Raw genomic sequence first — 71,247 nt, forward strand, 5'->3', positions numbered from 1 at the left:
CCCCCTTGATAGCAGGAGTGCAGATTCATTTTAAAAAAAATTCAGCATTTTAGAGGTCATGAGCCTTGGTTGTAGACCCACGGCCATACAAAGGTGTTGATCGGTCTTATCCTTAAAAATGTTTTATGCAGCCACGTACGGCATTCATAGTCACCTGTGGATTGGACATAATAATCAGCAGGGGAAGGAGAGCTCATTACTACAAGCTCTCCTTCCCCTGCAGATTACCTCAGCATGAAGCCACGTATCTCAATCAAAAAAAGATTGCTACGGAGAACTACACAAGATGTTTCTAAATCAGCTAGCCTGGTGTTCAGCCTACAGTTACAACCTTCTTTTAACCTTCAGAAAAGCAGGAGGACCAGGATGGTCTCTGAATATTAGCAACCTTCAAGTTTAGAAATAAATCACTAAACAGATAAAACTCACCAGCAGACCTGGCCTGTCTCATGTCCACCCAACTGACACCCAGTTCAAATACATGGAAAAGTCAGCAACAAGAGAGGATGTTTAAAAGGGACAAAGCAGGACATTGCATATGTTGGGGGGGAGCAGGGGGTTTAGGGGTGTCTAGCAAATTGTTCAGTACTGAAAAGAACCATTCACTAAAAAAAAAAAAAAAAAAAAAAAGAAAAGGAGGCACAGAGTGGTACTTTATATACATATTTAGCTGCTTTAAATAACACAGAAGAATAAGCACAGCTGCAGGAAGACAAGACATCTGCCTATCAGAAATCTTTGGACTCCACTTACATAACAGCTCCAAATCATAACATCAGTGTTTGGAAAACTTTTCAATCGGAGCATAAATATTCTGGAGAGAAATAACAATGTTTTCCTCCCAGTCCCAGACAAATGAGAAAATCAGACACTTGTGGCAATTTTTGAGGGCAAAGGGTGCTATAAAGTCAGGCACTGGAATGCAACATGAATATCAGTGAAATAATGTTCCAACTACATACAGACTCACCTAGGTATTATGCATGTCCTATTTTTTATGCCATAAATATAATTCAGTCAAAAAGCCCAGTAATTTGCAAAGAAATGGCTGAAAAACTCATCTATGACAGAAGCATAGGAGGTCAATTCGCATGCTACTAAGAACCCTGTTGCTACTTTGCATCACATCTGGTCTGTGTCAGTACATGTGAACTGCTGGGTCTTTCTTCCACTGCATACCCTGCAAAGTTATACAAGCAATGTGCGCAGCTTCAGGTGCATCCGCAATAGGAACACAACTAAACATATGCCCCTTTGCCAAAAATGTATGTGTATATACTCCAAAAAAGTTAATGTCTTCCATAGCAAAAGGAAGATCTGAAAAGTTTTGAAGTTTCCATCTCAGCTGCAACTATTTGACTACAGGCTGTTCTCAATGCTAATTTGTCTGACCCCAGAACATGAATCCTTCTTAAACCTCTGTCACAATTCATCTTTGTCCAGCTTACATGTTTCCGTATCACTCAAAGCACTTTCTACAAAGGTGTGCGTGCAGATATTTTCTTAAGCCATTAATTCAAGTGTTTGAAGTTAGAAGACTTGAACTCAGCTGCTTGAACAGAAGAAAGCAAACAGAAAAGAACACCTAGTACAGTCAAAGCACATTAGATTCATTTTTAGTTTCTGGCAGTGTGCCAGAAAGTTTCCTTGCACTCTTTGTCCATTAAGTATATTTCTTCTGTACAAAAAAATAATGCTTTTAAATTTGATTTATGGAGTTAGTTCTGAATCAAGAAAGCAAGGCTTTCTTACATCACAACAATACACTTCATTTTCAAACGACACTACCTCCATTAATATTGATAAACAAAGGACGAAGTTCTGCAGTGATTTGTTTTTCTGTAGAGAAACTGTAATATGGACAAGAAGTCACATTCATTAAACTAGAAAAAAAACTTACATTATATTAGCTACTACATACCACTATACAGTTACTACAACATAGCATTATGAAAGGCAGTGCATTTGACTGCAAACAAATGCCAGAGGCTAAAAGCTTGCACCTTATGCTTTCATGTTGGGTATTTAAAAAAAAATAAATGAACAGTGTATATGTTCTTATATAAGATTTGTCATACACACACAATCTGCTATGAAAGCATACTGAAACCTGCATAAGAGAAAATTTAGTATGTATGCATTTTATTCTTGAATAGCACTCTGAAATATAACTGCATTTTTACCACCAAGCTATCCACACTGAGAAACCTCATAAAAATATTTCTCAGACACAGGAAAATTTTGCTATAAGTAACCAACAAACTATGGCTACTGATTATTTATAGTGCCAAAACTTTTGACAAGGATAGTAATATTGATGATATGTTAAAAACCAGAAACGTACTCTACTCATGAGAGGTATATGCTGTGGAGGCTGTGTGTAAAAAAAGAAGAGGCAACCGCCGATTTGCATTTTCAGATAATTGTTCATAAAATACAGTGCTGTAACAAAGCCTGTAGTAAGAGAATCATCTAAAGAAACTCCAGATATGTTTACTAAAACACTTAAGACCATCATCATTACTCATAATATATACAAAGAAATATAGAACAGCATGGTAAAATGGAAGTACTTTAGTTCATCCAAAAATATTAAGTTCTTTATCTGAGTATAAGAATAATATGAAGCTGGTTTTCCAGCATGTACTGAGGTTTTGAAAAACTACAATATTAGAATGAGACACAAAGTAAAATTAAGGGAAAGGAGGGAAAATGTAGAAGGTTGGTAGAAATCCTTAAGATGGAATTGCTGCCAAAAGAATACAGAGTTGCAGCATCACACTTCACACTCTTTGATGTTTGAAAATGCAGGAAAATGCTGTGGGTGTTCACATGCCAAGAGATCACAGCTTCTTGTGAATGTCGACTATTAAATAGTGACCACAATACAAATAACTGTATTGTATTGTATTGTATTTCACGGGCTATTAACAGCTGAAATTTCAGTTTTGACCTCCAATATCTTGGAACATACGGCACTGTATCTTTACTCACTTCCGAAATGAACTGTATCTGATCAAGTACCTTGACCTGATTTTGACCCAAGATATACCAGCACCTATTGCTGTGTACTGAATCATGTAAAATCAGCTGCTAAGTGAATTTGACAAGAAACACAGCAAATGCTTGCCTATCTAGGTGAGATCAGGCCTGAGTCCTTATAAATGATGAGGCATTGTTTTAACTCTACAGAAAGCAGTAACGCATTCTATAATTGAAATTATGCAGTCTTTATTCTATCAAAACCAAAATTAGGGACACCCTGAGGAAAGCTAGTTTAGAGACACTGAAATGAAGTATACTTTACAGAAGTATAGACCAAACTTGTAGAATTTCCTGTTGTTGAGATTATCCTCATGTGAGTAAATGTGCCAAGGTAGATAATTTGGGATTAGTGTAAATCACAGTGACAAAGGAACAGTTACATGCATCTAGTATTTCAAGCATAAACTGATCATCTGCTAAGAGCAGAATGAATTTTCTTTTTAATATTCACTGCTGTACACCTCAAATCGTTATCTTATATCTTAAGGAAATCTACTAAATTCACTTTACCATTCATCACACAAAAGGCTGAACACATACACAAAAATTGAGAATTTCAGGGCCTTATTTAGGTTTCTATAAACTGTTTTGAAGTCTTCCAGTGAATGTTACAATATATGGGACAAAGTTTCTACAAACCAAGTAAACTAGTTTTCTGACAGATTTTCAACATGTTTATTCACCTTTGGTAGTAGCACATGACTCTTGTGCTATTTACATTTCAATTAGAACTTTTAGACTTGAGATTTTACCTTGGATATTTTTGCTTACATCAAGAAAAGAAAAAAATCCATTTATTTATGTGATGAGACACATGATACAAAACCTGCTATAAATTATACAGCGTAAAAAAAAAAGCTAAGACAACACAAAAAAATTTTGCCTGTATTTTCCCCAAAAAAACTAACCCTCACATAAACTGTAATTATGCAGTGGAAAAATACCAAAAGCCAATACCAAAAAAAGCATGAAAGCTCATAACATACTTGCAACTCTAAACAGATTCAACAGGTTCTTCAACTAACCATGCACATCTAGGAAGATGGAAATAGCTTAAAGCCAAAGAACATTTTAAAAAATAACCCTGTAAAAACTACAATGAGTTTAAATTCACGTCATCTATTAATTTCTCTTGTCATTATGGTGTTGTATAAAGGACTGGAATGACTCCATCTGGAACATTTTGAACAAGATACTGGAAATATCCAGGGGAAAAAAAGGATAATGAGAACAGTAGGAATTTCAGAAAATGGTAATAAGAAAAAACAGGTCTCAACAGTTAAAGCCTACCAGCCATAAAATACTTTCCAATACACAACATTCACGGAAGATGTATGTCAAGTGTACACAAAAAATGGCTTTCATAAAAGCTGAAGTGCATATTATCAGAAAAGAATCATCTGTGCTGCCCGGTGCAGTTACAGAATATTAACATTACATGCAAAGTTTTACCAATAAACACCTGTTATTCACAAAGTCACAGACCTGGACAAAAACAAACAAACAAACACAAACCTCTTTAATCTTACCTTTTGCTGTATGAAGTTCCTCTGCCTTTCTCAAGTAAAAAGAACAGCCCATCTCTCTTTCAGTGGAGTTCTGGCAGATCACATTTCTCTTTCCACCCTTGAGTTCCTGCAATTGTTAAAGTAATTTTGAAATATCTCATGGTTGAAAAATATGGTTCAATAGAGCATAGAAGAAGTTCTAAGTCACCGAAACTAGTATTCAATATCAGGACTTGACGTTGGTGATTGCTCTCTTTCCTGTTTGTAAATATTACTAATATTTCTTTTCCATCTTTCCCATTTTCCTCCTTTGTTCTCTTGCCTGTCTCTCCTTACTTGTACTGCAAACTCATTCCCTTTTATGAATGTTCTCTCCTCCCTGCTTGCTTTCTCTAAGATGCTGCATGCATGGAAAAGCTCCTCAAATACTTCTCATATTTGTAACCCTCAACAGATAGATACAGCTTTACAGGAAAGATAACTCTCCTCTGATTTCTATTTGGATACAGATGCATCTGCATTTTTAATCTTCTATATTCGCTGATATTCAAGCAAGACCAACTGTTTAACTTGCAGAAACGGAGGCAGGATTGCAACTGTTCCACTTGCTGCATCAATAGCCTTCTTCACTGCCTCTTTGCTATTTAGCACCAGGGTCTGCCTTAAAAAGGTCACTTTATTTGTCTGTGTTGGAAATGAACTCTGTTAAAACATGTCTTCACCAATGTAAAAATATGTATCGGTTATCTCATTAAAACTGAATAAATATAGTTAGACCATACATCTATTTTACCTCCCTTTACCAAATCATCCTTTTCCATATCTCTGATTTTTATTGTGTTCACTAAGCCTTCACATATTGCTCCCTGCTGCCAGGGGTGGCCTACCAGGGATCACAAGGAGACTAGCACAGATGAAACCTCTGTTGTCAAACAATCGCTGAGCTGTTCAAAATATTTGTACTACAAAGTCGAGAAACTGACATGAAATTGACATTTCAAATGGCAACAGTATATACATGAGATCCTCCTCAATTAGTGGGGTTGAATGAAAAGCCTCAGGAAACTCTCAGAGGAGCTATTGGCCAAAGCAAGCAGGGAGGTAAAAAAACCACCGAGTTTTTGTGTGCCAAAAGGCTTTTGGTTACTTGCAGAGGCGCGAGGTCCTCCGGACACCCCTCCAACTGCGGGCACAAGCGCCATGCTGCAGCGGGGCAGGACATGCTGGACACCTGCTGCTGCCATCGCGCTCCCAGGCCCCTCACGGTGGGCCCCGGCGGCCAGGCCACCGCCAGCGCTAAGGCCCACGAGCAGCCGCGGCTGGGGGACCCCCAGCTCCCTTCTCCCCTCAGCAGCCCCCACAACACACCCGCGGCCCCGCGCTCCTCCGGGAGGCCTTCGCCAGGCCGTAACGGCCATCCCCGCTCCGCCGCGGTGGGCTGAGCGTGAGGTAGCCGCCCTTTCCGCGGGATAACCAGCGGGCACACGGGGAAAACACGCATGGCCGGGCGCCGGCCTCGCTCCCTCAGCCGCGCAGCCGGGCGCGCAACGCGGCCGACGCTCCCCTCACGGCGCCGCGCGCGGGGGGGCGCAGCGCGGGAATCCGGCCCCCCGCCGCGCGCCGCCCACAAGCAGCGGCAGCAGCAGCGGCAGCGGGGCCGCCCGTCCCGTCGCCCCGCCCCGGCGGTCCCCGTCACCCACCTTCCCCCCGCGGCACCGGAGGGGGGACGGCAGCGCGCCGCGCCAGCGGAGGAACGTGTGCGGAGTTGGCAGCGCCAGGTAAGGGGCGGCCGCGGGCCCTGCGGGGCCTCCGGGCGTGCGGGGCGGCCTAGCGCTCGCCGTGGAGGCGACGGTGGCCGTGGAGGATCGCGTCCCTGGGGGGGCCGGCCCCGGGCTACTCGCGGAGCCGCCAGCTTTTAATCCCCCGGCTCCCGAGCGCGGTGCCGCGGTGAGGGCAGGCGGCGGTGACGGGGCGCCATCCCGCCTCCGGGCGGCCGCGGCTGTGCGGGCGGCCTGGGCCCCGGCCGGGCGGCAGCGCAGCGGGCTCGTCGCCAGGGCGGCTGCTCGGGCAGGTCGGTGGGTTTGCCGTGGTCACAGACGCGTTTGTGAAGACTCATGTCAGGTTTCTGTTTGTTTGCAGGAAATAAAGGGGTTCCGATGCCAGGAGAACGATGCGATTTGGTTGCCTTTCCTTCCGACAGCCCTATGCAGGATTAGTCCTAAACAAAGTCAAAACAGTAGAGACTCGCTGGCGTCCTTTGCTAGCAGGCTACAAGAACTGCACCATTGCCATTCATATCGCTGTTAAGGACTGGGAGGATGAAACGTGGAGAGCAATTCTATTGAATAGATTTGGAATGACACCACAACAAGTGCAAGATTTGCTGGATAAAGGGGAAAGATTTGGCAGAGGAGTTATTGCAGGTAAGCAACCTTGGATTGTAGTTTCGAAGCAGGCTTTCAATCGGCTAACAGTTAAATATGCACCTGCGTTACAGTTACGCTTATCATAACATTGCTTTAACACTTACTCTGAAGGAATGGTGCCCAAGTGGTGACTGGAGGGCTATTTCGATTCTCACTGTAAGCTGAGGTCAGTGAGGGAACTTGTAAATACAATTTGTTCTTTTTCATTGTGTTGGAAATGTGAAGTATTTTTGACCTTTAGAATAAATAATTTTAGTCAGGCCTCAGTTTTTAAAATAAACTCACTCTACTAAAATGTTTAGTCCAACTCTAAAGTCTGTACAAGAAATAAAATTTGAGCTAACTCATCATGCAGTAAGATAGTATAACTATATAAGATAAAATAATAACTGCATATTATTTTGTTTCATGATAATAACTGTCAGTGCCAAATTTCTTGCATTTTGAGCTTAGGAACCCTTGCTGAAACTGTTTTTACAGTACTCAGTCAAGTGAAGTCATGGCATTGCAGTGTTTTGTATGTTTGACTATTAAATAAATCCTATTTTGGTTTAGCAAATGCTCCATTGCTCTTGTTACTTGAGCAATGAAGAAATCTGTTTCTGTAAGACAAAGTTAGTATGGTGTTCCTTTGCTTATCTTGTACTGAAATACAATGTATATTGCTGTACTGTATACTTACAAAGTTTTTATCCAGCACTTACTTTGTGCTCTTTCCTTGTACATGTCTTTTGTTACACCATCTGTCTTGCTTTCTCATTGGAATATTTTTAGCTATTCCTGTGCAACAAGTTTCTTCTATCAAATATACTGGAAAATTATTCTGGTTCTACAGTGCTGAACATTGTGAGGTACTAGGTAACATGCAGATTGTAACCTTGACATAAATTGTATGCCAAGTTGTGAAGTAGGTATCAAAGCTTCTTTGATCTTTAATGCTTTTAATTATTAAGCAATATAGAATTTCCATTTTGTGACAATAAAACGGTTCCAGAGAGCAGGAATTCCCAGATAGTTTAATGTTCTCAAAATGTTAGAATAGTGTCCTGATAAGAGCAGAGAGAGTTTTTTTTCATGAAGCTGTTTCAAGGCCAAATATAACTCAGCTGCTACCAAAACTCCCATCTTCTTAGGTGCAGGCTTCTTTTAACAGCACTCTGTATCATTGAGTTGTGATTACTATTAACTGCGTGCGTGCTTCACCTGTTCTTCACCAACCTAAGTTCAGCCACATAGGCCATACTCTGCAGTGAATGACACTGATCTGAGGTGTGCATGCTTCATACTGTGTTATTCTGGCAACAAATCAGCCTTTTCTGTATGTCCTCTGCAAAAATTACTTTTGAAAAGCTTCTCTGTAAGAGATCAAACAGCCAACTAATTTTAATTTTATAATACAGGATTAATTGACATTGGAGAGACATCACTATATCCAGAAAACTTACCTCCTGAAAAGATTCTGGAGCTGGAAAACAAAGCTGTCCTCAGTAACCTAGAACAGAAATACTTGACTGTTGTTTCAAATCCAAGATGGCTCCTGGAACCGATTCCTGCCAGAGGGGGAAAAGGTGTGTGGCAGGTGGACATCCCTGAAGAACTGATCCCTTCAGAAGCCTAGGTGTTACCCCTCACTATTATTTTTCCTGCGTAAATGCAAACTTGTCATTCAGAAGTCAGCATCTTGAAACCCAGTGAGTTGTTTAGGATTCCCTTCCAAAACTAATTGTTTGAAATAACAAATACATTTGAAGAACTGCTCTTTTGAGGCAGAATAAGATGTAATTTTTATGACCATTACTGGAAATTATTGGTTTAACAGATTTTTCCTGTATAAATTAACTCAAAGTAAATGCCATTTTTTTAAATAAATGATGTATTACATGCTGATTTAAAATGTGAGCAAATACAACCATATTATATGATGCATGCATCTCTGATTACATGAGGAAGAAAGAGTTTGTAGGAACCTCCAGAGAAAAAAAAAACAACCATGCTGCCATCATCACTATGACATGTCTCTCAACCCCCTCCTACCTGTACATTTGTGGGACCACCGAGAAAGAAGTCATCCAAGATCAGGCCAGTTCTAGGGGCAGCTCAGTGGCAAAGATTTGCTGTACAAGGTTTCTGTGCATGGTGCACATTATGTGCTGTAAATGTAAAACTTCCAGAAAGGACCAAATTTTCTTCAGTCACAGATAAATACATTAGCTGTGCGTATGATGGGGGGAGCAGTCTGCAGTATATAGCTCTATGACGTGACATGCCTTACTACAAAGGCCTTTGTTAGAAAGGTCCTTGTACAAAATCAAAGGAAGTATTATAATACTTCTCATTTAAAATGAAAAACATCAGTAAGGTTTGAAAAATCTAATATTGAATTACAGACAAGTATGAAGAGTAACAAATAGAAGTCACTAACTATGGCGCTTCTAGAGTTTTCAGAATTCACACCCTACAGGCATAGGCATGGCCATATAAACCCAGGGTGGAACAACTGGCAGAGGCTTTGTATTCAGGTAGTTTATTGGAGGACTTTGAAGGTGCATAGTCCAAGGGAACAGTCTCCTAAAGAAAGCTGTGGAAGGTACACCTAGCATGCCCCAGGTAGGGGGTCCAAGAGCATTGCCTGCAGGTCTGCCATTTGGACCACAGGTGCATGCCAGGCAGTGGCAGTATGGTAGAGTTTGGCCCGCAGGTGGCCCAGACAGAGCAGCAGCTTCTACCAGCACAGCTGGAGAGGTGGGAGGTGCAGTCCTGGGTGCAGAGCTGTGCATGTTCTCCTCTGGACCTGCTGTGAATGCACTGCTCTCCTCCTCAGAAGTGGTTTCCCATGCAAGCTCAACGCCTGGTTTTCTTTTCTGGCAGCATGCATGCAACTCTGTGTCTGGTGAAAATTCTGCTGGTGTTTGATTTTTCTGGACCAAAGCTTCACTTACACTTTTTTAGCAGGTGTAGAAAATGTCTTCTAAAATGGGGGTTGTAGTAGAAGCAAAACTAAAAAATGCAAAGGAAAAGAGTTGCCACCGTCTTGAGACCAGAAACTACAAAGATACAAGAACTGAGAATCTTAATTGCAAGAGAGAAATGTGGCTATTAAAAAGGACTATCAGGGCATTCTAAACCTGATATTCAGGCTGAATAAAATGGTGTGATAAGTAGTAACCAGTGGTTTTGCCACTTGATAGCAGAGAAGCACAGGATTTTCAAAAGCATACAAACTATTTCAGAAACCCAAAACCCATTACTTTTCAGCCACTTTAGCATGGAATGAACATATAGGTAACTATATGATGCTGACACGTACCTACTCAGCCTTCAGCAAATGCCACAAGAAAGTGTACATCTGTTACAACACCACACATAGCAAATACAGGGGGAAAAATCCCAATACAATGAGACCATCTTTTCATTTTATGTGTTCAAAGTAATTTGAAATAACTAACATACTTTATCAGCACTACTGTTCCTCAGAAACAAATGACAATCGGAACATTTGGTACCATCCTCATTTCATATGCAGTAAAGGCTTATTTCACTGGAACAGAAATCCATCCCACTAGAATATTCTGGGAGTTTGCACGTAGAGGATCCAACATACCTCCCTAGCTGTTTCTTCTGCTAGCAAGTCATTGTGTGAGCCATTTTAGAAAATGCCACAGCTTTCTGGTGAATCCATGCAGAGGGACATGATGAGTGAAGCTTTTCATGCTCTCACTTTCAAAAATGCTCAGGCATCCTCTCCTTGCTAGTACTTCCTCTGAACAATTCTTCGTGAATCACTACACACTTTCCGTTGTCACTCACCAAATGGACTCAAACTGACTGCTTTCAACAACATCCCAGAGGTTCTTTGGAAAGCTGAGGCACGTAGAGGCATTGCCTTTGCTACACCTCTCAGATGAATTCAGACACACTCCTGACCAGGGTTGCTTAGTCAGTTTGTAAAGAGCTTTCTTCTACCAGAGGTCCAAAGGCAGCACCACTAGCTGCTCCTTTGTCACATGCTAGACAAAGAGAAGTCATCAAGCCTGACAAATCAACTCCCTTAGCCAGAACAGAATCTCATGAAGTCTCCAATAAGGAAAGCTGTGTTGAAGTTATTTTTTTTAAACTTTTTCAAGTTTTTCAGCTGAACCCTAGCAGCTAGAATGTCCTGCCAGACAGCCAGCTGAAAGGAAGTGGCTAACTGAAAAACCCAAGGGAGAATTCTCAAAAATCACTGCGACACCCATGCTGCGCTGCCACGACATCACAGAGCAGTGTCCATTTCCTAGCAAAATTAAATAGCACTTACTGGTTTTCATTTACAGGTTTGTTTTTGGGTTTTTTTGACTCAAAAGCCAAAAAATAAAACTGCAACAAAATTCTAAGTGTAGGATAGGACAGGGCTGTGGCTTCAGCTCTTAGCTGGTCCACAGGGAGAAAGAGGAAGTTCTGCAGCATTAGGAATGAAAGTGCCACCTGTCTGGAGTTTTTCGGGCACTTGCCCTTCACACATGCAGAAATATCCATATATTCTTTGCTCTCATTGCCATGCTAACACTAAAGAAACACAACCCGTGGTATTTAAGCTGCCTAAACTGTGCAGCTGCAAGGATGTGGGAATATCAGACACTGGAGCATCTCTGCTGTGAAGACAGGCTGGGAGAGCTGGGGTGGTTCAGCCTGGAGAAGAGAAGGCTCCAGGGAGACCTTAGAGCAGCCTGCCAGTACATAAAGGGGGCGATGAGAGAGCTGGGGAGGGGCTGTTTACAAGGGCCTGCAGTGATAGCACAAGGGGCAATGGCTTTAAACTGAAAGGGGGTAGATTTAGATGAGCTATGAGGAAGAAATTCTTCACTGTGGGGGCGGTGAGTGACTGGCACAGGTTGCCCAGAGCAGCTGTGGATGCCCCATCCCTGGCAGTGTCCAAGGCCAGGCTGGATGGGGCTTGGAGCAACCTGGGCTTGTGGGAGGGGTCCCTGCCCATGGCAGGGGAGTAGAACTAGTTGGTCTTTAAGGTCCCTTCCAACCCAAACCATTCTACAATCTGTTTTTATAGGCTGCTGGAATATAAGTTTTAAAGACTAAATGTCTCAAAAGCACATGGAAGTCATTCTTCAAACAAGAAAATGCTATACCAGTAAGTTCCTACCTTGAAAAGTTTAATCATTTACACCAACACAAAGTTGGTAATGAAGACCAAGCTATGATATTTATACCAGCTAACTTGACAGCTGTAAAACCTACAACTAATGTTTCTGGCATAGACTGCATGCACAATGCAAGAAGGAACAGCTTATTAAACAGCCAGTCTAATGGGAGAACAGTGTACATGCTGCTCAAGAAGCATTAAAACATGAGACTGGAAAAGCAACAAAAGCAACATTTAACTCCCAAGCCAGTGCAAAAATTGAAATACTTACATGAAAATTTACATAGCTAACTCAAAAACATCATGTAAGTTGCTATACATTCTACTTTCCCCCTCAAAAAGCTTTCCAGTTTTTCCCCGAGAAGTGCAACACACCTGTGCCTCTGTGGTTAAGACAATGATTGTGGCTGAACAGAAAAAGAACGGGTACTATGCTAAGGCATCCCCCCCAAAGCATTTAAAACAGACATGGAAATCAAACATATATTTAGGATCTAAAAGACACCTGGAATAGCATAGGCATTTCATACAGGGTTTTTAAAAAAATACTTTTAGATAATACTTACACTGTACACAACAAGACTTTTGGACAATATATTACACTGCTAAAATGTTCATATAAATACTATACAGGCAAGCATGCAACCAACCCATTAGGAAGGTTCACATATTAGACCACTATGTATCTCTGGAAAAGCTCTCAGATTATCTTCAAGATCTCTGATTTGTATAATCCAAGCCACTGATTCAGCAATACCTATTTTAAAGTAATTGGGACAAGGCATGAGATGAAATATATTTGTCTGCTGATTCCCAGTTCAAGTTTAATACGCTACTGTCATCTTAATCTGGCATATCAATGTTTAACTTGGGAGGTGGAATCACATATTTTCCAGGACTCTGTGTAATGACCACTCCAGTCTTTTTTCGAAACATTGGTGCAATTTTTGGTGGTTCAGGCAGTGGTGTTTCTTCTGTATCCTCATTATCCTCATGATGAAGATCATAAGAAATATTTCCATACTCTCGTAAGAATGGGAAAATTTCAAGCAGGAACTGGCAAAAGTCTTTGCGAATTCCAAACCACCCTAGAAAAAAAATGATAAAATACTAATTTCACATTACTGCAGAACAGAATGAAAATTTCTGTAGTCTGCCTACATAATCTTGTTTAAGTTCTCTTGATTGTTTGCATATGAATATAAAACTTGTTAGTGCTGCTTTTCAGTGCATTACTTAACACCTATCATAATATCATAGTTCAGTTTACATACAGATGTACAGAGAACATATACATGCATTTGTATGCCTCTGCATGTCTGCACATGCCTGTTTCTGTGTGTATATCCGTACGTAGAAGTTACCAGCTATACTACCACAGCAAGAATACATTTCATTTCACATGTTAAGAAGTGTCAGTTCACATCAGTACACAGAGGAAGAAAACAAAAGACTCTGCACGTCAATTCAAAGCAATCAGTGCCACATGGGAATTACCAACCACATGTTGGTATTACCTGCGCTAGATTAGGAAACAATACACATTCTGTGTTTGTCATATACTTTGCTATATGCAAAGACTTGAAAGAGAACATTTAAGTAAGTGGCACTCATAATTCAGAGATGGCACAGATTAGCCAATACCAAAGGTCAGTGTTAAAAGGAACAGCCTGCCCAAGTCAATTCTTTCACACTGAACAAAAGCAAATTATTAAGCATTTGCCAGGAAATATCCCATACAATCCCATCTTTTTGCAGAGATTACACTTCATGGCCAACTGGTGTATTTTGCTTAGCACTTTGTAAAGGTGGATTTTCACACAAGCGTTCTGAGGCTCACTTTAGGGGAAGAGTCTTTTTAAAAAAATTACATAAATATTTATTAACCCTACAGAAGATAAAATGACACGTGGCTTTCCAAAAGACTCATTTGGCCATACATTTTCAAAGGCCTGAAATTAAAAAAACCAACCAGTAACAATTTTCCATACAGTAACAATATAAAATGTATGGAGATAAGCTCAGTCATGACCAAAGAAAGAAATTCTCAATATACTTCACAATCACACCAAAACTGAAGTGAGTTTATATAACAAACATCACAGTTGTTTCCTTTCAAGTGTGAAAAATCCTAACACATTTTATTGTCTTGTCAACAAGGAACATAACTGCAACGTGGATGGCAAAAGCTACTCATCTGCACTGATTCAGTAATGTTAGATGGCTGAAAGTACGAACACTGCTGTCAGCAGTACTAGCTGTGGTGCAGATAAAGCCTAGTAAATCTACACTGGCCACTCAGGCAACTGAAGGTGCAAGTAAGCACAGAGTAACAGAGCACTATTTGGCCAAAAAGAAAAGAGAATACTAGTTCAGGCTACTAGGACAAATGCTAATTAAAAATAATACGTGCTACACTATTTCCAGAACCCAGAGTAGAAAGATCCAGTCACGTCCCGCAAGAATGAAACCCATGGAAATAAGGAAGGATAAAAGGCTAAAGTTACAACTAAATCCCATTGAGATTTCGAGTTGAGTTCAAGCAAAAGTTATGCTTTTATAAGTAAAAGAAAGCAAGACACACTATAAACACTGAAAACAATAGTAAGACATCTGAATGTTTTCATGAAAGAATTTACAAAAAAATCCCTTTTTGAAAATACAAGGCTTAAATGTATTTTAGTAAGATTTGAGTTTCAGTCTGTTTCTACAATTTTTAAATACTTACAGTGATTTCCTCCTTTTTGTCCAAATGTTGTTGCCATTAAAGTTATGAGTGAAAGCCAGAGAGGAACAAATATGGGTATAAAAGAAAAAGAATTATGCCCATCCAGTCTGTGCACTAGTAAGATCTAAATTGTAAAAAAAATTAGTGTCAGTTTAATTGCAACACCACTTTCATGCTTCTTAAAACATATGCTTATCTCAGATCTTTAAGTTCACACATCTGTGAAAACAGCCTCCACAGAAACATGTAGTTAGTTCCAATGAGATGTATATTTTGCTCAAAAAAAACCCCAAAACAACAAACCACTTTAAAGAAACAGAGAATTCTTGGTTTTCTTTCATATTTGTTGTTAATATTTTATTCCAAAACAAAAAGTAGTATTCTTATTTTTTTAAGTTCAAAGACAGAGCAGCATTCATTACTCACTGAAAAAAGAACAAGATACATAAAACTCATGATGCTTTTTCCTACCTCAAATGTGAGCAGTGGAACTACAATTGTCATCCAGCTGACAGCCATCGTTATGTGTGTCCTCCTTTGCTCAGCAATCACATCCATAGAGCGCAAGAACAGAACAGACCATACAATGTAATAGAGCACTACTAGACACAGAAAGGACATCAAGATCCACAGTGGAACACAAACAACCTGAAAGAAGAAGAAATGAACTGCTTTTCCCCCTGACAGCAATACATTTTTATCAGTAACATTTGTTTCAGGTGTGGGATTTTTAAAGAAAAAAAGTTCACATATTAAATCTAAACAAGAAGAAGGATTTTAAGTGCAATGCTCTTTAATACAATCTCTACCAGAAAACCAGTGTGCACTGTTATGACCCGTATCAGCTCACTGGGGTTCCTCAGCTTTGTAAATGCCATCAAGCTGTAACAATTTAAAATTATCATAGAACGACTTGGGTTGGAAGGGACCTTAAAGGTCACCTAGTTCCAGCTCCCCTGCCATGGGCCACCAGCCCAGGTTGCTCCAAGCCCCATCCAGCCTGGCCTTGGGCACTGCCAGGGATGGGGCACCCACAGCTGCTCTGGGCAACCTGTGCCAGTGCCTCACCACCCTCGCAGTAAAGAATTTCTTCCTAACACCTAATCCAAATCTCCCCTCTTTCAGTTTAAAGCCATTACCCCTTGTCCTATCACTGCATGCCCTTATAAAAAGTCCCTTGTAAAAAGGATGGACTCCAGTCATACATTGACTGTTCACTATAGTAAATATCTTTAGGAAATTCAGCATTTAAACAAGGGTAAGAAGAAAACACTTGTTACATACAAGCCACGGCCATCTGATGATCTCATCTAGTCTGAGTGCAATAAATATGAACTGTAGAATATTGACTGAACACAAGATTTCGAGCTAGAAAAAGAAAATACATTAGTTAACTCTTAGCATGATAAAGCTGTTTCCAACATAAGCAAAGAATCTGTCAAAGGACTTTTCTGACTCCATGCTTATCACTGCAATATGGAACATCATCTGCATTTAAATTAGTTATCACTAAGCATCCCTAAATTTGAAGGCTGTGATCCCAATAGGGTAAATGTAGAGGCAGCTGCCTCTTGAAGAAAGGCTTTCCTGATATTAAAAAAAAACCCAAAAAACAACAAAACATAAAATAGAATCACTATCTGCAACACTTATTAGAATGATTACAGGAATAAGAAAAGCCTAACTGAACAGACTGGAAAAAAAAAAAAGGTTTAAAGTCCCAGCTCAACCTGGAGGGAAGGAAAAATACATAGAATAGTGGAAGATGACACCAGATTCAATCATTTACTGTATAATTCAGGGATCTTTTAAATTACACTAAAGACACTTGGTTTTTGAGGCAATACAATAAAGCAATACTTCCCATTAAAAATGTTAATGGAAGACTTATGCATGTCCTTCTTGCCACTATGAGAACTAACCCAAAATTATACTGGGGAAAAAAAAAATCAAGTTTGTGTCTACTTGAACGAAGTAAAACAATGTAACACCAGCAGACCCAGCAAGAATCTGTTTCTAAAGTTTATGGGCAACCCTACATGGGTAGAAATTTCAAAGATCAGAGAATTATTATCTGAAAGGCTAAGTGAAGCTTGAATGTAAGTTAGAAACATCTTCCGTTTTAAAAAAAAACCCATATAGTTATGTAAGGCATCTTTGAAATGTAGTATTTCTCAGAAGGCAGACAGTATGTGCTACTTTTCACTAGCATATGATTGTTAGTGCGTACTGTGATCTGTTTGAAAAATGCCTTTGAAACTCACAGTATAATGAGTTGAGTCAAAAATCCAACAGGCAGCAGGTACTGCCTACTTCAGAGACTGCACTGAAATCTTCACTGTTGAAGTACAGGTAGCTTTAATAACACTGGAAAATTACACTTAAAATAATTTTGTACCACTGGCTTTCTCAAAAGAATAGGCCAGCAAACCCCACACTCAAGCATAAGACCAAGCAACCTGAAAACTGCAGGAGTACATAAAGAGAAAAAAAATAAAAAAATTGGAGGATCTATTACTATAAATAATTTTTAGAACCAAGTTAACATTTGAGCTATATATGGCAAGTGCATGTACATTAGGAGTGGCTGGTCTCACAATTTAATGAATTAAATATGACTTAAATAAATGGTGCTTTGTTGACTATAAATATAGCACAACACACAAAAGAAAGCTTTTTCTGAGCCCCCATGATACACAGACAAAACACCAGTATGTACATACTTATCACCTAATCAGTTTCAGAATAGGAAGAAGCAGACAATATAATTCAGATTAAATAATTATGAAAATAATAGATTAACAACTACTTTGATTACTTATGCCAAAAATTAATATCCTGGATTAAAGACTGGCCCCTCTTATGTTTCTAGCAAATGAAACAAATAATGAAATCTTCCCAGACTAAAAAGAACAGTAAATAGAACAGCATTAAATGAAGATGACAAAATAGTGAAAATAAGAGTTGACAGTTAACTGCATTAAGTTATTTTCTTTGAGACAGCTGTTGCCTTTTAGGGGTGAGGGGGTTTCATATTTTTTTTCTGCTGGTACTTAGCAGCTGTGCAGTCAACTGCAAATCAATGGGTAATCAAGCATCATCCAGTAGAAGGCAAGTACTTCCACACAAATTTGACTTTTAGGAATGGTTAAACATGACTAGAACTCTGCAAAATGAAAGGCTATTGGCAACATTTTTAAATCAACAATTTAAAGTATCAGTTTACCAGCCATCCTAACGATCACCTGCCAAAAATGTTTCTCTCTAGAGATAAATTCAGCATATGATAACATTAGAAAAATATTCCCTTGAAATTAAAACAACTGAAAAAGCTGAACCTTATCTAAAAAATCTGATTTTTAATTGTCATGGAGTAGTTTGAGGTCATATAAAAAAATCCTTAAAAAGAACAATTCAATAAGAACTCTAAAGTTACTGCAAAATGCCACAACTGTGGGAAGATCTTGAGAATCCTTGTGAAGTTCTTCCCAAATCAAAAGGAGTGAGTTCGGCAAGAAGACAGAGGAAGAAAATAAAATCCTACCTGTTTATGTCTACCATCTGCATTCCCAAATTAAAGTTTAAGCACACAGACTGAGATAGTAAGAAGTTTTCAACTCTAATTATCTAGGGCTCTGGAAGTTCAGTTCTCCTAGGAACAGTGCTTACTATCAGTAGAATTTTCTTAAGAACCCTCCATTCTAGTGTCTAGTATTAGTCCATATCGCAGAGTTTGTGGTGAGTTCTTTTAACACACAATAAGAAAAAAAGGCAGGTTTAAAACATGCTGCAATTTGGTAGTTGAAAAAACTAGAAAAATTATGTTCTTCCCGATCCTGATTTTTCATGCACATTTGCAGGTCAGTGCAAACAATTAATTCAATTGATGCAGTCATCCATATCATGCTTTACGGAGAGATTAACTGTAACGGAACTGATAGAGTTTCACATTTCCACAAGTTTTACACATAACAAAGCGTTACCTCCAGGGACCTGTCATGTCGGAATCCCCACACACAAGCTGCAACTGACACTGGAGATACAAAGAATAATGGCATGAAGACCAGAAGCCAGAAATGGGTTCCTCTTTCAATCCTGTCACACACCAGAACTTCAAACATCAGCAGTAGCAGGTGGATGCCTACTGCAATTAACATAGCTTTGAACTCCACACAGGTTTCTCCTTCTGCTCTAATGAGAGGATAAGGAAGCATTCAGTTTACGTGTCAATAAAAGAGCACACTATCCTGCAAACGTCCCAAGACACTTTGTTAAAAATCATTATGTTTCAGGTATTAACACTTGTTTTTAATAAATATACACATTATGCCCAAATAGCCACTATTGAACTACACTCTTGATGACGTAACAGGATTTCATGCCCATAAAGCTGCACATTTAAAGTATTTTACCCAACTTCGAAAAAAATAAAAAGGAATTTACAGAATTTATTCCCACAAACATCTTACTTTGCAAATGTTACACATTTACCTATATTAGTGTATTATACTACTTGATTTTTTCTTATAAAACTGAAACTAAAGCCTGACAAAGTTCTCAGTGCTGACAGCATGTTCAAGAATCGATGAATATTCATACGTATGTTCACTAAGGTTATAGGCGCACCAAGGAGAAAAAATAAAATAAAATCAATATTCTTCAGGCTGATCTATACATTTCAGGAAACCGACTTAGAAAATAATCCAGTTATATACAGTAGATTCCTAGTGCATATGAAGATGCATATTTCTCTATGGCTTATACTGAAGCAAAGAATTCCTAGCATTCTAACAGAAAAGTGGGAAAAGTCACTCCATGGAAGTTTTAGCTTCCCACAGACAGCAGTGTTGAAGCTTGCGATAAACTAGGAGTAAGACCTCCCTAGCTGAATAAAGCTGTTTGCATACACGGTAGGTTATGGTAATTATTTAAAATACACTGAAAACAAACCTTCTGGATACTCTATCTTATGTTGTTAAAAAAATATTTATGAATTTGATACAGTATGGGAAACATATTATGTTCCCTCCGTTTTGCAAAATAATTAACCTCAACTTACCGATACTGTGGGTTTCGGGCCCACACTCCTGTTCCCACCGAGGCACCAATAATCACCATTAACTTCCACAGCCATATTGGAGCAAATACAGCCCAGTAACTCCATTGAATTTTGTCATCCAGCCGTAGAGAGAGCAACACAGAAAAAAGCAGCAGGCAGGCATAAATAAGGAATTTACTATTAAACAAAACAAAAGAAAAGTCAGAAATTGAAGCAGGCAATACAGACTCTGTAAAGAACAAGAAAATCAGTCATAGCTGAAATTTAATCAGAAAACGTCTGTCAAACTTCTTTGCAAAGAATCAAATCAGTTCTGAAGAGTCAAATATTTCATCATAAATATAGCATAAGTCATCTCTTTCACTTATAAAACCATTGCTTCAAGGGAACACTTCAAAAGCATTCTTGTATGACAAACTTAATGAATGGACATCTATAAATAGTTCCCTCCCACAAGGATCCAGTCAGGAGCTGTATTATTAGAGGCTCAGAAATATACCAGTTGTACATGTTTTTAGATGTGTTCTTTCATACAAATCAAATGAGATAGTTTTGAATGTCAAAACCTAAGTTACATAATTCATGTAATTTTATCCACACTAATTTTAACTAAAGATTAAAAAATATTGCATACTGTAATAAGGCAGACTCCAGAGATTTTTTTTAAGATTATTTTATATTCTATTTTAAAAAGCAACACTATATGGGAAAAAAAGGTTAAACTTTTAAGTTACTGATTAGGGAGTGAAGTTTTTAACTGGAATAGGGAGGATGGTGCTTACAAGTTTAATATAGTTATGTTGATACATTTTATCATCTAGTCAACCTAAGTATGAGTAAATGTATCTGCAACACTTGAGAGCAGTGGCACAGCAACTGTACCACCACAAATCAGACACAATAATTACATAGTACTTCATTTCCTCTCCTGTGAACACAGGCTGAGAGAGTTGGGGTTGTTCAACCTAGAGAAGGCTCCGCGGAGACCTTATAGAAGCTTCTCAATGCTTATAGAGGGCTTATAAGAAAGGGGACAGACATTTTAGAAGGGCCTGCAGCAACAGGAAATGGGTAATTGTTTTAGACTAAAAGAGGGTAGATTTAGATGAGCTATTAGGAAGAAATTCTTCACTGACAGGGTGGTGAGACACTGGCACAGGTTGCCCAGAGCAGCTGTGGGTGCCCCATCCCTGGCAGTGTCCAAGGCCAGGCTGGATGGGGCTTGGAGCAACCTGGGCTGGGGGGAGGGGTCCCTGCCCATGGCAGGGGGCTGGAACTAGATGGTCTTTAAAATCCTTTCCAACCCAAACCATTTTACATTTCTATTATCATCTCCCCACATTACAGGAATGGAAAAAGCCCCCCACCCATTCACTGGAGGCTCACAGACTGCTTTATAAAACACGTAATTAGGCTTCAATACCACTTCAGTGAAGTAATTACATGTATTTTAAAACACTGATAACCTAAGGAACAGAGTAAAGCAGCAATAGTCAGGAATACTACACCCTTTCTCCAACAGCACAACAAACTACTCACTTTCACTCTCATCAAATGCAAAACATTAATTGGATCAGCACTGCCTTGTTTAGATATCAAGCTGCTTTGTCTCTATCCTGAACAAGTGTCTAGCTGCTCCTTTAAAATGAAAGTGCAGTTTATTGTGTCAGCATCTCCTTGCATGTTTGATGAAACTACCTCAGGATGGGATGATACAAAACAATCTCTCTTCGTAGCAACAGATATCCCTAAGCTTCCTAAGGTATTCATACTTTTGCCAACATTCAATATTTGTTTAATTTGTAGTTTCCCTGGCTCTTCCATAAACACAGGGGTAAAATGCCACATAGTAAAATACCACTGCTCCCTGAGCATTCCAGTAAACATCAAAACATTCAAGATTAAGCTATCTGCACAAGTGCAGCATTCAGCTTGCTCATTCATCATGTAGAGACCATCCAAATCAGCTGCAAGCATCGCTTAGCAATAACAAAACTTTATAAGCTTCTGGAACTTCTGTTGCTACTTTTCCATGACTTCCAACCACGCACATGGAAACTGTTTATTTCAGCCTCTCTGCAACAATGCATTTCCTGAAGCACTGCTTGCCCTTCTGTTTGTCTAAACAACCGATTGAACACAGCTTTTTGTAATTGCAGTCATGTAAGGCTTCTTTCAAGAGCAAGACTTTTCCAGGACTCTCAGTACTTCATGTCACCCCGCACAAGTTACTTGCAGGCCTTTATTTGGTGGTCTTAAAAAGCCTGGTAACTGCAAAGCCGGTGGAATCGAACTCATTTGCTCAGCTTCCTTAAAAGCTCCAGTATCCGTACTTGCTCGGCAAGACGGCAGAAGCCCAAGTTGGAGTGACTGTTGCCTTGTTCATTTTAGGAGAGCCCAGAGCTCGCTCTGAACAAAGGCAGCCCATCAGTATCTTTAAGCACGGTGCCTTCGCACCTGCAAAACCTGAGCCGTTACCGTATATCAGACGCCGGTACTAGAGCACGAGGTTGCTCAGCTTTCTAGAAGAAAGCTTCATACCCCGGGTCATCCGGTTGAAACGTTCAAAAATCTGACGGAGACTTTGGAGGAACGTAGGAAAGTTACATAGTAAAACGGAAGAGCAAAGGAGCGGGACGTGGCCTGCCGCCCCGGTGAGGGCCGCCCGCGCTTGCAGCCGCCCCGGGCACGGCGGGGAGCAGGGACCGACCGACCGCCCCGCCGCTCCGGGCCACACGCACCGGCACCCTCCGCCGGGACCGCGCTGCCGAGGCCGGTCCCCGCCCCGGCCGACCCACCGCGCCGCGGCCCCGCAGCGAGCGGCTGTGCCGGGCCTGGCACTGCTTCCCCACCGGCCTCAGCCCGGGCCGCTCCGCGCCGCCGCTTCCGGACGCGCTCTGCCCGCCGAGCGTAGCGCTCCGCCGCGGCCGGGCCAGGTGCCGCTCCGCCACCGCGCACAGCCCAACAACGGCCACCGAGCGGACCCCGCGCAAGCGGCGCGGCCCGGGGCCGCCCGTTCAGCGCCCTCACCTGGGGTTGAAATCTTGGAACAGGCCGCGCAGGTTCATCGCGGCGCGACCCTCCACCACCGCCGCACTCTACCAGGCGCGCATAGCGCGGCCGCCGCCACCGGAGCCGGGCCTGGCCTCGCCACCGCTCCGCCCCCGCCGGAACCGGGCAGCCCCGCGCATGCGCGCCGCCCGCCAGGCCGCGAGGCGCCGTTCCCCCGCCGGGCAGCGGGCCGCCGCACCGGGCCCACGGGCGCGCGCTGACACGCCGCGCGTGCGCGCGTCGCAGGGCGGAAGCGCCGGCAGCGGCCGGGCCGGGCCGGGGGGAGGCGGGGGGCGCCCGTCCCCTGTTTGGGACCCTGCCCGGGCCCGGCAGGCCGTTCCCCACCGGGAGAAGGGAGGGGTCGGGGGCGCGGTGGCCGTGGGGGCATGTCGCGGTGTGCGTATGGTGCTTAGGGAACAGCTCTGCGGAAAGTTGTCACAATCCAGCACTCGCTGAGAAACTTTTAAAGTATATATTAAAAAATAAAAAGCAAGTTGGCTTCATTTTGGGAAATCAGCATGGCCTGTTTCAGCTTACACCTAAAAAAGTTTTTTTATGGACTAGCACAATTCCACAGCTGTTACTGGAGAAAAAAAAACAAAAACAAACAAAAAAAACCCAAAAACTTAACCCATACAGTTTGTCAGAGTGCACGGTGAAGAATGGTGTTTCCATCCAGTTCCTTCAGTGGAGTTGAATTTGCGTTGACTCGCTTTGTGTTCCGGCTGTCAGAGCCTGGCTGGGGGGGGACAGGCCCGTGGGCAATGGCACACAGCCGGGAGGAGCAGCTCATACCCCAGAGGCTGCGCTGCCATTCAGCAAGGCCTGGACAAGAACCTCATGAAGTTCCACAAAGGCCAGTGTAAAGTCCTGCACCTGGGGAGGGACAGCCCCATGCACCAGCAAGGCCAGGTGTTGACCTGCTGGGAGGCAGCTCTGCTGAGAAGGACCTGGGAGTCCCGGTGGACAGCAAGTTGCCCATGGGCCAGCAGTGTGCCTGTGTGGCCACAAAGGCCCATGGGACCCTGTGGAACATTGGGAGGTGCATGGCCAGCAGGCCTAGGGAGGTGGTCCTGCCCCTCTGCTCTGTCCTGGTGAGGCCACATCCGGAGTGCTGGGTCCAGTTCTGGGCTCCCCAGTTCAAGAGGGCCAGGGAACTGCTGGAGAGGGTCCAGTGGAGGGCTGCAAAGACAATGAGGGGACTGGAGCATCTTCCTTGTGAGGGGAGGCTGAGGGAGCTGGGCCTGGGTACCCTGGAGAAGGGAAGGCCGAGAGGCGATCTGTCACAGCACTATAAAAACTAGCCGGCTGCAACAAGGCTTTTACCACCCCATGCCAGGTTAACTTCAATGAGTAATTCCCACACCTTTGCCCCAGCACAGCCACCAGTCCCCCACAAGGTTTCAAAAGTTCACCTACTGCCTTTGCTGTTTCTTCATCTTCTTAGGCCAGATCCACCCTATTTCTTGCCCCATCCAGGATGCTTGCTCCCCTCCCTCTGCTTTTTCCAGGTCTCTCTTCCTCCAGTGTTCCTCTTCCATACCCCTTAGAGGTATTTAACTACTTAGCAGAAACCAGCCACAGCTGCACCTTATCCACGTCAGCCCCTGAAGCAAGCCCACAGCTGTACATTATCAATGTTAATTAACCCAGCTTTGTTGCTCTACAATTCCTCTAATTCATCTTTTTTTCTTTTTTCTTTTTTCTTTTTTTCTTTTTTCTTTTCCTTCTTATTTCATACCTTATGTATTTAACAATTATCACAACTTTTTCACAAATAAAATTTTCATACAGTCCAACTTGTCCCTGAACTCTTTTCTTTTTTTTCTTAACAAGGATCTCATCAATGTCTACAAATATCTTAAGGGCAAGTGTCAAGAGGATGAGGCCGGGCAGTTTTCAGTAGTGCCAAGCAACAGGACAAGGGGCAGTGGGCACAAACTGCAACAAGAGAAGTTCCATCTGGATACGAGGAAGGACTTCTTTACTTGGAGGGTGACAGAGCCCTGGGACAGGCTTCCCAGAGAGGTTATGGAGTCTCTATCTCTGTAGACATTTAAAACCTACCTGGACACGACTCTCTGCAACCTGCTGTAGAGCAGGGGGTTGGACTAGATGATCTCCAGGGATTCCTTCCAACCCTAACCAATCTGTGATTCTGTAATCAAACTCAAGTCAATGAGCTTGACTGTAACAAAGGTTATGAAATTATATAGCAGATTATGTGATGACTCTACATCAGGATAGATTATCTGATGACTCTTTCTGAACAGAAAATCCCCATAGCTCCACACTAATCAAGACTACATTGCAAGTGCAATGCTAATAAAAGAAGAAAATCAATCATATCTTAAGGTCTAGCTTCTGCAGAAAGATGAAAAAAGGACTGACAAATGGTCTAAGTCTTCATCTAGTGCTAATGGGACTGGTAATTTACACAAGCTAAGAATCTAGGATTACACCCAATGTGATTTATTAAATGCCATAGCTACTTGTAGACCTTACGAGTATTCATTTGCTAATGCATAGCTACTCAAAGATATGATTCATTTGGAGATATTCACTGGAAAACAGTAGATACAATTTTAGCTCTGTTGGCAACAGCACAAGCAGCTGACAGACTTCCACGCCAGGAGCTTTCTGCCCAATATATTCAACTGGTCAGGCAAGGGTATGTCAAAGGCTACATGAACGGACATGCCAGCACGAGTAATGGCAGTGGGGAGGGTGTGTGAGGAGATTGGTAAGAAATCAGGATGACAGAGAAGCATGAGAACATAATGAAAGAAAAGAGAAGGAAAGGAAAGGATGAGGGCTAGGGAGCCTCCAGAGACCGATTAGATGAAAAGTGCTCATGTGATAGGACCTGTGGCAAAGCTTCTAAGGAATGAAAGATTTACCAGGCTTAAAAAATTGGAAACTGGAACCTTGTTTTTCATTCTGCTTTTTCAAAAGTTGAGCATTGATGGTTTGGAAAAGACAACAACTATGCATAGTGGTCTCTTCTCCCAGGTAACAAGCGATAGGACAAGAGGAAATGGCCTCAAGTTGCACCAAGGGAGGTTTACATTGGGTATTAGGAAAAATGGCTACACTGAAAGGGTGGTTAAGCACTGGAACAGGCTGCCCAGGGGGTTGGGTCACCATCCCTGGAGGTATTTGAAAGACATGTAGATAACACATAATTAGGGACATGGTTTAGTGGTAGACTTGGCCGTGCCAGGTTAACAGCTGGAATCAATGATCTTAAAAGTTTTTTCCAACCTCAATGATCCTATGATTCTATGTAGCTATCCAAGATAAAATATATCTATTGCAATGCATAAAGAAGCTACTAGACAAGACAGTACCTGTAAGCATTATCCTCAGCCAGATGCAATCATAAAAAAAAAAATAATAATACTAAAAAGGAATTATCTTAACTTGAAACCTATTAATAATTCAGAAGGCTAATAAAGCAGCATGCCATTTCTGAGAATATGCATGAAGGTCTGTAGGAGTAAATCAAGAAAGATTTCTTCTGCAGTTACAATGTTTGGCTGACTGCCCAGGCAGCAAAATAGTTTCTGCAAGGGACAAAGAACTAGGAAAGAAATCCCTAGTTCCAGAAAACATGATAGAGATGAAGCTAAAAAACCAAGGAGGTAACTAGACAGAAAGTAAACAGCTCTTTGCTGATGGAGCCAGCATGCAGGTGCCACAGCTGAGAAAACTTCCACTCATTTAATCTACTTTTTCCCCTAAAGAAACATATAGCAAATTTAGCCCCCTAAAAGATAGTAGACTTTTCCCCCTTCTCTTCTCTGGAGGAAAAGTTAAGACCTGGCTGCTGTTAGATCTGACAAACACAGTGGGTGACATTTTTCTGCCTGTAAAATAACTTGCTCTCTCTGCAAGCAACAAAGCTGTGCAGGGGGCACGCAGCAGGTGCAGGAAAGATGGTGGAAGGAAGGACTTGGCAGGCAGGGCTGGGATTGAACAGGAGCCCCAGAGATCTCCCTGGGGTGCGACCATGCGTGTGTGTGGCACACATCCACATGTACAGGAGTGCCTCCTGCTGCGTCCCAGCTTCCCACCCTCACCCAGGGACGTACGGCCCGTGGTGTCCCTGATGACAAAGGCTGTCTTCCTTGCACTCCTCCTTTTCACCATCCTGCTCATCCTTCATGTGATCCTCTGTTCCATTTGTAGGGATAGAGACAACAACAACTGTGGGTGCAGGTGAGCGGTGCTGGGAGGCTGGAGCCAGTGCCCAGCCCAGAGCGGACAGGTACTGGGTGCCAGGGTGTGTGTGTTTGTGTGCAGGTGTGTGCACACCCCCAGGGAAATCGCTGTCTCACGCTGCCTGCATTTGCAGCTGGTAACCCGTAGTAAGTGGTGTTTCTACTCAGAGCCAAATGAGTTTTGTTTCCTTCTGCCTGACTGGGGAGTTTCTTTAAGTGGCTTTTAGCTTGCTCAGATGGTCATTTTTGGTTTTGGTTTTTTTTGTTGTTTTTTTTTTTAAAGACATTTTATTTGCATCTGGGAAGTTTTATACAGTGTGCTAACTTTTGTTTGCAGGACTGCTGTGGGATTTCAGACCCAGGAGAGACAGTACAAAGCAATTTGAGATGTGGCTAGTGCAGGATACATGCTTTTTTTGGTTCTGCCTCGTAAAATGAAAACCAAAATGATGTGGTATGCAGACAGAAGGCTCTGATGTCACCTCCATCCAGCAGTTCACCTTCAGGTAAATCTCACAGCATAGAAATGAAAATTATTTATTTTCCTCATCTCAGCAGTTAATCCACATGTTCCTTCACAATGCGATCCAAAAGTTTATAGTGCTGCAAGAAAACAGCTGATATTTTATAGTAAAAGCTCTATATTAGAGTCAGTAATGAGAAAATAACAGCAACACCTTTGACCCCTAGATAAGTTAAACAACCTGCCTTTTGATTCTAACAATTCCTTTGAGATTTAGGATCATATGCTTGCCCTTTTTCTGTCTCATAGGAGATACGATATTAAAAGAGAGAGATTTTTGTCGTAATTGTTATATCCTAATTTTTTACCCCTTAAATTGGATGCTGAAGCTGTGACTTTCATGTAACCTGAAACCGTTACTATGTCATTAGCCATGACTAAATTCCAATTAAATTTGTGGTTAAGCTCAGGTGACATACTTTTGTACTGTTACCTCAGGAAAGCTAGGGCTAAATTTTTGGCTTGAAGTCAAGTAACTGGCAATGGGGATATTTAGGAGCTTTCTTAGACCTTTTGGTGGTCTCAGGTTTCTTGATTGCTATGGCTAGATACTACACTTGTGAGGGTGATGTTGAGGAGAGCTGGGCAGTAAAGAAAAACCAAGGTGTTGTCTGAACTTAAAGATTTATAATATTTCTCCATTTACATTTTATGGTGATTTAAGAGTGGGAGGAGGAATATGGGGAGGGGATGAAAGAAGGAACAAGTCATCTGATTTCTGTTAAGACTTCCTGTCTTCTGCTGGCTGAGGCTTGAACACTAGGGACTGAACTGAATCCCCTGAGATAGTTTATGTTGGAGGCCAAACAGACATTTCGTTTTCATTCCATATATCTCGTTCCTCAAATTAGTTCAAAGTCATATAGAGTGTCTATTTTATAGTCACTGCCATTACTGCTTTCATAGACCATCTACTTGTATTCTTATTCTGCTTGAAAAACATAAACCAGGAGGTTCCCTGTCCTTGACTGGCCAGAGTTAAGTGAAGGAAACAAAACTTGAATCATCCTTCTAATTTGTCAAGCTTGCTTTTCTGTTGACGGTCAGCCTTGACTCCTAACATACCTTATAATTCATGTGTCCTGTTTGCTTTACAGACTTCTCAAAGTGTCACTGTTAGATGACTGGAAAATGGTAACATTTAAAGGGAGGACAGCAGTTTGGTAATAATTGACTTGTGTGTCTGACAACATAGCCATGAACTGTTTCTAAGATCATCTTTCATGGTCTATGACAAAACATCAAATTGCTTACAAAAACAAATCTCCAGGTTTGAAAATCCCCATGTAAATTTCTGTTGATTTTACTGTAGGCCTTACCCTTAACATTTATTCACAGAATAAACAAAGTTTGACCGGTAATTCACAAAGAAGAGATTGGCCAATAAATATAAAATCTTTAGACCAGCCTGTAATTTTGCACAGTCAAAAGCAGAAATGATCTAGTATCTACACAGATGTTACTGTCATTGGCATTACACACAGATGCTTAGTTTTGAAATTAGGATCTTCAGTTTCAATCAAGATTTCAATAATTTCTGCAAGAATATTGTATCGTGTCCTCTTTGGGAAGTTAGTTTAAGGACAAAGGCTTTAAATCATTATATATGCATCTCCCTGTTGGATGTTGTGCCCCTAAATTAGTATTCTTCAGCCTGAAAACCATTTGTAGAGGAGGAGGAGGAGTTCAGCAAGTTGCTGTTTATATTAATGTCAGCTAGGACTGTAATGTGAAACAAATTATCCTACTAAAATACTATGAATTTCATAAGCTGTCCTGCCAGTGGGATGCTAGAAAATGCATTGTTGTGCGGCTGTTTGACCAGAGCAGGATTTAACACAATGTTTTGACATCACCTGCAAAAGATGTGTCTGGTTTAATTATGTATGCTTTACTTTTCCATCTTAAACTGTTCAGCTAGTTTTACTCATTACTTGTCTTCCTGTTGAGCGGAAGCTCATTTAAAAATGTCATGTTCCATGCCCCTTTCTTATGTAATATTTTCCCTGCCTCGCCACAGCTTCAAAGTTATCCATTTTTTATGATAATATATTGCCTGAGCTTTCTGCCACTCCTTTCCCTTCCACTGTGTTTAGGACCTGTTGAAATAAAGCTGGAAAAGAAGGCATTGGACTACTGCTATATAAATAAATCCCATCTATTTCCTAATAAAGGTGATTTGTCAGGGTTGATGCTTTCCTTCAAGGCCTTCTTCATTTCGTTAGGCCTTGATGGTGGATCAGATCACACATGTTGTCCTGGCAAAATTAATATACTGTTCTATTCTTAAAACCCAAGAATAATATCCAGCACAAAACATGACTTTTATTTGCAGTTGTTTAACTTGCAAGTCTGTTGTGCTATCAGGCTACTTGGAGCAGCTGAACTCATAACCATTTAAGTAAGTCCCATAAATTTCTCAGTGGAGATATAATTCTGAGAAAAGAAGGAAGTGACCACTTCAGGAAGACACCAGCTGAGGGATACTGAGCTACAAGAGACAAAGGCTGTTTAAGAGAACTCCAACCAAAGAGAAAAGTGAGTAAATTTTATTTTTGCTGTCATATGCACAGGGAGATGTTAGAGATGCTATCAACCTTAAAAAGGTAAGAACAGCCTGCAAGTCTCCTAGGCCTTCCTCTCCTACCAGATCAGTGCTGTGGGTGCCATAGCTGATCTATCTCCCAGTGTCAAGAGTGTTTAGAATTATGGATGATTTCAGCGACTTCTTGATTGTCATTGAAGCAGCATGGTTTTCTTTTCTTGTGTTTCTGACTTTTGGCATAAGTCCTGTGCCAAAAATTTGTCAGGTCTCTACATCAACGGAGATTTCAGTACATAGTCACCAACAAACCAGCTCCACAGTGGCTTTGGGCTTTGTTGTGATTGAACTGGGAGCCCAATATGGCTTTTACAAAAATCAGTGGTGGCGGTATCCTTATTGACTCAAATGAAGTCAAAGTAAGGTCTTTATGTATTAACTGGAGGACACACATCAACCTGACACAGGTTTAGATTTCTGTCGTTTGACCAATGTGCTGTATTCATCAAGTATTTCAGGTAACGTTTTCTTCATTAATTAAAAGTAAACAGATCCAGGAACTATTAAGACTTGATTTTTGCTTCTTTTAATGGCTTTTTCAAATACTGTCACTATGTGACTTCTTCATTGATATTCCTGTCACATCCCTTGGAGAGTTTTGGGGTTTTAATTGCTATTGAACTTTGTCTGTTCAAGTCACCATAGTGCTGATTTTCATATTTTCTTTCAGCTCACACTTTGTTCTTGTTTAATTGCCAAAAGTAATATCCATCAAATTCTAAACACACCTAACCAAAATGCAGATTTTTCGCCCTGCGGTAGTTTATTCTGGCTTTAGAATTTACCAAATAGGGTTTTTTTAAACAGCAAAGCATCACATTTCTTTGCTATTATAATTTTTTTTCATGTTTATCATTACCAAAAGATGTATCTGCAGCAGAAATGTCCTTATATTAATAGAAGAGATAACATTTAATCTGAAGTATTTTTTAATAAGGTAATGTTTAAGTTTACAGTTGGGGGAAAAATGCATAAGTAGTTTATAAAATAGAAATGCAGCATGTCTTTGGTTTACCTTTAAATGTTGCATTTAATTTTAATACAGTAAACTAAGACTGGTTGTACAGGTACAATATTTGATATAAAATTCCCGTGGTTTTGCTATAAAATTCATTATGTGGTTGACTAATACCATCACCTTACTCCAACACAAAGTAATTTAATTCTATAATTTTTGTTCTTATAATTGAAGAATATAGAGGTGTTTAACATGAAGTTTCTAAGTAATTTAAAAATTGTAGTACAATTCTGCTTGTGTTTTCTCTAAATTTGCTATGATTTTTGTAAACTTCCACTCCACCTCTACTTGATCAGTCCTGCATGTTATGAAGGGAAAGCAATTTGAGCTTTATCTTGACCTGATAATTCATGTGAAGAGACTGACTTGTGGACTCTAATGAAAATTAGAAGCTCTTGTCTTCACTAAACATTTGTATTTTAACTAAGGAAATTGCACTGGGAATGGAACTTTTCACCAAGAAGGACAGAGTCTGTGAGTTAGAGGAACTGATTGTGCCTATCATATTATGCCTAGGGAAATTGATGGGAGCTCTGCATGCAACACGGAGCTTCCAACTATTTATGTTCCTCCTTCTTTAAGTAAAGACACCTAGTAACTTTACCTAAAGCATTATTCAGATTAAGAACATTAGTGCTGACACAAGTCAGGTGTTCCAAGAATCTCAAGGATCTGTGTGTCGAGATACCACTGACTTCAAACAAGATTTCTGTCCATGACTCCTCGGGATTTCTTTCAGAAGTCAAGCCAGATAGCACAATATAAGTGCTTAAATGCCACCAAATCGAAGAACAGTTTGTGGATTTTGTGTACAAGAGGCGAGTTCAGTTCAACATGCCTTGCAGCCATGTAATTATTTGCAACAGTATAGTATATGGGTTAAAATACTGGCACTCTGATGTTGTAACGCTGTGCAACATATACTTTAGCCAGTGATGCAGGACAATGATACACCAGGCTTTATCTTATCAGTAATTGGATATAACACCACTCCTTCTGCACTGTATTCAAGGAAAAGGATCAGATTAAATGTCAGTGTGATTCTGGCAAATTTACATGGCTTTTGCAGAGATAAAACACCAACCAGCTGCTTGCTGCATTTTATTCTTTGACAAAGACCTACTAATATCTTGCCAAATTGAAAAGACACACAAAGATATCTAAAAATCATACAACTCACTTAAGTCTATGATGTTTCAGCCTTGAAGCAAGAAACCAATTGTTAACAAAATTGGATGGGAGACAGGGAATGAAAGTGAACAAGATCAATGAGATGAGCTTTTTATTTTTTTACCTTGGTTTCAGGTCTGAGATCTAGCAACATGGCATTTTTTAGTTGGTTTGCATGGCAAGGCTTTGGTAGCAGGGGACTACAGGGGCAGCTTCTGTGAGAAGGTGCCAGAAGCTTCCCCCATGTCGGACAGAGCCAGTGCCAGCCAGAGGGACCTGTCGCTGGCCACCACCAAACCCATCAGCGACAGCGGTAGCGCCTCTGGGATAATATATTGAGAAGGGAAAAGAAAAAACAAATCTGCACAAGCAGAAGAGAGTGAGACTGTGTGAGAACAACATCCCTGCAGCCCCCCAGTCCAGGGCAGAGCATGAGGAACTGCAGCCCATGGGCAGGACCCACGCTGGAGAAGCTCGTGGAGAGCTGTCTCCCGTGGGAGGGACCCCACGCTGGAGCAGGGGAAGAGTGTGAGGAGGAAGGAGCAACACACGATGTGTGATGAACTGACCACAACCCCCGTTCCCCATCCCCCTGTGCCACTCAGGGGGAGGACAGAGAGAAATTGGGAATTAAGTTAATCCTGGGAAGAAGGGAGGGGTGAGGGGATGGTGCTTTTAAGTTTTATTTTAGATCTCATTATCCTACTCTGATTTGAATGGTAATAAATTAATTTCCCCAAGTCAAGTCTGTTTTCCTGTGATGATAATTGGTGACTGATCTCCTGGTCCTTACCTTGACCCATGAGCCTTTTGTTATGTTCTCTCCCCTGCCCGGTTGAGGAGGGGAGTGATAGAGCAGCTTTGGTGGGCACCTGGCATCCAGCCAGAACCATCTAGGTTTTTCAGAACCATCTAGGAGCTGTCCAAATTAGATACTACATTAAAATCAGAAAGCTCTAGCTCAACAGTCCAAAGAAGACTGTTGGATTATCAAGTCCAAGCTCACAAAGAATGTCTAAGAGGACAGCATGAGGTAATTTATCTTCCCTGGGCTTTCAGTTTTACATAAGTCTATCAGGCATTTGGTTTTTAACTGGGATGGTAGTGAACATGCGTATATCTTACAAGAAAAAAAAAAGCATTGGTATTCTCACACAGCCAAGCTGTTGCAAAGCAATCTTCAATGGCATGATCAGATGCTGGTTTTTCCCTGCAGGATTCCTGCAGTAAGTTGGGGTTGTCTAGTGAAGCATCACTTTGTGTATACTTTTGTTGCTGAAGGTGAAAGGTGTCTTGTGAAGGAGTCAAGGAATTTCAGGAAGAGAAAGAATGTTCTTCTTTAAGGCAATTGAATCTTACCCTGTGTCTGTGGGATACAAACCAGGCTTGACTGGCTTGTACCTCTTTCCCCACTTTGTATTCCTTACCCACTGGGTACCTGTGTGTGAGATCCTAGTCCACTCACACCTGCCGTAGTAGTGATGAGGAGCTATGCTCATTCAAACCTGTACTATAGGGATATCTAACAAGAAAAGTTTGGAAAATCAGGTTCTAGATGGAAAAAATAAGTGACCACAATTTGGACCAGAATCTATTTGTCTCCCATTTCTCCCTGTTTCTTAATTCAATCCTTTTATCAAGGGAATGAAATCTTCTTAGTGAAGAAACAAACACTTCTGTGCTCAAAGTATTGAAATAGCATAAGCACTTAGCCTCCAGTTGCCTCCACGCTCCCTGGCCTGCTGGTTTCCAAAGGCAGACGGGAGCATTGCCCATGAGGCAGCACCGCAGAGGGGGTAGCCAGGTTACAACTGTTCCCCTCCTTAGCAGCTTGGTTGGGTGCCTCCCTGGTGATTGCCCAGAGCAACAGAAAATTTTGCTCAGCTGAGGCTGGAGTTTCTGCTGAACATGTGTAAAGGGGTTTCTATTTATTTATTTTTAAAAGAAGGCATATAACATTATCATGTTCATGAAAGTTGACAGCTAGATCAATACTTATTTTTGGTTGCTGATGCTTATAAAGTTGCAATTTATGTTCAGCTTCACCTTTTAAGACCTGCAGGGGCTTTGTCTTTATTTTACTCCCCTGGTTTTCCAGCTCATTTCTGATGGATTTTGGGTTTTCATATTTTGCTGCTCACCACTATCGCTATGGCTACCTTTTCCCAGCAAATCTGTTGTGCAAAGCTTATTGCTGCTAGACCATTTCAAAGCAAAGGTGGCTCATGAGATTCATTTCATGACTTAAAATGGTACATGTGAAATCCCTTACATAAAAAGTGATCAGAGATATTATCTCACTTAAACAAATACATGCTACAACACATTTGTCCCTTTGTTGTTTTCACCTGAACCTTTTGGATCATAGAATACTATTGACAAATTATGGGAAAAAAGGTGTTGGAAAGGGCAGACTAGCTTGAGCTGTTCATCAAACAGCTTCTGCAAAACACCTTTGAGTCTCATTGACTCAAAGGAAAATGATGGCATTCAGAAAGGACTAGTTACCTTGTTGAAGTGTCATGCTTAAAAACGCTGAGTAAATTCAGCATAGGGCCTTTGGCATCCAGTACACCAACAGCTATTATGGTAGGAGGTTGAGGGTGCAGGTAAGGCGGGAATAATCTTTTACTTTTGTTTTCTTTTACACTGACAAAAGAATGAAAGGTAGAATCATTATTTTAGTAACCAGACACAAGCTATTCCATCCTGCAGTCATACTAAGGATAGTACCGATTTCTGAATACTTGATGCGTTGTATCTCAAACTGTTCTGTATTGAATTGGGAAAGTGACTGTTGTGCAGATGTGGTTCTCAAGAGTTTTTCATTTGGTGGACCAGAAAGTCTGCTGCGGATCTTGTTCTGTACTGGGGTCATATCTGGCACTTTGATGGGATGCTTCGGGGGTATAGGCCATTTTCAGCACAAGAAACAGTGTCACTCATGGGTAGCTGTAGATCAGCTTCTATGGTGTTGCAAATTAGAATTTGGATGCTACTGGGACAGTAATGGAACCAGCCTCCTACTGTGTACATGGTAAACTCGGAGCAGTACAAGAAACATCTACAGTGGCTGTGAGAAAAAGGTTTTTTTTAGTTCTGAATCACAGATCTGTTCCCTAAGGTGAACAGTGAAGAAAGGAGATAGCAGAGAAAGGAAGAATTTGATCTTGTCAAAAGTCCTTGTTATTCACTATTACAACTGCTAGTTCTACGTCTCTTGGTCTTACTACTGTTCTTAGTCAAGCATGACAAAAAGTGTCACTTTGTCATACCTTGAGCAATTTTTAATTCTGCCTTGCTTTGCCTAATTACAGATCCCTGCTTATCCTTCACTGTGCTTCCACCTTCATGGCTCTTGCTTTGCATCCCTCACTTTGCATGTATATGGGAGTCAGGATCTGTGCCTTTGCAGGAATCACTCCTCTCGTGCTTTGTAGATAGAATGACACTACAGAAAACATCACCTTAGTCAGAGCAACGTGGTTGTGTACTTTGGTGTCCTTGTCAAATTACTAATTGCAAGGTTTTAGTGTTTGAGATGGAGAGTTGCTTAACAGAAGGTGACCTCCCTGTTAGCTATACCTGAATACTGATGAGCTTATTCACTTCCCCTGTAAGACAGTTGTAGCAAGGGGAATAGAGGATTGGTTAGTTTTCACTATTAACAGTAAACGGGGGTCAGATTATTTCTGGTTTAACAACTGTATTTTGTAACTACACTGAGGATGCCATCCAAAATACTGCCTGTTGTGTTTTAACCCCAGCCAGCAGCCAAGTACCATGCAGCCACTCTCTCACTTCTCCCCTCCTCAGTGGCACGGGGAGGAGAATCAGGAAAAAGATAAAACTCATGGGTTGAGGTAAGAAAAATGTAATAATTGACATAAAATGAAATATACTACTACTACTATTACTACTATAGTAATGAAAAGGAGACAGAGGGAGAGAGGAATAAAACCCAAGAGGAAAAAAAAGAAAACAAGTGATGCACAATACGGTTGCTCATCACCCGCTGACCAATGCCCAGCAGCCCCTGAGCAGCAATTGGCCAGCCCCAGCCAACACCCTCCCCTCAGTTTATATACTCAGCATGATGCTCTATGGTATGGAATATCCCTTTGGCTAGTCCAGGACAGCTGTCCTGGCTGTGTCCCCTCCCAATTTGTTGTGCCCCTCCAGCCCTCTCGCTGGCAGGGCCTGAGAAGCTGAAAAGTCCTTGACACATCATAATCATTACTTAGCAACAACTAAAACCATGAGTCTGTTATCAACCTTATTCTCATAATAAACCCAAAACTTAGCATTGTGCCACTAGTGAGAAGAAAATTAACCCTATCCCTGGTGAAAGCAGGACACTAGCTAAAATCCACAGCAATTATTAATCCAGAATAGCAAATAAAACAGCGTTTGTAGATGTTTAAATAATAGACCAGTCCTTGCCAGCTACCCACATTAAAGAATTCAGTGGTATTACATGACATCTTGTTTACACAGGCTTTCCTGTTTGCAGGCTTTATCTTTTTATTGTACTCTCCATGTAACTTGAGAAATTGCCTATGTCAACGCTTATGTGCGTGAAAGTTATTTCTTCGGGGCTATGCTGCAGCGTGCTCGCCTGCCCTCGCTGAGCTGGGCACAGCGTGAGGGCTTTGAGTGCTGCCTGAACTGCAGGCACATTTCCTGCAACAGGGGCAGGGAGGTCAGGAAGAACTCCAGTTCCTTAATCCACCCATCTCGTCTCTGGCCAGCGCATCAGAGACGGAGCTGGTAGCATCTAATTTGCCACATTTACAGGCCAAACAGGTAACGGGAGAAACCCTGACTGAGGTGTGCCTTTGATTCACTGCTTGTGGGGGGGGGGGGTAACAGCACCTGCCTTACCTATTGCCCAGTGCTCTGAAGTCAATCTAAATGGTATCTTAGAAACAGCTCTGATACTACATACTTTACATATGTACATACATTTACATACATACATTCCAATACTGCTTGGGAAAACTCATCGTGTGAGATTGCTAAACTAGGACTTGGGAGAGAAGGAGGGTAGAGGAATGAAGCTGGGTTAATTAACATTGATAATATACAGCTGTGGGCTGGCTTCAGGGGCGACGGTTGGCCGATGAAGATAAGGTGCAGCTGCGGCTGGTTAAGTTAAGTGGTTGAGAGCCAGTGAAGAGAGAGCAGAGGAGGAAGAAGAGCGAGTGGGCCCTGGGCGAGGTGAGACTGGGAGAAGGCAGCAGAGGGGCTGACTATGAAGAGTATGCTGGTATGTGGTGATAAAAGACCTTATTGCAGCTTGATAGTTTGGAGAGTGCTGTGAGAAGAGAATGTGCTGCAGGTGAGCAGATCTGCATGACACACTTCAGCTGTGGAGAAGTAACTGTATATGAAATGAAAGCTTATGATGAGTATTTTTGGATTAGGAATGTATTATCTAAGGCCTACAATGTGTTTTCTAGTGCATAGCTCTGCAGATCGGGCTGCAAGGATAGGCTACAATGCTATCCTATTATTTATCATAGGAATGTTAAAAAAAAGTCTATGCATGTGCCTCTGATGAGATGTTTTTAGCTTACACTTGAGTGCTAATGTTCACAGATGACTTAAAAGTATGTTTCCTTTGCTTCTGAAAGCAGACCTATGGAATCTTTCAAAAATTAATTAATCAATGCTATGTCTCGGTGGCTCAGGCAGCTCCATGTTTGCTATAGCTATTTCACTCCCTCACCATATCTGCCAGAGAAAGCTACAGATAGTAATGCAGGTGTTAATATGTTTAACAGGCCTCTCATTTTTGTCATAGCAGTCTGTACAGAAATAATTTTCATCAAAAAGGAAAACAGTGCTTTTTTTAAAAAAAAAAGTCTGGCAAATTTATTTATCCCTAATCAGAAGCTTCCTGTAGTGATTAGTCAAATACATTTTATAATGCATGAGAAATAAATAATAATATATTTGTGCAGTTATATTAATTCATTGAAAACAGCACCTCTGCCAGTTTGAGTGAACAGATCACAGTGCCCAGACATTTGTTTGTGAAAACCTGCTTTCTTAGAATTACTGAGTGGTGCAGAAAAATTCCTTAGACTTAATCATGAATCTACCGTGGTATTTGCAGTTACTGTTTTGAGCTAAGTTCTGGCGAAATCACTGGGGGACATGTGCAAGGACAGGATGCATATGTGAAGAGCCGAGACATCCTTCCAAGGTGGAGCTCAGCACTTGGGTTATGTTATATTGCCTGACCGTATTCACTTAGTCTTAAAAAGACACTTTATTCTGCTTGCCAGAGGAAACAAAGAACACCAGCAAGTCTTAGTGTTAGTTTTGTTTCCTATCTTGGAGGCTATTCCTTGGCATGTTGTTGTCCTCCCTCCAGCAGAGGAGGATCAAAGCCCTTTTGCAGCATAGGGAAACAGCAGAGAAAGCCAAGTTGTTCATATACTTTGTAAAGAAAAATAAAACTATTTCTCTGATACTTGCATTAACTTCTTTATAACCTATTTCTTACATGCTGACTTGAGAGACTGTTACCTATTAGTTTCTTGGGGTTTGGCTCAAGTTTCAACACTGAAGAGTACAGTTTCCAAATGAAACTGCTTAAATCCTCCCTTAAACAGAAAGTATACATGTGGAAACTTTCTTGGAAAGCATCCTCAGGAATGAAAATGCTACTTCATACTAGGGGTCTGACAGTACAACCATTTCTTACAGAGTTGTATTAATAGGATTTTTCCCACTAAAAATATTGCTGTGCTGGATTTTTACCATGCCTTAATGTGGGCCTGTCATAGAAAATAGGCAATTTTAAGATATTCAGCTATTATGCTGGTGTCCTCATCTACGTTACTAACACTTGTGCAAGCACTATTGTAGACACCCAAACCTTCAGTATATGCTTCAGCATATTGCTAAACTATCAGATTGTCAGATCTGATGATCAGTGGTGGTGGCAGGTGGCAGAGGCTGACATTCAGAAGGGCTTCTGGGACTTCTCGCGAAATGGCTGATGAGTGTTGTACGAGCGGTCTCCAGTTCAGGCAAGGTTTAGGTTTAACCTTTCCTATTACAGTCCTGACTCATCATATGCAATACAGCAATCGTTTAGCTCAGAAGCTGAAAGACAGGCAGCTCAAATGCCTGTACATCCTGGGTGGAGTGGACATCTGAGCTGTGAGACCAGTTTGTCAAAGACATACTATTAGGGCTGTGATTTTAGTCTCTGCAGTCATTCATCTGGCATCACCCCCATTTGCTTTTTAGCATCAGAACTTGTGTGCTGTTTGAGAAAGATTCCCACCCCCCCCACCCCTTGTGAAATTTGTTCTCTAGTTGGCTGAACTTACGATGATTGCTCAATACTCATGGTAGGCAAACAAGGAAATCATATGTCCTTGTTTCAGCTGAGATAGCACTGCACCAGCTACTAGGAAGAAAATAAACTGTGTTTTGGATTTAGTATGAGAACAATGCCGATAACACGCTGATGTTTGAGTTGATGCTAAGCAGTGCTGGCCCTGAGTCAAGGGCTCTTCAGTCTCTCGGGCTCTGCCAGGTAGGAGGTGCACAAGAAGCCGGGAGGGAGCAGAGCCAGGACAGCTGACCCCAACTAGCCAAAGGGATATTCCATACCATAAAACGTCATGTTCGGTATATAAACTGGGGGGAGCTGGCTGGGAGCCACTGTGTGCTTCTCGGGGACTGGCTGGGCATGGGTCAGCAACTGGTGAGCAACTGTATTGTGCATCACTTGTTTTCCTTGGGTTTTGTTTTTCTCTCTGTTGTTTTCTTTTTCATTACAATTTTTATTCTTATATTATTATTGTACTTTATTTTGATTATTAAGCTGTTCTTATCTCAACCCATGGAGTTTAGCTTCTTTCTGATTCTCCTCCCCATCCCACAGGGTGGGGCAGGGGGATGTGGGTGAGTGGCTGCATGGTACTTAGTTGTCAGCTGGGGTTAAACCACGACAGTCCTTTTTGATGCCTAATGTGGGGCACCATGGGCTGAGATAACAACAGATCTGACTAGAACACATTAGAACAACTTTGTTATAAGCATTCATTATATTAGTTTAATAGTCGCTGGTCAAGATGTTGATTTATTTGCTCTCAGCATTGGTATGCTGCTTCTTAAAGTTGCATAATGTAATACTTCACTTGCAGTATATGCTCCCCGTTGTGCTGTTTATCACCTGTGTGAACTGGGCTAAGGCTATCATGTTGTTGTACTTTGTAACACTGGCTTATGATATTATAGACTTCCTAGTCATGAGACTTATCTGATATTTGTACTCAACATTGCTGTCATCTCTGTACTTGGGGAGCCATCTATCAGAAATTATTAACAATTACACCTTTAACCTTTTCTCCTTGGAGAGCTAACATTTAGAGGAGGCATCTTCTCACATCTCCTTCCCCACCAGGCTAATTACAGTAGCATTTGAGAATTTTGAAAATCTTGAGTATCTTTGGGATGTTGGAACCAGCATGATCGTATTGCTAGGAACCAGCATGTTGCTAAATGTGTTCCAGATCTTGTTTAATATTAAGTAACTATTTAAGAATACCATGCAGAGATCTGTCCCAGGAGTGGATAGTTATAAGTGTCAGAGTGTGTGGGATAGTATGGGCCAGTGCCTAGGACAGTGGGTACCTCCACTGTTTTGGAACTTCACCCCTGAACAAGTGCAGAACCCAAACAACCTAGTAACATATTTGGGAAAAGTATGCTGTCATACTGGCAATTCCAGAGAGACACAAATCACTGCAATGTGCTGGGGCTTGGCCCATGTGTACTGAGCCCTGTTCAGCACCATTCAGCACCCTGGAGGGGCAAAGAAGGTCTTTGGATCTAGAACAGAATGACAGACACTGTGGCTACTCCAACCCCTGTGACAAGCACTGTGGCTGAGCCAGGGGACCACCCAGGCCAGGATCAGTCGCCCCTACACACAAGAAGAAATGGACAGGAAAGGCAGCTTGTTTAGTAAAGGAGGACGAAGCAGGGTCACCACAAGAACAGAAGGAAGAGGCAGAACAAGAGGTATGTGATCCCTATCCCGGAGTGCGCTGTGGGATATGTGAAAAGATTTCAGGCTTCACTTGCATCACTTGCTTTTACTGGGTTTTGGTTTTCTCTTTTTGTTGTCTCCTTTTTTGTCACGATTATGTAATTATTAATGTTGTTGTTATCATTATTATTACAATACTATTTTATTTCGATTATTAAGCTCATCTTATTTCAGCCCATGGATTTTACCTTCTCTCTGATTCTCCTCCCCATCCCACTGAGGGGGGTGGGGAGAGGTGGGCAAGCAGCTGTATGGCACTTAGTTGCTGGCTGGGGTTAAACCATGACACCATATCAAGTACCACTTAATGTATTATGCATTTGAGAGAGGCAGGCATTATGGTAATTAAATGCATGTGCAATAGCAAAAGAATTCCTTTGCTTTTTCCATAAAAATTCTCCAAATGAAGAGTCACTTGGGGATGCAGTGTTCCATATATTTCCAGCAACTGATCTGTGCTAGGAGAGCTGCTGATATCTGTGAGATACACTGCTTATACACAAAATTAATTTCAAAATATGCAATCATCAAATACACTGAATAATATTCATGAGCTGGTTGCATGTCATGTACACTGTAGTAACTGTATGTGTAGTAACAGTGTTCCTGGTTTGATTCCAGCATTTCCAGTCTGTGAAGAAAGGAACTGTAAGATCCACATAAAAATAAACGTCACTGTAATAGTTTAAAGAAAGTGTAAGTGCTTGGATGTGTATGCACACACTGTATAATACATAATGTGTTGGACTTCTAAACCACACATCCCACTGAACAATAGGATTGTGACAGACTGTTTTAGCTGATGCTCCTGGTAAGCTTATGGTGTGAGTGCATAAACAGCATAGTTCAAGCCTCAGGTAGGCTTCATTATAGAGCAGAGAAACAGGCTATTTTCTATCCCATTCTCTTAAAAAGTTAGCAAAGCAAACCAGTTATAGGCAACTAAGGCATTCAGTGCTGTTTGCAAACACCTGAAGATGCTTAACTGATGAATTGTATATTTTTCTTAATTAGCTTACACTTGCTGGTTTTTATAGTTTTTCTGATAAATCTGCTCTCTTCTGAAGTATTCCTATAGGTATTTTAACAAAATGGTTACCTTGCATTACAAAAATTTAATTTTATTCAGTTTCATAGATCTGTCAGCTTCCTCAGAAGTGAGTAAAAGGTGGCATCTGGTTCTGAGGTGTTTTAAGCTTTGACGCCCACTCTCCAGTGAAAAAAGCCATTAACTTGGGGAATATTTTTAGGAATTTCTTGGTGGTGTTAGGGTGAAGTTCCTGTATTACTGCTTCAGATTCTCCAGACACATAGTTTCCTGTATTTCTGCTTCATAATCTCCATTGCACATGTAGTTTAATATATATGGTTGGCTTATCTCTGTTCTATCATCTACATGTATAGAGAACTTGCACTAAATGTGCTGTGCCTTGTATGTATTGGGGGTACTGTATGAGCCACCAACACTGCAAATGTGCAGGAGATCCAGCCTACCCAAGAAGAGCTTGGCTTATCAGACGTGTTCTTCTCTTGATGTGCATGTGTGCAATATGTCCAACATCTTGAGAAAGCATCAAGTTTTGCGTGGGCTTTGTGCTATTTATGCATTGGACATGCTGTGGATTAATTGCATCTGATACATCCACTGCTCTGCTTCTGGGTAAGTGATACGGCATGCGGAGATCCCAGACAAGCCTTCAAAGTCTTTATTTTCCCTTTGAATTAACATTTCTAGGTGTGTGTGTGGGGAAACCAAAACCCCAAACCCAAACGAAAACAAACAAAAAAAAGGAGGAGCATGTAGGAAAGTCCAGATATAAGACTATTTTCATGGCAATTTCTCTTAGTGCAGATAACTTCAAAGTTGCAGAAATACCAGTTTGCACAATCCTAGCAGCACAAAAGGTCTAATCCACCTGCCTGCCTGCCCCTGACGAGGCAGGCTTCGCTATCTGAACTTTCCACACTCAGCTATCGATTTTCTTTCCATATGATAGTCTTCAGCTTAAAAACAGTGATCAATTAGGGCATTCCTGTCTCAGAACTCATGCTGCCAACATTTTAATTTTGATAAGAAAGAGCAACCAACACAGTCCTGAAGCACAGAAAGAATAAAATTATAGATTCCATTTGAGATGCATGGCTTTTTCTGTAAATGGAGGCTTTTCCCTTTAGTTGTTGGGTTTTGTGGTTTTGTTTGTTTTTTTTTTGATAGTCTGATGCTAAAGACACTGATATTTGCCGGTACATTTCACTGTTGATGTGCCATTTGTAGTCAGAGGAGCACCTAACACTTGCTAGCAAAGACAAACCCACATGCCACATAGGTGCCGTTGTCACAGCGGTTTTCACATGTGAGTGAGTGAGAAGGCAGCTGTATGTGTATTTTCAATGCTGGCATGGTTCTTGCCACTTTCCCTGCTTGTTAAACGTTTAAGGCTACATAGTTATGGACTTTTCATCCTTTTATAAACTTCTTGTGAGCAGCTTTATTGGTTGGTCTCTGGTAACCCACCAGATGCAGAGTGGGAAGCATCTGTAGAGTAAACAGTGACTTTGTTCCGCAGAGAAACAGTGGCGATAAATCTTCCACAGCTGTGGATGGAAACCAGGAAAAATCCCAGGGCTTTTGATAAAACTAGTTCCCGCTGACACGTTTTCCGCCACGGCCCATCCCGGGGCCGAGTGACCGGCCGTGGAGCGTTAGCAAACCGGATTAACGCACGGCTCCGAGACGGCGTCTTTGAATGCTGAACCTCGGTTTCCCCGTTCCCCACAGCCATTTGCATGAGGAAGGAAGAACGGCCAGAACGCCGCGGAGTACACCCCTCCCCGGGGAGCTGCTGCGGCCGGTGCCCGCGGGCTCCGGGAAGGAACGAGCGTGGGAAGGGCCGGAGCGAGCTCCCGCCCCGGCAGCGCTGCCCCTGCAACGGCTGCGGCTTCAGCACCGCGCTCTGATCCGCCGCGGCTGCCCTCCGGTGCCGCTCTGCCGGTGCCCGCCGGGCTGCTCTGCCCGCGGCCCGCCCGAGCGCCCCGCCCCGCCGCTGCCGGAGCTGGTGCGCGGGGCCACGGCGCCACCGTGTGGTCGCGCGGCGGAACGGCGCCCTGCCGGCGGCGGCCTGGAAGCCGCTGGGACGGGGGCGGGTTGGGCCCGGCGGCGGGGCCGCACCGGCGGGCGGGGCCGGGAAGCCTGAAGCCGGCCCCGCCCGTCCCCGCCGGTCCTCCGGGAGATGGCGGCGGCTGCCCGCAGCCGTGCGGCCGCTTGGCTCTGTCTCTGCTTGTTGGGGCTTCCCCGCCGCGCCCCGGCGTTCGCCCCGCAGCCGGCGCCGGGGCCCGGAGGTGCGGCGGGGCCGCGGGCGGGGCGCCTGTGGCGGGGCTCGGGCCGTGCCTCCGGGCGGCCGCGGCGGGCCGTGCCTCTGCGGGCCGCAGCCCAGCCGGCCGCCTCCGAGAAAAATCCGTGTTTAATGAATGTTTAATCAAACGCCGCCGGAGGCATGCCTGTGCCTTAACGCCCCTCGCGAAGCTGCGGCAGCCGGTGGGACCGTAACGCGCCTCCCGGTGTCCGGCCCCCTCCTGAGCGGGGTCCCGGGGCGGGGTGTGCTGCGGGGACGGGAAACGCACCGGGGCCTGGCCGGGCCGAACGCGGGCTCCATGTGTGAAGGAATTAATCCCACTATTTACGTTCCCTTACACAGATGTTAGATGTTCTTGCTGGTTTGTTGTTTTTATTTTTTGAATTTTTAAGTATACTTAAGGGTTAGAAACTGATAAATCTGCACAAAGTAGCCTCAGCTTACTGGAGCTGCAGTTAATACGTTCCTAATTCTGTTTCTTTGCAGATGGCCTGAATGTCCTGTTGATAGTCGTGGATGATCTGCGCCCTGTGTTGGGCTGTTACGGGGATAAGCTTGTGAAATCTCCAAACATTGATCAACTCGCTTCTCAAAGCGTTGTGTTCAGCAATGCGTATGCACAGGTGAGGTAAATCACTTAATGTGAAGGTTTTCTCCATGCAAAGTAGTTGCTGGTTTTGTCACCGGAGGTGCTGGGCAGGCCGCTGGGAAAAGCAAGTATTTATTAACCATAAGTATTTCCAATAGAAAGTAAATGGTCGGGCTGAGCTGTGCTGTATGGACCTTCTTCTTCACTAAGGTGAGAAAACTATGAAAACGGAACATTTGAATTATGGTGTTTGTGTAGTCCTTGGAGGAGTGTAAGGTGACTCAAGCATTTTCACTGTTAGCAGCGAAGAGATACTTAAAAATGCTGTTTTACTAAATAAGAATTCTTTTTTTCTACTGTTTGTAATAGATCATATTTTACTTTTTTTTTTTCTTTCTTTTGAGGTAATCTATCCTATAGACTTTTATGAAAGGACAGACTGTGTGGCAAGCATCACATACAGGAGTCAAAATCTCACTAATTGTTCTTTACTTGAATACTCTGCATAGGATGCATACGTTCCCAACTTTCTCTCTGCTGAGAAACTAGAAGTTTGAGCCTAATTCTGACCAGGGATTAGGAATTTAAAGCAATAACTCTTGGCCCTTGCCAATCTGAAATGGATTTGGTGAGGCCTTTGCACCATAACCTGAACCTTCTATATGTTTATTCTTGTCATTACTCTTAAGGCAGTCCAGATGAACTAGATTTTGGGCTTTTGTCAGCACAATCCGTCTGCTGCTTCTGCTTAATTCTGTGTGAGCTGCTAGATTTCAAAAGCACTGTCTTTAACACAACCTGACCTTTATCTTTTTGTGCTACTACCTTCATAAGGAAAGCTTTTAGTGCTTATGAATTGGTTATTTGAAGAAGAATTATAGAGATGTAAATTTATATCTTGCTAAAAGTTTGCAATAGGGAATTGGTATTCTTCATGAGGATGCTGTTCATTCTAGCTTGAAGTGATATGAAACACTTTCACTGCAGTTCCTGAGCCTTCTGATGTTTTGCCCAGCTACACCTAAGCCAGTTTGTATGTGTTTTGTTTTTTGTTCTGAACTGATGGCCTTTTTGTCTGGCTCTCTCCTCAGCAAGCCGTGTGTGCTCCCAGTAGAGTGTCGTTTCTTACTGGACGCAGACCTGATACTACCCGACTGTATGATTTCTACTCCTACTGGAGAGTACACGCAGGAAACTATTCCACAATGCCCCAGTATTTCAAGGAAAATGGCTACGTGACCCTATCTGTGGGGAAAGTTTTTCATCCTGGTATGGTTTGAATTGTCATCTCCTTAACATAACATGTGCTTAATGTGTATATTCTCACAAACATATAAGTATCAACTGATTCTTTCCTATGTTGACAACTGAAATCGTAATAATGAGCCAGATTGTACAAAGATTGTAGGTTGTCTTTAAGCCTTGGTTTTAAATCTTAAGGTATTAGATATTCATTATTAGATGACTTATCTAATGAACATTTGCACATCTTGTCTAGGGATTGTGGGAACAAATGTCTTAACATTCTAAAAATATGTCTGGAAGTGAGGTATCCACCGAAGATGAAATTACTGGACAGGCTCATTGTCTTAGCTCTGCATATACACGTGTCATGTTTCGTAATAGGCTGGCTGTCTGGATAGGAGATATAGAACGTGTGGCTAATACTACCAAATAAATAGGAAGTTAGTTCACTAGTTAAAAAGCAATGACACTACCGAGTTGAACAATAATGCAAAACTGACCCTCTTTTTGGTAGTTCTTTATCCCAGAACTAAACTTGTGTGGATATATGGGCTTCCAGTTGATAGTAAAGCTAATTAAGGATGTACATGAAAACTGTGATTAATGATGCTTTTTTGGTGGGTTTTTTTTTGTTGTCATTCCCTGAAGTTAGGCTCTTCAAGAGGCTTGAGTCTCCCTTACCTGTCCGGAGTGTATTTCAGGAAAAAATGTCTGTCTGAAACTTTTTGACTTTGATTTCTTGATTTTCTTTTTCTTAATGGTCAAAAATAATGTGAAATGTTTCTTCATTTAGCATATTTAATAACCCACCCCCCCCACCCCCCCCCCTAAAAAAAAGCCAAACCCCCATACCAGACGAACAACTGGAAACAAGATAAACTTGTGTTTGAGCTCTTCCTGGTTAAGTGAACTATTAGAGCATCTCTAATGATTTCCCCTTTTCAGGGATTTCATCCAATTACAGTGATGACTACCCATACAGTTGGTCCATTCCACCCTTTCATCCTTCAGCTGAAAAGTATGAAAATGATAAGGTAAGGGTGATTTGTGGGACCTTAACAGGTCAGAATTGTCAGGACGTAATCAAGTTCCCTGTGTCAAGCACAGGCTATATTCTGTGGTTTGTGAGACTACAACCTTGTGCAGGGAAGCAGCTGCTTTGATATTGTTTTAGTCTTTCAACAGAAGGCCTGTCTCCAGTTGTGTGTCATGCTAATCCATGTGCCCATCCTGCTGATGTGTTCAGTATTTCTAAATTAGTATTTGGAAACTTAAGTTACTGAGATATAAAAGTGCTTGCAAGAAAGAGTAATCTTAATTTGTGTCTAGATCGTTAATTCCTTTATCTGAAAAGTGCAGTTGTCAACTTCCATGCTAATCTTGCTCTGCTTAGTAAGTGACAAAACATTGTCAATAGGCTTGGTGAACTTAATTCAATAAAGAGCTCAGGGCTGAAGGGGTGGAGGGGGAGGAATCCTGGAGTATCTGTTACTATATTATCTGATTCAGTTTTCTGGAACGTTTGTTACTCTTAAGCGTGGCCCAAAAGAATGTGTTTTATGTTTATGCCAATGTTGCGATAGCATCATGTGCTGGTATCTATATGCTACAAAGCTAGAAGCTCCAGCCATGAGGCTACAGACAGCCTTGGAGATGCCTTGTTCTTGCATTTACTGCTGAAAAAGGCTGGGTTTAACAGCGACAGTATTTGTATCCATGACATACTTTTCTTTATGTTCATTTAGCAACTCTCCCTAATACCCTGCTGAGGCCACCTTTTCCTGGCAACTGTTTAGTCTAACTTATCTTTCTTCACTGATTATACAACAGCCATCGCTGGCGTTGGCTCAGAAATGAAGTCATTAGCTTCCAGGCAGCTTTCTATGAGCTCTTGGGATCAAAAGGAGTAAAAATGCATGTGTGTAGCATAACCAAATTCTGCCTTCTTGCCAGTAGGTCAGACATACTATTCATCATAGAAGCTGTGTGTTTTCCCATTTGACTACATTTAATCTTCTGCCCAGCTTTAGAGATGATTCTGCTTTTCCATAGACATGGAAGTTGCATTCTTCAACTTCTGAAGCTGTCTGCTCACTCATCAATGTACTTGGCACCTCTAGTGTTTGTATAAATTATGAAATTTCTTTTCATATCCAATCTGCAGTCTTTTGTCGGTAGAAAGATTGAGAAACAAATTAGTTTGAAAGTTACGGAACAGAGGATTTCTTCTTTGTTTTTACAACTTCCATAATTAACTCTTCTTTCTTTTTTTTTTTTTTTTAAAGACTTGTAGGGGAAAAGATGGAAAACTTTATGCTAACTTGGTGTGCCCAGTAGATGTGACAGAAATGCCCAGTGGTACTCTGCCTGATATTCAGAGCACTGAAGAGGCCATACGCTTACTGAATGTTATGAAAACCAACAAGCAAAAATTCTTCCTGGCTGTCGGTTACCACAAACCACATATCCCACTGAGGTACCCTCAGGTGAGGGAACTGGAGCCTGCAAGGAAAGGAACTTAGACAAGTGTTACTTTTGCTTTTCAAAGGTGTTCCCACAAATGCATTATTGCTATTGTTTCTGGAAAGCAAGCTGAAAACCAGCCTTGATTTGGTGTAACTTTAGCAGTCGCCTATGGTGCATTTTAGAATGCTTAATGAGGATGAGTTGTGACTGCTCAGCCAAAAGCCAGGCTTCTACCTCTTTAAGAGTGACTGCTGTTGTATGGAGATAGTGTTCAACTTGATGGACTATGACATAATGAGGCCTTACAAGATCTTGTACTCCATTCCCTATTTGAGTTGGTGGCAAAACTCCTACTCATTTCAGAGGAAGTGATGTTGAACCTCCTATTTTTGTGTTGCTTTGAGATACAGGAGGCTGTTTTTAGGCACTTACTAACTCAGTATTTTTCAGGAATTGCTTGGGACTGACTAGCATAGCATTGCTTTTACCCTCTGGGAGAAGGGGAGTGAAACCTTGCAAACTGTAAGAATATTAAAGGGTCATGCAAGGGGAAATGGTTGCTGCTTTACAACAGTAAGTTTGCAATAGACCTTAGAGCTGAGGGCAGTCTTTATGTGTGTTTGTATTGTAAAGGAATTTCTCAAGTTGTACCCCTTGGAAAATATCACATTAGCCCCAGATCCCTGGGTGCCTGAGAAACTACCTTCTGTGGCGTACAACCCCTGGACGGATATCAGGCAGAGGGATGATGTGCAAGCATTAAATGTTAGTTTCCCCTATGGACCACTTCCAGATGACTTCCAGGTAAGCTGCCAGTACAGTGCACTGAAGTCAAACTGCCTTAACTTGTTCAAATGCAAGGGACCAGTCAGCTGCTCTTAGATGTTCCCCAGTACTCAGCAACTGACAGTTTGCAAATACTATGAATTCCCTGCCTTGCACACTGTCTCCTCTACCCTTGTATGCAAACCTTCGCTGTAACTGCAGTCAGGCTAGCCTGTGTGGGGAGGAAGAGATCAGCCATCAGCTAGTGATAGTAGTATGTGCTCCTGGTTTGTATACAAGGGAATGTTTGTAGCAGATACCAATGTTGTGTTTGTTTCATTATCTGAATCTGTTTATCTGCTTCAAGCCATCACTTGGTATATCTTCTTTTGCAAGACTTTTACTTTCCAGTGCTTATGCCAAAATAAGGTGCACTGGCTGGATGCTGAGAGAAGCAGGGCTGATTGGTTTACAACATCTTGCTTGAAAAAACTTCTGGGAGATAGAATTTTCTAACTTCCCCCTCCCTGTTTACCTTTTCTGGGATGTTAATCAGGCTACAGCCACTTAAAAAAGATAAAGTTTTACAAGTAAAGTCCTTTAGTTCATTTGCTTACACAGCCATTCACTGGTTCTCCTGTGTGTGAGTCTGGGGAAAAGCTAACTTTTCTCCCCTCCCCTGTTTTCTTAACTTGTAGCGTCAGATTCGTCAGAGCTACTATGCAGCAGTTTCTTACCTGGATATGCAAGTTGGCCTGCTCTTGAATGCTTTGGATGATGTAGGGCTCTCCAATAGCACAATAGTAGTTTTCACTGCTGATCATGGTAAGCATTTAAATTTTTCTCCAGCTCTCTGCTAATAACTTAATTGTGCGACTCGGTGCTGGCATTTTGATCAAGTGTGTGTTTATATAATGTACAGGAGAGCTGCCATACCTTGTATATCCGGCTGGTCTGGCTGCTCTAATTAAAAGGACTGACGGAGGCTTCTGTGGCTGTATGGTTCTGTCCCCCTGCAGGCACCTCTCTTTAATTAGGTTGAGGGTTTGCTAGTGAGTGATGAGACTGCCAGGACACTGGGCTGAGTTTGCTGTATTCCCACTGCCTACCCAAGGAGCGACAGCTGCTGGGAGCAGTGCTGTGAGAGGACAGCGACTGCTCCTCCCCCTTTACAATTTGTGGAGAGCCATCTGGTATAGTGGGTGACAGGCTTTGTCGTTAACTGCTGAAGTGTGTTTTCTTGCACTTGTCATTGCTCCTTGCAGAGCATCTAAACTAACAGCAATATGGCTCATAATTGAGGTCTTGCACAGCCTGGATCCTAGTGGTAAAAAACTGAGTTTAAATCATGGGACAAATACCTCAAGCATTTAATATTTGTTTCAATATTCTAATATTCATTAAATATTGCCCCCTCCCCTGGTCCCTTTAATTGGGGGATGAATTAGCTGACTTAAACCAAGATATGGCTTAACTACATTTCAGGTCACATTTTGAGTTAATTTGGGTTGACTTCTGTGAGTGTGTGTGTATAAACAAGCCCTTATGTGTTGCAGAGCAATAGAATTAATACTCTGGTAATAAAGTGACTCTAGATGTTCCTTCTGACTTGCCACTTTGACTTGGACTTTCTGTTGTAAACTGAAATCCGCTTTTCCTTGGTGTGGTTGTCTGTAAACAGTTGGTGTTTCCAGCACCATGGCTAGCAAAGTGATCCAAAAACCCCATGTGTTAACGTAGCTGTCATGGAGCTCCTTTGTCTTCCCCCAAAGTGAAGTTGGCAATAAATCTGCCTGGAAGGAAGTCATGTTGGCATCTCTTCCAAGAGGAAGAGGAGAGCTAAAGAGTTTTCATCTCTATTGCCTCCTCAGGGGTAACATCCTGATATGGCAATCTGGCATAGATAGCAGCCTTAGCTCCAAGGGATGTTCAGTTACAGTGTTAACAGGAGTAATGGAGAGCTGGCAACTGCCCAGAATTTAAATGAGTGCTTTCTGGAATTGATCTGGAGACTTGCAGGCACTGACACACAACCCAGTTCCTCTTTGCTACTGCTTTAATGCTGATTTCCTAATTCTAATCTAGAGTAGGGGAAATAAGGAAAGGTGTAATTATTTCCTTAATAAAAGTATCAAGTTGCAAGGTTTAGGTGGTTGTTGAAATAGCTGTCCCATCAGAGAAAAATCTTTTTGTAATTAAATACAGATTGTTATTTGCCTTTTAATATAACCTTTATAACAGACCAGTGGCCTTAACAGCCAGAGTCAATTTACAGTGAAAAAAATTTACTACTAACCCAGTATCTGCTCTGAATTGTATTCTTTGTCATCTAGGATGGTCCTTGGGAGAACATGGTGAATGGGCAAAATACAGCAATTTTGATGTTGCCACCCGTGTGCCGCTGATGTTTTACGTACCAGGAATGACAACTTCCTCTATTAGTCGAGGAGAGAGGGTCTTCCCCTACCTTGACCCTTTTAGCCATATTTTAGGCTTGGTACCTCAAGGTAAATTTCCAGCATTTATTTTTTGTTTGCAGTGGCAATATGTAAGGGAAAGGTGATGTAATAATACTTTGCCTACAGGCAGCTTGAGTCAGTGTCATTGGCTGTGCTTCTTGTACTGATGAGGGAAAAGATGGTGAAGGGAATCCTTGGACACAAACTTTCACTTTGCTTAGGTTTGCTTTAGTGGAAACAGCTAGATGTCTGCGTTAACACAGTGATTTATTTTTGTGTGGTGTAGATGTCTAAAAGGATACTTATACTACCTTTTGTAGTGGTGGAGGCTGTCTTTCCAACAGTGATTAGTAAACGTTCTCTGTGTAGTATCTATACTTAAAATGGTGGTGCTGGAAACTGTTTTGATGGAGGCACTCTTGTGTTAAAGCAAATCCCAGTGTCAATAGTTTGCCATTGTGAAGAGATTTTTTCAAAGTAATGAGCATTATCATCTTGAAGGCTGCACATTTTAGAAAAGAAAATGGTAGCAAAAATCTTCTTGTTAAAAATACATCATAAATGCATAGACTAGCATCTTCAGAGCTAATTGCCACACCTTAATTGTCTTGATTTTCACAAATCTAGTACAAAGCACTTTCAATAGAACACCAACTAAAGTTATCTAAAAAGTTTCTAAAATGTTCTGCCAGTGTCTGTCAAACCATCATGTTCTGTAACTTGTATTTTGATGTTTCCTGTAGGGCAAAGCAAAAAAGTGGTTGAGCTTGTGTCTCTGTTTTCAACGCTCGCTGAACTTGCTGGCCTGCAGGTTCCTCCTGTGTGCCCAGAGACTTCATTTCATGTTGCACTGTGCACTGAGGGGGCAAGCATTGTCCGGTATTTTAATGCCTCTGAACAGAATGTGGAGGAAGAGAAGGATGGGTATGATGATGCTTACAGGTGTGTTAATGAAGAACCTGTTGCTTTCAGCCAGTATCCCAGGCCTGCAGACACTCCTCAGTGGAACTCTGACAAGCCAAAGCTGAAAGACATCAGAATCATGGGCTACTCCATGCGTACAGTGGACTACAGGTATACTGTATGGGTTCAGTTTTATCCTAACAACTTCAGTGCTAACTTTGAGGATATCCATGCAGGAGAGTTGTACATGGTGGAGACTGATCCAAACCAGGACTATAACATCTATAACAATACTTCACATGGTGGTTTGCTCAAAAAAATTCTTGGCTTCCTGAAGCACTAGGGTTCAGAAACCTCTTTGTGCATGCTCTTGCAACTGAAGTAACACTTGCTTTTTTATAAAAAACTTTTCTGTTGTACAGAGGACACTTGGATCAAATTAAAATCCTGTTTGTATCAAAACACTAGCTATTGCCTTTGTCTTGTTACAGGCCTTATTACGCTGAAGTAGTCAGAACTTCTGCAGTTGTATTTTCAAACACAAGCTCACAACGCTTCTGAAAAGGCCACACAGGGTATGCAGGCCCATATGTGAAACATTTCTGGTCTTCCGTAGTGGCTAAAGAATTAAAAATCATTACAATTCATTATCTGTGCTGAAACTAGTGGTATAAAAGATGGAAAAAAAGAAACTTCTCTGTGTTGAAAGGCTGTACAGAGAATGTCTGTCATCAGTAAATGGGTCCTGTCCACTTTACCTGGGAGACTTGGGGCTGGAGTGGCCAAGGAGACAGTCGGTAGTGGTGAAGGACTGAGATGTCTGCTGTCATCAGCCTTACCTCTAACTAAAGCTGAGAGAAATTTCATGTGTTTCATTCAAAATTTAATTATTTTAAATAAAAAGCTTTGATTTGGAGATTCATGCTTCTTAGCATTCAGGAGGGGATCTGCAGTTTTAATTAATGTGTATGAAAAAACTGCTTTTATCACTGAAACACTAAATAAGACTGAAGGGTTAAGGTAACACCAGTATGCTCTTCTGTGGTTTTTCATGAGGATTGGCCCAGTGAGACCACACAGGTGAAAAGAGATGGAAACCTTTAGCTGTTGTAGCTTGCTGGTTGCTGTAGTTGCTGAACTGCTCAGTGCACATCCAGAGACACAAACTTGGATGTTTGCACTTAGATGCACCAAGTGGGGCTTGGCAGTCATGGTTTTGGACTAGGATAGCTGAAAGCCTCCCATCTTGTTTTTAGTGTGGTGTTTAGCACCACAGGGTGTGGACCATTAGTTATCCCAAGCTATGCTGCCAAGTAGTTCCCATGTGGCCAAATACATTAAAGTAAACACGTCGGGGAGCTTGGATCAGAGAGAAATGTTTTTGCTGAGTATTTTGTTTAAGTGCTATCTGTACCTTAAGCTCACACTCATGAGGTACACTTTACTTTAGTGTGATGGCAGTAGTTTTGGTTGTGGGTTTGTGGTTGTTTTTTTTTTTTTTTGTGTTCTATTAGCCCTCTGGATTTCTGCAATTCCATCTTGGTAATTGAGGCGCTCAGAATTTGTACCTTCTAAGAGCTTGCTCAGACAGTGCTAACTCTTGCTACCTTCCTCAATGAACTGCTTCAGTTCCTACAAAAAGAAAAATCCAGCCGTTACTTGTCTTCCTCGGATGAATTGACTTTAATATCCTAGAGAAACCAGAGACATAACTTTATTTCATTAAAATCCATGTGACAGTCTTATTCCTAATTAATGTAGAGATACCCGCCATGAATCTGAGTCTCTGTTAGAAGACAGTGGTTATTTAGTGCCTTAAACTCAATTAGAAGAATATATTTCTTAGGAACTTGTCATTTGTTTTAGTCAGCCCAAGATGCTGTGTGTTCTGCAGCATTATTATTCCTGATGAAAACATATTTTTACCACACTTAGGCATGTATACTTAGATCTTCAGCTAGTGTGAAATACTGTGGTTGCATGTAGCAGATTCAACGTAGCTACACCAATTTCACACTGGTTGAAGGTGTGTTTTATTGAGGCTGGTGCCAGGCAGAGATTGGAAGTCTGCAGCTGGAGCTAATTGTATCTCTGACACGCTTTCCTTTAAAGGAAAATCAGCTATTGGGGAAAGTTATTTTGGGGAATGTATTCAAGTGTTAAGGATTAATCTAAATCTCTGGTATGCTAGGTCAGTAACACAATGTACATCTAAAATTGATCAGGCAAATGGCTATTATCTTAGACTTGGCTACCTGAGCTTTGCGTGTTGTCCTCTGCTAAAACAACTGTAAAACAGACTTTTTTCAGGGGTACTTAAAATTATGGCACGTAGGTAAATTATTTAGGGATTTATTTGCACGAAAAAATTCCTGTACATAGCCCGCCCTAAGCCTCCCATCACTTCAGGCGATTTAATTTTTCAAGTGGAGATAAAAGTCCTCATGCTAGGTGATGAGTATTTTTTCTCTCAAGTCATTCTCTTTATATTGGAAGAGAAAAGCTGTCCTTGACCTTTCTTAATCAAAATCCAGTAATCTTTTGGGGAGACATGAAACAGAATTGTCTCTGACAACTAGTGAATCAAGACTGGTATCCACGTGCTCAAGGCAAGGACATTCTTGAATAATTGCACAAGTCGCTGAGCAGGACTGCTGTCCACTTACTGAGCCGTTTCCTTCTGCTACTGCTGCGCTGAGGCTTAATGGTTTTGAGGACGAGTGAGTCATAGCAGTAAAAAAAGCTTTGCTCTTGCAAGTGCTATGTGAGTGAGTTTTGTTAGGGAATTGGCTGAGCAAAGTGCAAAACCAGCAGAGGCAAAGGGAGAAGGCCCATTTTTTTTCAAACCAGCCAAAATGCTGCTGCTTCTGGAGAGCCTGAGCTGTGGGCTTTGCTAGGTTGAGCAAACTCCACCGAAGAGCAAAAGAGCTTAACAGGAGCAATAAAAGTAAAGTGCTCTTGTGAACAGCGCTCTCTCTAGAGGGAAGAGGATGCAAGCCAAGCATCAGGAAATAAATGAGATGCCAGTGCTGACCCTATTTCTCAGGATGGCACCTGAACAGCTGGAAGAACAGCATGATGCTGCATCAGCAGGAATTGTTACCTGTGGTACATGTATGGAGAGGTTACACTGGGGACCCCAGAGTAGCCGTTGTAAGCACTTGGCACAAAGCAGACTCAATAAACAGGCCTTTGTTAATAAGCTAATGTACAGGAGTGATTAAGCAATGGAATTAAATTTTTGGTCCCTAAACAGCTGTACATCAGTCAATCATAACTCATGACAGTGTTTCTAGTGTGTAGATGTACAACAGCCCAAAATCAAAGTTTTTAAAGCAAGGTAAAAAATATGCTATGTACAAAGCAGAAACAATGGGAATCTTTTAAAAAATTGAGACTGCTGTGTATTTGGGTGTACTTTGTAGCACTTGACTGTTTACGGCATGCTGTTTGCAAAGGAAAGATTTGGGTCTAATTTCAGGCATGCTGTGCATGCTGGAGTATATGGAAATGCTGTAGCTCCATACTGTGCTGTGCAACAGATTGGAATCCCCCCTTTGGCCTGTGCTCTGTGCTTGCTGGGGGAAATGGGGTACATTTTGAATTAATAGCTGGCTGTGTGAGTTGCAAATGTTTTTGTGTGGTGAGAGGCAAAGGCAGCTGAGCGTCCCGGCTGTTGGTCAGATGTTACCTAATTAATCACTGCTGCATGTTGACTATGTATTAGTGACTTGCTGCTGTGTTGTATTGGTCAAGTGGAGTCCCCTGCTGGAACGAGTGTTCCACAGCATGAAGGATGGGATTCCCTGTGCTAGTGTGTGCTTGCTCTGATAGGCAGCACTATCACCATTGGCAAAATGGCCATAGTGCCGTGGTCAACACGCAGGTTTTGCAGGGCACTGTGCTCAGCTTATGTTTCAGACCTTTAGGATAGAGAGAATCACTGACTGTATTTGGGAAGTGTGTGGTGGTTGCAGCTGAGACCCTTCTTTGAAGGTGGAATGATTTTGGGTTGTTTTTTTTTTTCCCTTCCCCCCTCCCCCCCCCCCCCCCCCCCCCCCCAGTGGATACTTAGCATTCAAATGTGAAATGCTACATAAAGAATTAAATTACCCTCTTGGTAACTAGGTTTTCCAGCACTTTACAATTTTGTAGGCTGTAGACCTTCTTGCTCTTCGCATCAGAAACTGCCAGCCAAGTTAAGATGACTCGGTGTCAAAACTTTGTAGGCCTCTGTATTTGACTTCCTAGCTAATGAAAATTATCTTCAGATCTGCACGGGTGGATCTTGACGACTCTGCCTACACATACAGACCTTTTAAGTCTGTGGGCGTTCTGCTTATGAAAGAAGATAGCCTACCAATGTCAAGATCCACCATATGAAGCAGCAGAAAGAGCCTATTGCCCTCTGTTTAACACTTGGCTCAATGCTGAATAGTAGAACAACATTTTTATCACACAGTGTGTGAAGGGCCCAACTATAATGGAGCTTTGAGTAAGCAAGAGGAAATGGCAAAGTTTGTGATATTTCTGTAGGTGCACTCGGACGTGGAGCTGGGATAATAGATTGAAGCAGCAGAGAGGAAAGGAACAGTAATATGTAATGAACAGTGAAATCGGATATAAAGTCATGAGCTGAAAGATTAGGATCCAGCAAGAAGATAAAGAACAGAAATCTAGAGAGAAAGACTGGAAAGGGAAATATTTTATATCTGGTTTTAGGCACTGCAGACATCTAGGGGTACTCACATCTTCCTGTTTCTGCTCTAATTTATTTCTGTGTTTTAGGTATAAAATCTGTAAGCTTTGTACACATTGTGGTTGACTGCAAAATTTCTTTGAATTTCTCTCTGAAACATTTTTGAAAATCTACCTCTGAACTGTGTTGTGGTTTTTGTCCTGAGTGTACTCAATTTGGCATTATCCATGTATTCAAAACCCTTGCTCTTTTTGTTTGGTCCCGATGCCACAGTAGAATCAAAGCCTTTAATTTCCAGGATGTTATACACCTGTGCTGAAAATTCCCAGTTTACGCCTTTCTGTGTAACTGAAGAGCAGTTACCTGTAGGTTACATATTCCGAACTGTTTGAACGTGCTCCGTGGCCAGCCTGCACTAAATGTTTAGCAGATATCTGGACTGGATTCCTCTCAGACAACCCTCTGAAGCTGCTTGGTAAAGTTAGATACAAATGACAGCAGAGTGTGGTCATGCTTCAGGGCTGTGTTGGGCTGCAAGAGGTATGAACAAAGTCTTGGTTATGCATCTTTTCTGGAGGTTTTAAGAGCTGGCTGAATATCATCTGACTGCCGTCATTTTTTTGTCAGGAAAATGTTTGTTTGATTAAATCAAACTGTCTTATGTTGAGATATTGCCTTGGTGACAGTTTTATTGAAAAGTTTTGCTTTGATAAGATCAGGGACCTTTGCTTCAATTTTATTTCAATTTCTATTATATTGTGTAATTTTGACACAATATAAAAGGGTATTATAATGAATGAGAATGCAATTACTTTGTGAAAATAATAAAGTCAAACCAAAAAATTTTGACCTCAGAATGAAAGTGTTCACCTTTGTCAAAAGGAAATGGCTCATTTCACAAGTGTTAATTCAAGTTTTTAAAGCAGAATATTTTTGTCATTTTTATCTTGCAAGAAAACTTCAAAATATTGGCAAAAGAAAGTGATGGAAAAAATCCTAATTCATGCATCTTTTCATGGTATTAAAAATGACAATTCTAATCTAGCTCCACAAATAATTATTCATGTTAGCACAGCGTTGAAGGCTGGAGTTGGGTTTATGTCGTTTCTGTTGGCAGTGCTGTGGGAAGAGAGTGGTGTCGGTGCCCCAGGGCTCAAGACGAAAGGAGAGAGGGGGCAGCTGGGGAAGATTAAGATTTACCTTTTACAGGTAAGGGGGACTCCAGTCTAGTGAGCTGAAATTTTTACTTAATTTCAGGCAAGAATTGTGAGCAGACACGGATCTAAAATGACATTGATTTCTTACCTGGTGCTTTTAACCCACAGCTGTTTTGGCTTTTCCAAAGTTTTCCCAATGTGGTCTACAGATGACACAAAGTAGTCAAGGAGACGCTAACATAAAGGACAAGTGCGCAACTGGAAAAGGCTTGTAGTAATGTGGTCTACAGATGACACAAAGTAGTCAAGGAGACGCTAACATAAAGGACAAGTGCGCAACTGGAAAAGGCTTGTAGTAATTCTCTGAAAAATGGAACAGCAGCTTTTTCTTCCATTTCCCTTCTTACCCCGCCACCGTCAAGCACTGTTGTATTGCCTTGCAGGCTCACCCCAGCGCTGCTGTTGGAAGGACATTTGGGCTCCCGCTACTCCTTCCTGGAAAGCCAGGCTACCCAGCCCCTGCGGAGCCAAAGAAACGCTTCCCCTGGCCAGAGAGCTGCAGTGAATTTAAAGAAGGGCTTTTTCTCCCAACAAATTGCCTAATAAAAGGTTAAGTATTAATCACGTCTGGAAAAAGTTTGGTTTGATCTCAGTGTCTGCTATTGCAGCTTTAAAAAAAGGAGCCTTTTCTGATATTTTTCCCCCCCCTGGTAATAGAATTAGGATATAATTCCTAGAAGACAAATCTTGGCAGGTATGAAGTGTATAATATCTATCCTTGATTGAACCTACAGCCTAGCCTAATAACTTCCCACGTGTTCCTGTTTTCAAAGTGAGTTTGATCTTGTGCTGAAGGAAATGATTCTCTTTACTTGAGCCCTCTTGAATATTTCACAGCAAGAAGGATGTGATCCATTACTTTAGGGAGCCCTCATTACATGCAGCTGTGGGGATACTCATCTTTTTCCTTTATCTGCTCTGCTGGAAAACTTGGATACCTTGTTTTACTAAACAAAATCAAGGTCAGGGATGTTTTAAACAAATAGATTGGCTTATTGAACTTGATAGTATAATCATTTTTTTGTCACCAGCTTTAGCTTTTCTTTGTTGAAATAAGATTAGCACAGATTAAAACTATTTATTTTGGAGGTATAGCATTCTGGACAGGGAAGCTGCGATGGTTTTGCTTTAAATGGATCTTCATTTTTGAAGAATTTGCAAACTCTCATTTCTTTTGAGGGTTATTTGTTTCTGTAACTGTTACTCTTGCCTGCAATTACTCTTTTCCAGGAAACTCGAGGTGTTTCCAGCAAGTATTACCTTCTGTATTTGTTTTATGTTGCTCTATATTAAAGCAGTGATATTCTTTCTGATATAAAGCCATGCAAATGAGATCAGTATTTTTCACTGCCTTTGTAAGTGGTGCTTTGTCTAAGGATTCTTTCAATATTCATGTTGTGAAATAATTAAGTGCTAACCTTCATTTACCTTTATTAAATACAGATAGGCCCTGAACTAGCAAAGCACTAAGCCATTCACTTAAGTACATTCCTATTCAGTGAGACACTTAAGTGTATTAGCTAAGTATGTGTTTAAAATGCTTTGCTGAACCAGTGCCAGAAGACGGTGGCACACGCATCCCAGTGCTAGTGCCATGGAAGGGAGCCAGTGGGCTGAAGAGACCTGCCTCAGTGGGTAACTGAGTATTAGTAAGCTTTCTTTTCAGCTAGAAAAAAATATCTTGGTGTCTTAATATCTGTGTTTAATATCAGTGTTTTAAGGTCAGCTGTTCACTTTTCAGGAACGTATTGGGTTTATGTGGCAAGGTTTTGGTAGCACAGGATGGAATTTCTATGCTTGTTAGACTTCATAAGGCTCTCGCGTTTCTCTTGCATCTCTCCTTTTTCTCTCACATTTATTGGTTTGAAACAGCAGCCTGGTCTGGATTTTCTCAGTTTCTCCTATCCTTGATTGCAGATCAATAACACTTCACTTTCCTTAAAAGGTTTAAATGAGTCACAAGGCACTAAAACTAAAAACTAGGAAGTGCCAACATGACGTGCATACATGGAATCTCGCGCACTGACCGCGTGTAAGCCTTCCACCTGCTTTACAGGCAGTGCTTGTCTACACTTTGCATCGCCTCTTCGTCGTGACCGCAGCTGAAAGGAGGCAAAAGCCCTTCAGCTTTTAGCTTCTTTGTTAGGATTTTATAATAGTTCTTCAGATGCCATCTGCATGTGGGAGCGGCTCTGCCCTGTAATTCCGGAGCTCCTCGACTAGAGGTCAGTAACACATCGAGGAACGGAGACAGACCGGCACACGCGGGGTACCGGCTACCGCAGACCCCGTATCTGGCATTTGAAATGAATACTTGTGATATGGTTAATCACCATCAGCTATAAGTCACTGAGATATGTGACCGCAGTAGTGGAATGCTTCTATTGTCTGCTTTTTCATATCAGAAGCATGTTGGAAGTAGTGCTTCCAGATTTTCAACCGTAAGAAAATGTATCACCCTTTTAATATAATTTGGTTTTACATAGTAAGTTGCACATTTCCATGTGATATGTAGTTTAGAAAAAATGTGATTTCTAGGAATTTTTACTGCTGAATTTTGATATAATCTGTTGCATTGGCATTTTCTTCACACAGCGCTAGCTCATGTGCTAGCTTGGAAGAAAAGGTTGGTGTGTGAAGCAGAGGTGTTTAGAAGTAATTACTTTACAAATAGTCTCAAAGTCCTATTTATCACGTCCTCACAACTCATAGAGTATGGAATAGATCAGTTACTTTTTAATAAAGGGAAAGTTTAGGAATGCTTAAAGGTAAAATAGAGTGGGGTTTTTTTTTGTGTTTCAATTTACTTTAAAAAGAACACTTATTGTTCCTTAATAATTCCATTCTTTTTTCTTCTACTAAACTGTTCTTGCTTGGTGATAGAGGAATTGGTCATCTGGACAATTAAAAAAAAATTTATGGAGCAGCTCTTTCTGTTCCAGACACATTTCTTTAAAGGATGTCTTGAACTGTGCTGTTATTTTAGTAGCAAGTTGTTCAAATACATAGTCTGAATCATTCCTCCATAGAAGCAGGCACAAAGGATTCTGTTTATATTCTTTGAGTGTGTCCTATCCTGAAAATACTGATTTCCTTTATCATGACTAATGCCATTACTGAGTGGTTTTGCTGAGACATTTAGTTCAGCTGTGTTCATGGCCATGATTAGTGCATTTGTCTCCAGCTAAAATGCTGATTCTTATTTGAATGCTGCACTCCTAAGAGCTGCGCTCTAATTCTTTATGAAGGAGAAATTGCTGTTTCCCAGCATTCTTGTCTCAGCTAAGCTGATTCTTCCCACACACACAATGAAACCTCGGCCAAGGCATTTCTACAGTCTTCTTGCACAAGTCCTGTTTCCTTCCTTCACCAGTTTTATGTTTGCAAGCTACATTGTGATTTATGCCAGAATTAGTAAGGGTGGAACCAGATCTAGTATTTCTAAAATGTAAAATATTAACAGCAATTATGAGTGGTGTAGTTCTAATGAATAAAATAAAGATGAGATGCAGGCCTTTGTCAAGGTAATGGCAATCAAGAGTGACAGGCTTGCCATCGGTCCAGACCCCCAGGATTCCACCAAGCTCATTGCACCCCAAAAATATGTTACTAAAATAAGAGGGTAAGGGTAGCTATGCTATCTAATATAGGTTTCTCATAAGCTTGATTCAAAACTGAGCCAAAGAGCTAATTTTCTGCACTTTGCTGCCTTTTTTCTTAAAAGAAAATCCTTGTTCTTGAAAGAAGTCCACCCCCCCTTAAATTCAGAAGCAGCATAAGAAAGAATACAACAAAGTCTTGAGACATGTTCTCAGTGCACGTTGGTTATTGTCTGTGTAGACAAGTTCACAGGAAACCTGTTGTATAGAGGGAATATAAAGTCATGTCTGCATTAAGAAACTCTCAGTGTAATTTGAACTGAAAACTTAAAAGATATGAAACCAGGTCAGTGGGGCTCCTGTTGTGAGCTGCAAACACAGACCTCTTGTGTTGGAGCAGCAAAGTGCATTAGTCTAAAAGTGGCTGGTTTTAAGAAATGATTATGCCTTGGAAATGTTATGGGCAGGACAATGGATGTGAGTTTGAGGGCTGGTGTTTAGTTTTGTAAGGATATTATTGACGATAGTTACATTTGGAACTGCATCAGGCTGAAAAGTGGTGTCCTTTTCTTCAGCTCCCTTCTCCAGGCAGTCTTCAGGCTGCACAGCAGCTCAGCTCCTGTGGCCAACTTGCAAGTTTCGCGATTAGTAACTGTGGCCCACTTGGTGTGATACCAGCACCTCCCTCTTTAGCACTAGCAAGGCAAAAAGAGCTTCACAGACAACAGACATTGATTGAAGGTTGAACAGTATAACTGCTTTTAAAAGCCCAGTGCAGTCATCCCTTAGGGTCTGGCATCTCTGTTTCTTGAGCTTGTACATTGGCAAAGCGCTGCACTCTAGCCTGCCAGCTTCAGAAGTGAATGGTGACAGGCCGTCGTCATCTGTTATCCCCTGTCATTCAATCTGTTTTAAAATGGAAACCCAAGCTTGTGAGGTAGAAGTGAGGACTTTCATGAGTTTCATCATTGAATGAATAGGGAAAATGAGATAGCGGTAATTCTGGGGTTTTTAACCTCTTTCATGAAGTAAATAAAGTTCCCTGCTGGTGTGACTGCATGAAAGGCACTAAGATTAGCAGATTTGCATTGTTTCACTCAATGACAAAGGTAGGCTCTAGTTTGAGCAGTGCCATAGGGTTTGTTTTGGGGTTTTTTTCCTAGAAAATGTTCAGTGTTTCAAATCTCTCATTCTCAGTGCTAGACACTGCAAACCGTCACAGGGGGAAGGTTTTGTGCTGTGGCTGAGCTGACTGCCAGTAGCAGGGATGGTCACATCGCCCTGCTGCTGTTCACAGCTGGCTGGCTCTGCCCTCGCCCTTCTGTTGGTCTGTGTCTGATTCCCTGGGAGCTGGTTCGGCTTGATAATGCAACAAAAAATACTTTTTTTTTTTTTTTTTTTTTCTTCCCCTTCCCCTCCTGCCCTCCTGCCCTTCTCTTGATTTAGCTCACCAAGAAGTTAGAGGACTGCCAGAACAGGAAGGAACATATGACCTAAGACACAGCTCCAGCCTTGCAGAACTTAGCACCTATGTGAAGCCAGATGAAAGCAATGCAATTACCATTCCCTTTCCTAGTAACGTATCTAATTTTTTCAAGCGGCTTTGCAAGGAGTGTGGTAGTTGTATGGAGGTAGCAGCGCAACTAGGGGATGTGCTTTAGTATGTTGTTGCAAGGGGTAAAGTGTGTAGTCTGGCCTGATTCCAGAAGGTGATGAGCACCGGCTGGGAGCTGGGTGAGGTGAGGTCATATCACAAACAGCAGTTTAATGAGTAATAAAACTAGGGGGATATGATACTATCACTTTCCAAATTGAGCAATCTCAAGATCCTAAAACAGTGGCTTTTTTGTCAGATACAAAAGACCACGTACACACTGCCACTTCAGCATCATACTGGTCAACCTGGACAATGACTGAAAAAGCATTAATAATATTCAGACTGGGATGTTACTTTATCCTGTGTTCTTCTGAAGATTAATTTTTGCAGAGTGTAGTTTTTACCATTATGGATCTATAGTCTAATTGGAAGTTGTACAACAGATAAGTTGTACAACATTAACAGGCAACTAAAAAAATGTTTTGGGGTGAACAGGTTGTTCCACCTCCAGGTGAGATCTGTCGGCCCATTGCAGTTGACTTTAAAGGGTTGGAACTTTGGAGATTTCTTCCTCTCTTCCCTGAAACTCTCCCATCTGCTGATACAGTCCACTGTCTTGGACTAACAGAAGAGGTCGTAGCTACGTGGTGGTGGGCTTGCACAGGAAGCCCAGCTTTAGTCCTGTTATTGCCTTATCTCCATAGAGTTATTTTTGTTATTGTTTATAGCTTGTGAAAATGGGCTTATTGCCAATGAGAAAGCAAAGAGGGGAAACTCTCTCTGTGACAATTGTCATACATCTGGTATCATTATAAATATTTTATATTATTAATAATAAATCACAGTTTTATAGAAATGGCTTCCTTTTATGGGCAGTGGTAGGACAGCTGTCTAGTTTGTAATTTTATAATTTGCCCTAGAGTCAATTTTGTGCTTATGGCATATTGACTTCAATAGGGAATTCTGCTTAAAACCTGATGGCACAACAGATAACTCTGTGTTTCCATGAAGGCAGGTGTAGGCATCTGCGCTTCCACTGCCAGTCTCGAGGTACCTCTTTGGAGGAAGGAATTGGCTTTCCAGGTGTGTCCTGCACATGAAAGGTGAACTTGCTAGGAACAATTACACTGATCCACGATGTGACATAGTTGGAAAGTTACTTGTCTTCCCCTCTTGTTTTAATCTCTTCAGAATCCCTTGGGGCTTTGCCTTAGAAACAGGATCACAACTTAGATGAATGTCACTGAAATTGCAGTGACACCTCAAAACTTTATCCAAAAAAGAAGTCCCATCATGCTGATACTGTACAAGTATGAAGACCTCTTTTTAGGTTTTCTGATATGTGCTGGAAGACGTCTCTAACCTCAGCAGTGGCCCCTGTGGTGTTTTAGTGGGAGCTGTTGTGGGGTAGGGATTACTCCCTCTATCTGAAAGATATCCTGATTCATTTAAGTGATAGCCCCCGCCCCAAAGAACAGCTGGTCACACTGAGAATTGTTGATCGTATTTAGCAGAGCTCTCCAGTTTCTGTGAGCTGAGCTAAGCTGCTGTCTAGCAGGTGAACCAGAAAGCTTGAAAGCAGTATGTATCTGGAGCAGTTATTGCCTTCCCCTAACGAGGGCCTGACTGGCAAGTTTGGTTTAATACTTCTAACATTAATAGCAAAACCACTGCAACCTACTGACTAGTTCTCAGACACAAACCAGATACCACGGATCCAGTACACAAAGTTTTAACCCCCAAGGCTATTGGCCCATTTTTTCACTCTTTCAAATAACCTTGCCTCTCATAAATCTGTTGCTCATTTAAAGCAAACTTTCTGCTTGCATCAGAAATTACTTCCAGCATTGGATATGAGGCATTCTGCAATATGTTATAAAATGAGGGCTGGATTCACTGCTTAAATAAAGAAAACCAGTTTTCTTCAAACGGATCATTTATTGCTACCTTCATGCTGTATATTTATTATGAGGATATTGTCACATTTCTTTCAGTTTTGAAAATGTAAGTTGGATTTTCTCTTTCAGGTTGCCATCTGGTGTATTGCGAACAGTCTCAGAGAGTAAGAGGCCATCTGTTAATACTTTTTCAGGAAGCTTTTTATAGAGCAGTGAAGTGGCAAATCTCAAAAACACGTTGTAATGACTTACAAGATCTCGGGTATGTGTACAAGTAAAGGCTGATATTTTATTCCTATCAACAATATAGTTATCAAGCTGGGAAGGAAAGGAAGAGAAGAAAGAGAACTTGCACACAAATGCACATGCATTTTAATGGCTCTATTGCATATATTTTTCTATTTTTGCATAAAATGTAAAGCTCTGATTCAGTTTATGCTCACGCACTTTAGCAAGACTGATTGCTTCTTTGAGAAACCGTTTCCTTCTTTAATCATTAATAGAAATCAAGTGACCCAGGATTTTGCCTAATAATACTAAAAATGTAGCTTGTGCTACTGTAGCATGTGATTTTGTGTTTCTAGTAGCTGGTACAATTAAGATGCTGATACGTGTACTGCAAGATGGCTGCCACGTAGGAAGGTCTCCAGTTCAGACCTTCTGCTTTTAGTGCCAGCAACCTCAGGTTCAATATCTGGTGTATTCCCATGGCAGAAGGTTAGTTCCACATTCAGCTCCACAAGTAGAGAGATTTTTTTCAACCCAAATTTGATATGTTCGGTCTGTCATTGATGGTAGCAGTAGAAGACATAACTGGCAGAAGTGTTTCCTGATCAGCCACTGAAGTATTTGGGTTGTTGTGGAACAAAAAAGATTGGGAAGGAGCTAGATATCAGAATTGCCACTTAAATGCATGCGATGATGCTCGCTGCAGGAGTAGTTAGTGTTAAAACCGGCCTCGCAGTGTGTCTGACAGAGCATGCCTCTTTTTTTCTGCCCATGGTTGTAATTGTGCAATGAGAGGAAGCAAGTAAAGCCTTGTCAGGTGCTGAGATACAGGTGATGGTTTAAAAAAAATGCTGATGATTGATGCCTTCTCTTTATATTAAGATAAATTGAATGCCTGAGGAAGAGCAGAGGTGACCTCTCTGAGGTTATCCATGAGGTCTCTGGTACAACTAGAAGTAGTTACTGGGTTTCTTCAGAGGCTCTCTGTGGGCTATATATGCTGAGACTTTTTTTTCCACTTCTGTTGACTTCCTCATAATTTCACTGTTCTGCAGAAACAGAGAGCTACATCACGTGCCTGTTGTGTGCAGTGCTGAGGTCTATCTCAACTCTCTTCTGGTTTCTCTGAGAGAAGACCTGAGAAAACACTTGCTTCTTTCAGGATCAGGCCCTTGGAAAGCACTCAGAGGAGCATCAGAGTACTGATTTCTTTGTAAGCTTGATGGGCTGAGGAAGAAAGGGAAGTGCTGATTAGCTGGGCAGATGACTAGTTTTGCTACCACAGAAAGATGTGATCAGTTGTGTTTTGTGAGGTGCTGATATAAGTCCTCGGTGAATGGTGTGTTCCACTTCCACCTGCGCGTTATCTGAAATGGCCCAGTCAAGCACGTTTTCCTGTATTTTAATGCTGTACTAATTCTCTGCTGTGTGTGCTGCAGTAACAGGATTCTGTGGTGGTGTTCTTGAGTATCCCTCTACAGAACCTGCTTCAACAAAGGGTAACAATAAAATCTTTTTCTCTTCAGTGGTTCCAAATTTAATAGTGAGACATCAAAAATATCATCCCAGTATCACTGATAATAAATGTCAGTGCTGCTGCTTGTCAAGGTCATGTAAACCTGTAGTAAGGGCTGTTCAGACTGGCATTGTGCTTAAATATTATCATCATTTAAACAAAACTAGACAGCTTTAAAAGTGAAGGCAGTATGAATATCACCATAAAATTAAGCCCACTAGCCAGTAGTGAGAGAATCTGAAGCCTGCATGTTGGAAGAGTTTTAAAAGCAATGCAGGTTGGTTTTTCAGTGCTAACAACCCCTAGAAATAGAGAAATAAGTGAGCCCAACTGTGTTTGATATAATGCAAGTCAGCTCTGCATAATGGTGTCTAGCAGTGGTCAGAGTATCTTCTAAAAGTTTTATTTATAAAAAAGGACTTTCTTCCAAATTATTTTTAGAAGCATTCTCTTTTATTGAATGAAGAAAACCTAATCTTTTTCTTGTTCCTATGTTTTTAACTTAAAAGGAAGATAAAGAATGAGCAATAGGAATTGGGGAGGGGCTATTTTTTTTGTCCAGAGTACAATATCAGCTACAATTTTTAGTTATGAAGTATGCTTTTTTCCTCATCTAACGCCCATGCTATGTTGCTGAATGATCACGACCTAATGAAAGGCAATAGGCAAACAGTCATAAATTTATTACTGTGTTATTTGAGAATGTTATTATCAAGACGTACTATTGACTTGAATTCAGCAAAGAGTTGACAGAAATGAGTTCTGTTGATTCTATTCTTTCATCTCAAAACAAGCCTAGGTAGTCTTGACTGGCAGCTACCCTGGGCTCTAGCTTCTTCCTTTCTTTGTTAAGCATGTGTAACTTCTGAGAGATCTCTCGAGATGTCAGTCAGTTAAGTGTTGGTATGAAAATGTGCGTTGTGTCCTTCATCTATTCAGTGTCTATTAAGCCAGGTCAGCATGTAGGCAAAAAAGCTTATGGCTGAAAATGATTCCCCAGAGGTGGAGGCTCATAGAAGTCCCCTAAAAATTACCTGCCAATAGCTCAGCACTGAGAATTACAGCTTATTGGGCCACTATAGAGCAGGTCACTACACTCTCTACAGGTGACTGGATTGATTTAATGGTGCATTATGTTGAATTTTCAAGTGCCTTAGCATACGGGGTACTACTTCTTGCCATCAGAACGGAGATGTTACCAAAAGTACATTACCATCTGTGAGCTACACCTGAGTTGTACTGGTGTAATCTGGAGCCTAGGCCTCTCGAAGTATCGGGAACGTAACTTCCCTGTGTTGTGGTTTGTCTTGTGTTGCTGTGCTTCACGTCTATTAGCTGGCATTGTGCAGATTTACTGGGGTAATGAAAAATGAAAGATTGAATCTAGTCCTATTTAGGGTTAAGAGTCTGTAAATCCGCTGTGCTTGCGGAGACTAGGAATAATTGAAATACTGCTCACATTCCAGCCTCCGCAGTAGGGATGGGTATTTTGTTTTGAGGATTTTTTTCCCTTATCTCAACTGCTGTACCATTTGGCTATCTGAAGCTTTTGCATGCCTCACAAACACCATCTGTTACAACCCAAGACACAAATACTGCAAGTGATTAGTAATATAAGCCAATGTTGCAGCTGTATGTGGTGTGGAAACCTGATAGAACCAGAACTTCCTTTGTAAGCTTGACATGCTGAATAGTGCGTTTGTGGTTTGTCTAAGCTTTTGCATTCATCAAATAAAGATTAACTTTCTGCTGCTATGGAGAAATGTTAGATTAAAAAAAAAAAATAATCCCAAAACCCAACCAAAACCCCCAAACCCCAAGCGTTCCTTATAGGAAATGTTATTGGAGCACGTAAAGCACCTAGGACAGAAGGAATCCCTAGCATGGAAATGGTTCCAACTGCCACATTCTAATACTGTATTAATGAATCTTTAATGGGTTGATTAGTCTATGTATTCTTATCAATGCTCTTCCTAAGGTTGTAAAACACTGAAAATATACATATAACAGGGGTCATTCAGCTGTTCTAGCCATGGGCAGATTGCAATAAATACCAGTATATTCCTCTTGTTATTCAATATGTGTTCACAGCATAGATCAATTCTCCTTGAGTTCCAGTACGGTTTTGTCTCTCTTTGTTTTATCCTCCAGCGTCAGCCTTGATTGCAGTAATGGATGAAGAACTGCTTGTGCTGGAGGATACCGAATTAGAGTGGAACGGCATGTGTGCTCATGGAGGTACATGAGAGATGAACAGGAAAGGAGAGGAAAGCTTATATTTGACTGCCCGCAGGATAATTGTGTTAGCGCATGATAATCCAGGATATGGTTCAACCACAGAGACTGAAATTCTGAAATGGTGGGATGAGTCCCTTTTTAATGGTGAATAAAAGAAGCCTTTTAAATCAAGAACCATAACAGTTCTGTTATTGCTAATCTTCCTTTCCATCTCTAAGCTATGCATGCCCCTTTACTATCTTTAGGCATTTGGATTTCTTTAACATCGTTAGTTATGTGAATAGCAAATTTATGGACATAGTTTGTACTTTTCTCCATAAAAAATTCTGCAAAAAACCACTCAGATTCTTGTCATGTTCTCATGCCACATAGGGCTTGTTTTCAAAACCAGGAAGAGTTTTAATTCTAAAAAACTCCTCTTACTGTTACAGATTAATAGGTCAAATTTGGAAGAAGTTAGGTGTATGATTTTTGTGCATTACTGTTCTTAAGTATTTTATTTTTTTTAGTATTTTTTGTCCATGGAGACAGGGCAAGAATTAATAGCCTTAAACTGAAGCAAAAAGTTCAAAATATTGATGAAAAAACTCCTTACTGATGGGGAAGACAGTGAAAGCGGGAGAGAGACTGTCAGGGAAGTTGTGATGTCTGCATCACTGAAGACCTTCAAAAACAAAAACAAATACCATATTTACAGCCCTGATCTCACCATGGATAGAGGGATGAACTAAATGGCCGCCTGAGGTGTCTGCCAGTACTATGATCTGGTAAGCTTGGTGACCCAGGAGGTCTTTTCCAGTCCTATGCTGTATGTGAGAAATGTCAGGATCATCAATGGAGAGCAAGCAGTGAATGCTGAGCTGCCTGACTTTTGGGGCGCAATCCACTGCTGTGACCACACACCTG

General features: G+C 41.5%; 3 protein-coding genes across 7 annotated transcripts; 2 read left to right on the forward strand and 1 right to left on the reverse strand.

Annotated features, from left to right (window-relative positions):
• Nucleotides 1–6,169: 6,169 nt before the first annotated feature.
• Nucleotides 6,170–8,844, forward strand: LOC101916991 (protein EOLA1-like). The gene is made up of 3 exons (XM_055818059.1): nucleotides 6,170–6,331; nucleotides 6,693–6,976; nucleotides 8,380–8,844. Exons 2-3 carry the CDS (start codon nucleotides 6,724–6,726, stop codon nucleotides 8,595–8,597), a joined length of 471 nt encoding a protein of 156 aa, XP_055674034.1. The 5' UTR covers nucleotides 6,170–6,331; nucleotides 6,693–6,723; the 3' UTR covers nucleotides 8,598–8,844.
• Nucleotides 8,845–11,465: 2,621 nt separating this feature from the next.
• Nucleotides 11,466–23,166, reverse strand: TMEM185A (transmembrane protein 185A). The gene is made up of 7 exons (XM_055818058.1): nucleotides 22,934–23,166; nucleotides 19,904–20,080; nucleotides 18,828–19,035; nucleotides 16,129–16,212; nucleotides 15,316–15,492; nucleotides 14,845–14,968; nucleotides 11,466–13,204 (listed from the first exon to the last, which is right to left on the reverse strand). Exons 1-7 carry the CDS (start codon nucleotides 22,969–22,971, stop codon nucleotides 12,960–12,962), a joined length of 1,053 nt encoding a protein of 350 aa, XP_055674033.1. The 5' UTR covers nucleotides 22,972–23,166; the 3' UTR covers nucleotides 11,466–12,959.
• Nucleotides 23,167–37,814: 14,648 nt separating this feature from the next.
• IDS (iduronate 2-sulfatase) lies at nucleotides 37,815–59,830 on the forward strand. Of its 5 annotated transcripts, none has more exons than XM_027788081.2 (10): nucleotides 37,815–37,831; nucleotides 45,409–45,545; nucleotides 45,670–45,721; nucleotides 46,603–46,780; nucleotides 47,702–47,790; nucleotides 49,042–49,242; nucleotides 49,856–50,026; nucleotides 50,686–50,812; nucleotides 52,321–52,494; nucleotides 53,190–53,816. In XM_027788081.2, exons 3-10 carry the CDS (start codon nucleotides 45,677–45,679, stop codon nucleotides 53,690–53,692), a joined length of 1,488 nt encoding a protein of 495 aa, XP_027643882.1. In that variant the 5' UTR covers nucleotides 37,815–37,831; nucleotides 45,409–45,545; nucleotides 45,670–45,676; the 3' UTR covers nucleotides 53,693–53,816. The 5 variants fall into 5 exon arrangements, with proteins under 5 accessions (XP_027643882.1, XP_055674164.1, XP_055674165.1 ...); XM_055818189.1 differs by lacking the exons at nucleotides 37,815–37,831; nucleotides 45,670–45,721 and adding exons at nucleotides 44,756–44,908; nucleotides 59,649–59,830 and having other exon boundaries at nucleotides 53,190–53,520; XM_055818190.1 differs by lacking the exons at nucleotides 37,815–37,831; nucleotides 45,670–45,721 and adding exons at nucleotides 44,756–44,908; nucleotides 53,841–54,265 and having other exon boundaries at nucleotides 53,190–53,520.
• The last annotated feature ends 11,417 nt before the right edge of the window (nucleotides 59,831–71,247 follow it).

Source organism: Falco peregrinus, chromosome 13, assembly GCF_023634155.1.
Source record: "Falco peregrinus isolate bFalPer1 chromosome 13, bFalPer1.pri, whole genome shotgun sequence".
NCBI classification, from domain to species: domain Eukaryota; kingdom Metazoa; phylum Chordata; class Aves; order Falconiformes; family Falconidae; genus Falco; species Falco peregrinus.

Coding starts and splice junctions, on each gene's coding strand:
- TMEM185A (XM_055818058.1), bottom strand. CDS start 22,971: ATGAACCTGCGCGGCCTGTTCCAAGATTTCAACCCCAG. Junction 19,036..19,903: donor GCCCGAAACCCACAGTATCG/GTAAGTTGAGGT, acceptor TCCTCTCATTAG/AGCAGAAGGAGAAACCTGTG. Junction 15,493..16,128: donor TCATCAGATGGCCGTGGCTT/GTATGTAACAAG, acceptor TTCTTCTTTCAG/GTTGTTTGTGTTCCACTGTG.
- LOC101916991 (XM_055818059.1), top strand. CDS start 6,724: ATGCGATTTGGTTGCCTTTCCTTCCGACAGCCCTATGCAGGATTAGTC. Junction 6,977..8,379: donor TGGCAGAGGAGTTATTGCAG/GTAAGCAACCTT, acceptor TTTATAATACAG/GATTAATTGACATTGGAGAG.
- IDS (XM_055818188.1), top strand. CDS start 44,800: ATGGCGGCGGCTGCCCGCAGCCGTGCGGCCGCTTGGCTCTGTCTCTGC. Junction 45,546..46,602: donor TCAGCAATGCGTATGCACAG/GTGAGGTAAATC, acceptor CTCTCTCCTCAG/CAAGCCGTGTGTGCTCCCAG. Junction 46,781..47,701: donor GGGGAAAGTTTTTCATCCTG/GTATGGTTTGAA, acceptor TCCCCTTTTCAG/GGATTTCATCCAATTACAGT.